The 72,089-nt window shown below is 30.3% G+C and overlaps 5 protein-coding genes across 8 annotated transcripts; all 5 read left to right on the top strand.

The window, feature by feature from the left end:
• Positions 1-23,883: 23,883 nt before the first annotated feature.
• On the top strand, positions 23,884-26,956 carry LOC107622968 (gamma-glutamylcyclotransferase 2-1). The gene is made up of 9 exons (XM_016325052.3): positions 23,884-24,168; positions 24,731-24,850; positions 24,939-25,015; positions 25,146-25,202; positions 25,557-25,613; positions 25,722-25,762; positions 25,895-25,966; positions 26,231-26,310; positions 26,397-26,956. The coding sequence occupies exons 2-9, from the start codon at positions 24,742-24,744 to the stop codon at positions 26,579-26,581; spliced, it is 678 nt and encodes a 225-aa protein (XP_016180538.1). The 5' UTR covers positions 23,884-24,168; positions 24,731-24,741; the 3' UTR covers positions 26,582-26,956.
• Positions 26,957-29,201: 2,245 nt separating this feature from the next.
• On the top strand, positions 29,202-30,636 carry LOC107621060 (putative F-box/LRR-repeat protein 9). Its single transcript, XM_016323103.3, has 2 exons — positions 29,202-29,660; positions 29,804-30,636. The coding sequence occupies exons 1-2, from the start codon at positions 29,323-29,325 to the stop codon at positions 30,582-30,584; spliced, it is 1,119 nt and encodes a 372-aa protein (XP_016178589.1). The 5' UTR covers positions 29,202-29,322; the 3' UTR covers positions 30,585-30,636.
• Positions 30,637-35,858: 5,222 nt separating this feature from the next.
• LOC110268260 (putative F-box/LRR-repeat protein 9) lies at positions 35,859-37,808 on the top strand. The gene is made up of 2 exons (XM_021114168.2): positions 35,859-36,263; positions 36,901-37,808. The coding sequence occupies exons 1-2, from the start codon at positions 35,926-35,928 to the stop codon at positions 37,676-37,678; spliced, it is 1,116 nt and encodes a 371-aa protein (XP_020969827.1). The 5' UTR covers positions 35,859-35,925; the 3' UTR covers positions 37,679-37,808.
• Positions 37,809-46,102: 8,294 nt separating this feature from the next.
• On the top strand, positions 46,103-47,695 carry LOC107621061 (putative F-box/LRR-repeat protein 9). Its single transcript, XM_016323105.3, has 2 exons — positions 46,103-46,520; positions 46,664-47,695. The coding sequence occupies exons 1-2, from the start codon at positions 46,183-46,185 to the stop codon at positions 47,439-47,441; spliced, it is 1,116 nt and encodes a 371-aa protein (XP_016178591.1). The 5' UTR covers positions 46,103-46,182; the 3' UTR covers positions 47,442-47,695.
• A 12,087-nt stretch (positions 47,696-59,782) lies between these two features.
• On the top strand, positions 59,783-64,554 carry LOC107623919 (uncharacterized). Of its 4 annotated transcripts, none has more exons than XM_088483229.1 (6): positions 59,783-60,336; positions 60,512-60,596; positions 60,742-60,877; positions 62,962-63,031; positions 63,436-63,552; positions 64,107-64,554. In XM_088483229.1, the coding sequence occupies exons 5-6, from the start codon at positions 63,469-63,471 to the stop codon at positions 64,404-64,406; spliced, it is 384 nt and encodes a 127-aa protein (XP_088339355.1). In that variant the 5' UTR covers positions 59,783-60,336; positions 60,512-60,596; positions 60,742-60,877; positions 62,962-63,031; positions 63,436-63,468; the 3' UTR covers positions 64,407-64,554. The 4 variants fall into 4 exon arrangements, with proteins under 4 accessions (XP_088339355.1, XP_088339351.1, XP_088339344.1 ...); XM_088483225.1 differs by having other exon boundaries at positions 60,474-60,596; XM_088483218.1 differs by lacking the exon at positions 60,512-60,596.
• Positions 64,555-72,089: the final 7,535 nt, after the last annotated feature.

Below are 72,089 nucleotides of genomic sequence, written 5' to 3'. Positions count from 1 at the left end.
TCGTTAATCTCATTTTCATAATTTTTTTGTCTCTTTCTGAAATCGTAAGTCAAGATTTTTTATGGCATTGAAAATCCTCATATTAATGCATTACACCAAATTAGTATAATATTAATGTATTACATTCCTTCGATTGTAATATCCAAAAAAATAGCCACCGAAAGATTGGTGTATTATTATTATATTGGGTGAAAATAGTGAATTATGCACGTATGCCTCATGCATGTGATTGTTGCAGATAACAGAAAGGAAAAGTTTAAGCAATTTTATTAAATTTTGGCCAGTATGTAACTAGCAAAAAAAAGTAAATTATTGGATGAAATCTCATATCAATCTCACACCATTAAAATCATCATTGATGGCTATTTGATGGCTACAAGTCACAAAAGTTACTGCCCCTAACATTCCTCTAATAGAAATTCTTACTTATGATTTTATCATGGAAATGTATAAAAAATTACTACTCAAGATTTATTTAAAAAAATCACTAAAATAAAAATTTTACTCATAAATTCTATTTTTTCTAAAATTACTAAACGCTCTTCATGAGTTCTCTTTTTCCATAATAATCTCTTGTATAACGAAATTTAACCAAAAATCCTCATATTTTGAAAAATCACACTTGCATTCTCTATATAAAAAAAGTTAGCCTAATAATATTAATGTATATGTGCCAACTTTTCTGCACAGCTTGGCTGAAAACTTCGAAACAGTTGGTCGAAGGTAAAATGCGACGCCAGCATTTTCACTTGGGGGTGTGGATTAGTGGCTGTTTTGGTTCTTTAACGGCTTAGAATGTTCATTTGCTATATGGAGGGGGTTAGTGTTGACTTGGAAAAGTGGTGCAACGGTGTTCTACAAAACCGACTCCAAAACTACTTTTCCTTGTTATACAACAACTGTCCGCATTGGCAAATGAAGATGTTGATCTGATTGAAAAAATTCATGAGCTCACGTATAAAGCCTAGTATGTGCAAATGAGTTTAATTCTCAAGGAAGCTAGTAGTATTGCGGATTCTTTTGCCAGGAGAGGAGCTCTCAACAATGAACCTTACTTAGAGTGGATTCAACTTTGGACAGAATTACAAGAGTAAATTCATCTTGAGATGATAGCGTAGTGTGGCTGTGCTCCCCTACTTTAGGGTCTTTGTTCTTGTTTTCTTTCGTATTTGTTGGTGAGTTACTTAAAATATTTGGGACTGCCTCTTCTGGATGCAGGACTCCTTGTAACCTTCGGACTTTGATGTATGAATGATGGAGATGGACACTTTTATGATCAAATCAGTGGGTATTTAAGAGAGAGGATTTGTGAGGGTTCAGATAGATCATATTTGGAGGCAGCTATAGCCTCTTTATACAGGTTCGGCTACTTATTATATCTCTTAAGCGGTTAGAAGATCAGCGACTTTCAAATTCAAAAACCCGTTAGAATTGTGCTGAGTCGGATGATAGTAAAAAGCTTTAGGTCTTGAACTTTCGTAGAGCTAAGAGTTCCTTATCAGATTATCACTAGGCTATTAAGGCCAGAGGTCAGGTTTGTAATAGTATTTCTCTTTGTTCCTGATTTTCTGGTTACCAAAAAAATATGTATTATTTTATACTTATTTAATTTCGAGTGTTTTTAACTAAATTAGATTAATATTAATTCACTTAAACAAGTACCAAGAATTTAAATTCTATCCTTTACATACAATAATTTATATTATTAGCCAATCACAAACAATAAAAAAAAAAACGAGTCCCCTTTAATTTATCTTCTACCAAGTTTGGCGAATACACTTCTTAATTAGCTGCACGATTGGACTATAATTATACAGATCATCAAAATCAAACATTCAAACTCATCAAATTTAGGTTCATCGGTCAAGAACTGTTAACAAATAAGAAGAAAGTCAGGCCTAATTGACAAAGTCAGCATACCATGCATTGTTGACTTCAATCATTCCATGGTCAAAATTCTCAGCGATCACTTTTATAGACTGTCATCAGTTTCCAAGTCTAGGTGCAATTTAAACTAAACCAAGTGTACATTAAAGTAATATATAAAATAATATAAATGTTCATATATAAATATATAATAATTAGGGCAAAACACTCAATTAAGTCAAGGGGAGAAATTTTTTACACAAATCCGCCAAAGTAAAATTCGGCTTATGAATCAACTAAGATATGTTTATATGTAGTTTGAACCAACTAAATTTAAACTCAATTTTCACATAATTTGAACCATATTCATTCGAATTATACACAATTGCACACACACTAATTCGAATCAACCTGATTCGAATTACACACAGTCATTCGAATCAGGGTGATTCGAATTACACCCATGCAAGCGTTTTCAAGTAATTCGAATTTGACTGATTCGAATTATTTATGGTATAATTTGAATTATGCTATTAAAAAATTAATAATTTATTAAAAAATTTTATTAAAAAAATTTAAAAAATATATATTTTATTTCATACGTTAAAAAAAGCTAACAAAATATTTAATTACGAGACTTCTTTAAAATATTAATGAGTTATCAATTCGAATTCCATACAATACTTTTTTGTCCATTTTTAATAGCTCATAAATATTTTTTAAATTTTTTTTAATAAATTTATTTAAATTATACTACAAAAAATATTTTATTCTATGCAAAACAATTTTAAAAAAATAGCTTAAAAAATGTTAGGAGTATAAAAATTTGTAATGTTCTAATGACTTAGGTAAATACATATATGTACTCAAATTTTAAATAAAATACTCTACATAGTCAATAATAATTTAGAAATTAAAGAAAATATTTTATTCCATACAAAACAATTAAAAAATATATTTTATTCCATACAAAATAATTTTTAAAAAATGGCTTAAAAGATGTTATGAGTATTATAAAAGTTTGTAATATTCTAGTGATTTAAGTAAATACATGATAAAAATATATTTTTTTTAATTTATAAATTATTATTGACTATGTAGAGTATTTCTTTAATGTCCTAAGTCATTAGAACATTACAAATTTTTATAGTACCCCTAACATCTTTTAAGTCATTTTTTAAATTATTTTGCATAGAATAAAATATTTTTTGTGGTATAATTTAAATAAATTTATTAAAAAATATTCATGATAATTTTTTAATAAAATTATTTAAATTATATGGTGAGATATTACATGATTCGAATTACCATGGGGAAGTTCGAATCACTCTTGTTCAAATTATATGGTGAGCAATTCGAATTTTATACAATACTCTTCTGCCCATTCTTGATAGCTCATGAATATTTTTGAATAAATTTATTTAAATTATACCACAAAAAATATTTTATTCTATACAAAATAATTTAAAAAAATGGCTTAAAAGATGTTAGGAGTATTATAAAAATTTGTAATGTTCTAATGACTTACCACAAAAAAAAATATTCTTGATAGCTCATGAATATTTTTTAATAAATTTATTTAAATTATACTACAAAAAATATTTTATTCTATGCAAAATAATTTAAAAAATAGCTTAAAAGATGTTAAGAGTATTATAAAAATTTGTAATGTCCTAATAACTTAGGATATAAAGAAATACTCTACATAGTCAATAATAATTTAAAAATTAAAGAAAATATATTTTTATCATGTATTTACTTAAATCACTAGAATATTACAAACTTTTATAATACTCATAACATCTTGTAAGCCATTTTTTTAAAATTATTTTACATAGAGTAAAATATTTTTCGAGTACAATTTAAATAAATTTATTAAAAAAAATTTAAAAAATATTCATGAGCTATTAAAAATGGACAAAAGAGTATTGTATGGAATTCGAATTGATAGCTCATTAATATTTTAAAGAAGTGTCGTAATTAAATATTTTGTTAGCTTTTTTTTTTAATATATGAAATAAAATATATTTTTTTAATAAATTATTACTTTTTTAACAGCATAATTCAAATTATACCATGAATAATTCGAATCAGTCAAATTCGAATTACTGGAAAACGCGTGCAATGTATAGGTGTAATTCGAATCAAGTTGATTCGAATTAGTGTGTAGACAATTGTGTATAATTCAAATGAACATGGTTCGAATTATGTAAAAATTGAGTTCAAATTTAGTTGATTCGAACTACATATAAACATACTTTAATTAATTCATGGACCCAATTTTAATTTGGCAGATTTGTGTAAACAATTTCTCCTTTTGACTCAATTGAGTGTTTTGCCATAATAATTAATTTGATAGCCAATTTTGACAACCATCTTCAACTAACAGGAATATAGGAGGAATTTTACAGCACGGTAGGTGAATTCATTCAGCTGTTGAATTGTGATATCTATATATAATATAATATTATTCATTAGATTAGATAGATAAATAAAATTCAATGTTTATAGGGGTAAAATTAGACGTTAACTAATTACACGTGGCAAAAACTTAAACAAACCACTTCTAAGTTCTAAGTAATTAATCATTAGCATTTTTTTTTTTTTGCCACTGCGGATTTTTTAAGAAAAAAATAAAATGAAAATAATTATTTTTAATTGTCGATGAAATTTCTCTCAAAAAATTAATATATTTTCAAAAAATATAGGATGCCACGCTCGACTCAAAATATAGAACTTCATGTTTATTATTATTATTATTATTATTGAAAAGTGATGATGATTTAAAAAAAAAAACAATTTCATCTGAAAGAAGGAATATGAAAAAATAGATATAATTAAATAGCTTTTAGAATTGAAATAACTAACTTATTGTATATGAGAAAGTTTTTTTTCACATATTTATATAATATAAAGTATAATAAATGAATAACAAGAAAACAAGTGCAAGAAATAGGAAAATCTACTAAATGAAATTAAATTATTGGACATTTTGATTTATAATTTTATTAATACATCTATAAAGAGGATTATTGAACATTGCCCTAAGTTAATTAAATAATTTATTTATTTATTTTATTTAGAGTACAGTGAGAAATTAAGGGGCCAAGTAGATTATAGAAAGAAAGAAATTCAGAAAAAAAGTATATAGAATTAATTAATTAATTAATATTAATTACTTTTTTGGATAGAATTATTTTAACTCTTATTTGTTGGAGAATTTAGAATATAAAGTTAGTAATTAGGATTTAGAATTTGCTAAAAAAATTTTGCATATAAGAGTTAAAAATGGCAAATGCATGAGAATGAGCTATCTGGGAGCCTCTTAAATTAGTTTTCAACGAATCCTTTTTATCTAACATTTTATTTCACAACAAATTTTAACTTAAAAATAAGTTTATATATTAAATTGTTCTTCTACATAAAAAAATTGATATACAAATTTTATAAATATTTATGAACATTTAGATCTTTTATTAAATAATAATGATAATTGATTTATCTAAATATTTTATCGAAAAAAGTTAACTCTTAGTTAATAACCCTAGGTCTTTCTTCGCACTCAAGAAATTCTCCATTAGATCATGTCCCTCATCGTCCTTGTACTTTTTGTCCGCCTTCTCCTTCAACTTTGGAGGTGTCGCCGCCTTAATCTCTTCGCAAATCTCTTCTATGAAAGCTTCTAGTAGATCGATTTCTTCGTTGCCATCATTATTGCCACTGTTGGCAGTTTTGTTGTTGTTTTCGGCAAAATCATTGTTATTGTAATCGATGTTGTCAAAGTTGGTGTCCTCGCAGTTGGTATCACTCGATATTGCAGGTGGATTAGCAGTTTATGATGATTATGTTAGGACAGGATGGTGAAATAGTGATGGTTGCATGTGATAGCGTGGGCCCGTGCATAACAAATTTCATGGTTGGTTTTTTATTCATTGAAAACAAACTCATTCGAAATTAAGAATTAATCATTGACTAATTATTAAAAGTGTTGTCAGGTGAACGTGGCTCTGCTAAGTTTCTTAATAGAGTCAATACTGTGTCGTCTATATTGTGCCACCACCAGATCAATTTCTTTCTCACCATAATCTGTGTCAATCACTAACACATTACTATGTAAAGTGAAGACAGCAGAACCATGCAGCACGGATCTGAAGATAGTGATTTGGAGAATGAAGGAGTTGTTTTGCTGGAGGAAGGGGATGTTAGTAAATGAGTCAGAATCTGTTTTAATAGTCTCGTTGAAAAATTATTCGCTGGTAGAATTTTCTCGAAGGGGATGATGGAAAACGCCTTGAGAACCATTTGGGGAGGACAGAAGGCTTTCGTGTCATTGAAATTGGTTGAAACCAATTCTAATTCTTCTTTGACCGAGAGTGGGATGTAATGTGGATGGAAAAGGGATCCCCTTGGCTAGTCAAGGATTATGCTCTTCATGTCAAAAGGTGGGAGGAAGGTGTGAATCCGGAAGAATAAATCGAGTCAAAAATTTCGATATGGACCCCATTTTGAAAATTGCCAGAGTTGTGGAAGTTATATTGTTTGATGTACGAGGGTGAGAAGCAAAGATAGTCAGAGCTAGAGTTGAACGGGATGAAAAGAAGCGGGTTAAGGATAGCCTCTTTATCGCTGATCCAGACAAAAAACTAATGACAGTAGTGCTTAGATATGAAAGGCTGGGAATGATGTGTACCTACTGTGCTAAGATGGGTCATGACCCCAACAACTGCTACAACTTGATGGAGGATTTAAGGACGAATAGGCAGAAAGAGGATAAATTTGGAAAGTGGATTAAAGGAGACCAAATAGGTGTGAGAGTAGAACAAAAAGAAGAAACTCAGAATGATAGTGAAAGAAATTTCTAACCAAACCCAAAAAAATTACAAGAAGCTAAGAAGTTACTACCAAACTGCCTCATAGAGAGCTTCTTGAGTCTCAGTGTTGGAACGACAGGTGGCAATAGAGAAAGGAAAGGGAATAAGAATAGCAATAATACGGAGGTACTGAATCAAATCACCGAGGAGTCTTGGAATCAAATCACCAAGCAAAGGGGCACATGGGAGCAAGAAAGGGAGGAAATAGTTGACTTAGAAAATTCTGATCTCATATATGTTGAAATCACTAATAATTTCGTGAGTACAAATTGACCTCAAGGGAGCATGAACATGAAGAAATTAGTGTGAATGGAAAAAGAAGGAACTAATGCTATTGTTGGAGCAAAGAGAAGAGATAGTAATGAAGGTAAGAAGGAAGTGCCGAAGAAGGCATGTCGGGAAGGAGACAATAGCTTATTTGCTAAGGTGGAGGGTGCTAGCTGTCAAATAAGAGAATGCTATCGTAGAATTGTCAAACTTTGGAAAGACTCTTGACAATTCACAATATTAAAAGAATATGTCAATCCCACTTCTCTAAGGTTGGTTTTCTTTGTGAAACCAAAAACCAATATCGAATTGTGGACAGTAGGAAGGTTGACATTAGCATGGAAGGACAATGTTAAAGTACAAATTATAAGGCATGAGCAGTTTTTCATAATGGCAAGGGTGATTGACCTGGTGAGGAATAAAGTGTGGACAATGATAGGAGTGCATCTAAACTCTAATGACCAGATTCAGAGCATGCAGTTTGACGAGATTGGTGAAATGCTGAAGAAGTTTATAGCCCAGTTATGGTGGTAGGGGACTATAACGCAATTGTTAAGAAGAGGAGAAGATTGGAGTAGTACTAAATCAGATTCTTCAATGAAAACTTCAACAATTTTATTAGCAATAATGGATTGATAGATATTGGTATGATCGGGATCCCTATGACGTGGTCAAATAAGAGACAAGGGGTAGATCTCATACAAGAAAGGTTGGATCGAGTAATGGTGAATATTGATTGGAAGACCCTATATCCCTCTTCAGTGGTTATTAGGCTTATGAAAAATAGATTGGATCACACACCTCTCCTATTAGACAACTTCCCGTAAATTGAGGCCACAAAAAGAAGGTTCAAATTCCAACCAAGATGGTGCGAGAATGAGGAAGCTAGAGAAGTCATTAAAGAAGCTTGGAGCATTAATTTCAGCAGATCAACGATGTATATACTAGCCCAAAAAATAAGGCATGCAGACACAGCTTGGTTCAATGGCAACGCTCTAGTAAGTCTAATTCAAAGAAAGTTATAAAATAGTCGCAAAAAGAATTAGAATTGCTGAGAAAAGCTGAGAGGGTTGGGGGGTTGGAAATTAGAGAGCTGAATGAAAAATTGGAGAAAGTGGTCGTCCAAGAAGAGAAGTATTGACGAGAAAAATTTAGAGTCCAGTGGCTCAAAGAGGGGGACCGAAACATCAAAAATTTCCACCAAAAGTTCAAGATGAGAGCAAACTGCAACAAGATTTGGGGGTTAGTTGGGGAGAATGGTGAAGTCGCTTGCTCAAGAGCTAAAATTAGTGCAGTGGTAGAATCATATTTTACAGATCTTTTCTCCTCCATCTGTCATGGAGACCTAGGAAACCTCTTCATGCAACACCCCGTTACCTTAAACCTTACCTCTAGCCGTAAAGCAAAGGATAACAAAGTGTCACGACAATTCTATATATATATATATATATATATATATATATATATATATATATATATATATATATATATATATATATATATATATATATATATATATCTCCAAAAATTTATATAACTAGAAGCCCGATGAAGGAGTAAAGCTCAAAGTCACATAAAACGGACTTACAAAATGCAAAGCGTTCACACACGATAACAAAATGCGTAGGCACGGACATAACAAGATATAATATATATAAAATCTTGTAAATAGCTCCAGGATATACAAGATAATAATTTAATTAACAAGATATATATATATATATATATGATATACCAAAAAGAGGACTAGTCATAGCCTACGGAGTTTAGGCCGGCTAGTCAAACTGAAATACAAAAGAGTTTTAGAAGTTTAAAACAGCTTATACAACTTATCTCTCAAATCAAGCAAAAGGTGAGAGAATAACTACAACAAAAGTAAAGTAAAATAAAGCATAAGAAAGATCATCCTCCGCTTTGTCACCATATCCGCAAACTCAACGAAGTGGGTTACGACCTGCATCTGAAAAATAACAACAACATATGGTATGAGAACCGGAGGTTCTCAGTATAGTAAAAGTGTCCAATATGTAAGATATAAGGTTCCGGGACACCAAAGGCAATCCTAGAACTTCACATCGAATACAAGTATTCAAGCTTAACAAGAATAAATAACTTAAACCATAAACCATAAACATGGTTATCTTAGCTTAGGAGATTTCTAACTAATACCAATCACACCGCTGTATCCCATAACCTTCGCCAACCTACTCTCCATGCGATCTCATCGCCACCACCTACCTGACCTCCTCAGTACCAGAGAATCACATGTATATGCAAACAAGTAATACACATGTAACATTCATGTATTGCAAGTAATTCAAGAAGCAAGTAGGCATATTATACATTTAGGCAAACAACAAGTAATCAAAGCAAACAAGCACATAAGAGATGCATATGATGAATGTCTATCCTATTTGGCTCGTGATATCACTTGTCGGTTCAAAATACCAATCCGACACATCTCTGGAGATGTCGCCTCTATGCCACGCCAGAGATATAGCCCTGCACACTCTTGCAGCAGAGAATCTGCCACGCCAGGGATATAGTGCCTTGTACACTATTAACCCGTGGATATAGTTTCCGGCACACTCTTTCGGGTTATAGTGCCCAAATTCACTCTTGCGGCAGAAAGGTTATATGAGAGGGAGATTGCCTCAGTCTTCACATCTCAACGTAGGCTAGAGACTGCTTCGGCTACTACGCCGGCACCGCTACCTCGACAAGCGGGAGACTGCCACAGCCCTTGCTCGAGGCACATAGCGACTTACCAAAATAATGCATGTCACGTGAGCGGGAGACTGCCATAGCCCTCACATCCGAACGTAGGTGGGAGACTGCCACAGTCCCTACGACGGAGAACAATGCATGTCACAATCACATAATCCATCTCAGAGGCCACTGCTCATAGCACACTTCCGTTCATACTCATTCCATTGACCATAATCATTCATTTCAAGTTCTAAACTCATCATTCATCATCAATATCTCAAGTTCATCATCAACCCGACTCCCCATTAGTTCACAAGATAAATTCACCCAACTGACATACCAAGCCTAAGTCATCGTTTTCTATAACCCGTATATAAATTCACTAATCTCAAATCATAAGCCCATGTATTCTAGTCTTAGAGCCTAATTGCTAGCCACAAGCCTTAATGAGAAGTTAAGAAAGTTTGGAAAGTTAGAGAATCCTTAAAAGTGAATAAAAACACATTTTCAGAAAAACAGGAGTTTCGTATACGCAAGCCCCCTATCCGTGTATGCAAGGGTATGAAAATGGGTGGTCGCGTACGCGACACTCTGCTCGCGTACGCGAGTGTTCCAACCCGAATGGAATGCTCACGTTGCATGTTAAAAATTCGCATACGCAAACCTTGAAAACATATGCTCCCGTACGCAAGCTAATACTCATGTACACGATACCCCAGGCAATGGAAAATGCTTGCGTCACATGCACAGTGTCGCGTACGCAAGCTTTAGCAGACTTAGAAAAATGTTAAAGCTGCAGAAATCAGATTTTTATACCAAACTTCAAACGCTCATAACTTCCTCTACAAAACTCCATTTTCCTCAAACTTGACATCATTTTAAAGCTCTTAAAATCATCTTTAATTTAAAATAAAATCCAATCAATTTCAAAACTGAGACTCAAATTATGATCCGCCAAAGTTCACCAAAAACAGGTTTTTACCAAAAGTGACAGTTCTCTAGTTTTCCAAAACTTTCAAAACCAAACCAAAATAAAACCTACTCAATTCAGCACAAACCACTACCACACATACACTACATTTTACCTTTCTAATGTACTTCAATCAACTCTACCTCTATTTCACTCAATCTTTCCACCATAATTCAACAAGATCAACAATTTCCAACTCAAGATCTCAATCATCAACAATTTGCACAATTTTACTCATCATAAATATCATTCATCATATCTTACCTTAAATCCTCATAATTATCATTATTTAATCTCAATCTCAATAATCAATGCCATTCACCAACAACAACATCATAATTCATCAATATCCTTCATCAATCAGCATAATAATAAATAATACCAATATTGATCATATTATCATCATAATTCATATATATCACACATTCCAACACTCCATATCATCTTCTTCATCATCAAACATGAATTTACACATAATTAATCATGCACCAACATCATTCAATCCTATCTTAGAGTCCACTAGCCTAAGTGTCCATAAACATTACATATTACATAAAGGAAACCGAAACCATACCTTGGCCGATTTTTTCAAAATGCACAAACACTTAAAACTTGATTCTAACAAGATCAACAAGCCTCAAGCACCAACACCACTTCCAAAACTCACCAACTATCAAGCTATACATATATAACATACCAAAAATCAACACTATGGCTAACCAAAACATCAAACCACAAGAGTTTGAAGAGACTTACCTTACCCAACGAGATTAGGAGAAAAATTCAACAATATTCTAATGCTAGATCACCTCTAAACAAATAAAATCACAAAATCTACTCAAGAACTAGAACAAAATATGCAAAACTGTTAGGGGTGGAAATTGGAGCATGGATTTCAAAAATCATACCACTTTGTTTAAATAGAAACGAAAAGCTCGGTGAGAGCTTCGTGTGGTCGCAAACGTCTCATCAATCGGAACTCCGTAGCTTAAGTTATGGTCAAATGAAGGAGGAGATGAATAGTGAAATCTCAATCTCTCTTCCTTCCTTCACTTCAGCGTCCCTTTCCTCTACGGTGGAAATGAGCTGAATGCTCATTAAAGGGTGTTTATATATATTAGGCTTGGTCCAACTTGGGCCCGGTCCAACCCGTTAGCATTTTAGGTCCGTTTGGTCCACTTTGGGCCAAAACCTTTAGAATTAGTGCTCGGTTTTCGATTCTAAATTATTTTCGTGTACTTTCAAAACAATAAATTCAATTTTCAAAATTTTATTTTTCTCATTACGTGGTACCAGACTGATTAGAGCTAGTACTACTAGCTTAAGTACCGGTACGCATTTTTACAAAAATTTTTCAGAAAAGATACATTTTTTCACTAAAAAAATTCATTGAATTCAAATTTCACCTTCATATTTTAAAAAGAACACTCAATGCTACGTGGATATATATATATATATATATATATATATATATATATATATATATATATATATATATATATATATATATATATATATTTGCCACCAAAAAAATAATAATTAAAAAATCAAATACAAATAAAAAATAGTCAAATTATAATATAATTTTTTATTATTTTTTTTAATTTTTAACTTCAATAAAATTGTTCAAAATAATATTTGTCAATAGAATCATTTTTATTTTAAAAAATAAGTCACATAATTTGAGTATATATACGAAATTGTAAAATAAAATAAATAAAGTTAATAACTAAAAGAAGAATAAAAATAAAAAATGAAAAAAAAATGTTTAAAAATTCTATAATTATTAATTTTATAATAGTAATCACTCTTTTATTTAATAAAATAAATAAATAAAAATTTTCTGCCCGGCGGACCGGCCCGCCCCGCCAAAACCCGCCAATTTGGCGGTGCGGGTTTGGCGGGTTTTTTTAATTTGGCGGGCTCCAAATCCTAACCCGACCCGCCTTTTTTAGCGGGTTTAGCGGATCGGCCCGACAAGCTCGAGCCGTTTTGCCACCCCTATATATATATGTATTTGTGATTAAATAGTTTAAAGTACAGACTATTTCCTTCTTTGGCTAAAATTTCGGTTCGTATTTGTAAATGCTCAATATTAAATAAAGATAGTAAAGAATAAAAAAGTTTAGAAGTAAGTAACGCCTAAACTTTTGGTACGAGCATGAGGTACTAAAAGTTAGGGTGTTACAACATCAGGTGATGATGGAATGACTGCAAAGTTCTTTCAGCACTATTAGAAGTTAGTTGTCAGGGATGTTTTCAGAGCTGTTCCAATTTTTTGTTTTTTTGTTTTTACGGGAGGTCGAATATTGAGAAGCTTTAATCACACCCACATTTATTTGTCTCATTCCAAAAATTTCAGGTGCGATCAATATGACCCATATAAGACTTATTAGTTTATCTTCAATTGTTTACAAGATTATTTCTAAAGTGTTAGTACATAGAATGCAAGAGATGATGAATAAAATGAACAGTTTGAACCAAAGTGCCTTTACTAAAGGAAGATTTATTTCTGATAACATTCTAGTTGCACACGAATACATACATTATCTCAAGAATAATAAAAGGGGACTTGGTAATGAAATGGCAATCAAACTGGACATGAAAGCAAAGTTTATGATACGGTGGAACGAAAGTTTATATGGTTCATGATGGAGAAATTTGGATTTGACATTAGATAGATTAATTGGATTCGTGAGTTAGTTTCAACTGTTTCTTATTACTCAGTCGTTGTGGAAGAATAACCACATAGTTTCTTCAGGCTAACTAGAGGAGGCATCCGATAGGGTGATTCTCTATCCTCGTATCTATTCCTAATTTGTGTAGAATGATTTTTCTTTTTGCTACACAAGGCATAGAAAAACAGCCTTATTCAAGGAATCCAAGTATCTAGAAGGTGCCCCAAAGTAAACCATCTATTTTTTACGGATGATTCTATCATATTCTGTAAAGCTAATGGTGAAAATTGCGAAGGAATACTAAACTTGCTAGAGAACTATGAAAATGTTAGTGGGAAGAAAGTTAACTTGGATAAATAAGCTATTTTTTCAGCAATAACACCCTGTAGTATGTTAGAATTGAGATTGCCTCAGTAATGAGCATTACTCACATAGGAGCTCAAGATAAATATCTTGGCTTATCCTTAACTGTTAACAGATCTATAAAGCCACATTTAACGCAATCAAGGAGAAAGTCAGATCTAAAGTTTAAGGATGAAAAAGAAGTCTACTGTTAATGAGAGGAAGGCAAATTTTGGTGAAGGCCAAGAAAATCCCCATATATACCTTGTCATGCTTTAAACTTTCAGATAATTTGCTATCAAAAATTCACAGTATATTATCTCAATTCTAGTGAAGTCAAAAAGACAATGAAAAGAGAATGGTATAAATTAATTGGAATAACGAGGCTAAAGAAATTAAAGAAGATAGCTTAGGGTTTAAAGATTTAAGAGCACATAATCCAGTATTGTTAGGACAGCAATTTTAAAAAATTCGCAAACATTCTAACTCAATGTTAACTAGAATTCTCAAAAGAAAGTATTTCAAATATAGTAATGTAATGCAATCAGAAGTCGGAATATTATCATCCTGAGAATGGACAAGCGTGTTGGAGGGACGAAGAATTATGGAGAAAGGCCTTCTTTGGAGTGTCGGTGATGGCTACAACATCTAGATTTTTCAGGATCTTTGGCTCCCACCCCCTTATCCTTTTAGCATTAATTTGACAGAGAGCCTCCATGAGCAAAATCACCAAATCAATAGAGTAAAAGACCTATTGATATACCAAAGGCGATGGAATGAGGTTCTTATTGAACAAATGTCTCCAAGTTCTATAAGCAGCAGAATTTTGACAATTAAGCCAAGATAGGGTGTAGGTCAAATTCAATGGATATGGAATAAATCAAAGAACTATGGTGTAGCATCTCGCTATAGAATAGCGTACCAATTTTTTCATGAACCAGTTGAGATGAATCCAAATCTGACACGCCAAAGAGAACTTTGGGTGCATTTATGGAAGCTTCAGGTGCCTAGCAATATTGCAATTTTCCTATGGAAAGCACTCCATGGCCACCTCCCGGTGATGCAGCAACTACACCAAAGATTTCTAGCAACAGAACCCATTTGCTTGAGATGCCACGGAGACATAGAATCTGTATTACATTGCCTTGTTTCTTTCCCAGAATCGAAGGAAGTATGGAGTAATTCTTCCTCGTCCATGGTTAGCCAAATGCATCAACTCAATAATTTCCATGATTGGTGGTTAGAGCAGAAGACAAGATTTCGAGGACAACAACATGGAGATAAGCAAATCCTCTTGTTGGCAGTTCAATGTTGGAATATTTGGAGAGCTAAAAATGCTTGGATTTTTGATAAGGTGAAGAAGCCATGGATTGATATACTAGAGGCGTCAGAGAAGATGGTTCAAGAAGTTCAAAAGGTTCGAAGACTTTGAAGAAAGCCCACTTTCCCATTCTCATGTATTTTATTGTTAAAAAACTTGCCTTTATATTGGCTATTGTCATTTCGTCAGTTGGGAGAACCCCATTTCAATTTTGTGTGTCCTGACTTGCGAACAGATGTATTCTTTGATTTTTAAGGAATAAAATTTACTACCTACCTTTAATAAACAAAAGAGTTAATCGTTGACTTTTAATAAATAAATAGTTAAACATTTGTGCTTAAGAAAAATGATTGAGAGACACCATTACTAAGCCTAATTATCCTCTCAATAACATAATTTCAATACTTGTCAAATTTGTTGATATCTCATTAACTATTTTTCTCTCTTTATCATAATTTCTTTTTATTCTTAATTTACTCACACATTATTTGGTTTCATATTTCTTTCCATTTTCTTAAACTCTAGATTTAATTATTTTATTGATCTTTATAATTTTACAAAATTTTTGATTAGATTCTTATATTTTTTTTAATTAAGTCCCTGCATTAATTTTTTTTTTAATTAACCTTGAAAGAAGCTTGAAAGTTTTTTTCCGCAGACATTTAGAATCAGTTTCTTAGCCCCTATTTTTCCTTTGTTCTTTTTCCTTTTCTTTCTTCTTTAGACAATAACAAATTAAAAGAACAACTTTACACATTTTCATTCATCAGCACATTGCATACTAGTAATTTATTTGATAAAGAAAAAGAATAAAATTAAAGGAATTAGAATAATTAATTATAATGGGAGAGATGGATCCAGCTTTCATCCAAAAACCAGTATGCAAAAATTTGAAGTTGGAGTCAGAGAATCAAAAGATGATGGGTCATTATTTTGTATTTGTAAGATTAAAAGAATAATTTAATTTTGATACACTGATAGTATAAAATAGTTTATACAGCCGTATAATCACATTCGTCCTTTTGGATGACCATTCACGCTGTTAATAAAAATAGTAGTTACTTTTGATGATGTGGTGTTACGTAATTAAATACACATGTAAAATTGCTTTACATTGACAGTGCATCAAAATTAAATTCTTAAAAGAACGTGTAGAATTGTTTTTTATTCTTGTGTCTAAAGGAAAAAAAAATAAAGGAAAACAGAGACTTCTTTTGAATTCTTGCAAAAAGGATTTTAAAGCTCCATCCAAAACTAATAACGTAAGAGTTTAACTAATATGCATCCTAAGAATATATGATAAATTTGTTAAATTGCTATTAATAGAGAATTTTAAAATTTTTCTTTTAATATTGTTACTTGATATACTAGCTTAGCAATTAGTAGTTAATTGATTTACTAGTTGTAACAACAAATTAGTTAGACAAGTAGCCTATAATAGAAACAACAAATTAGTTTAGAAATTATAGTTAGCCCCTAATTATTCTAACTCAGTTGGTTAGATGACCAATATATATATCTAATTGTTGTAACAGTGAAAACGTGTGATTCATCATTGAGTACACTGAGAGAACAAGTACTCTCATTTTCTTCTCCCTGTTTCTAAGTTTGCTCTATTCTCACACTCCCCTTCCGCACCTTCAACATGGTGCGGTGAGCGTGGAACCCAAAGGGGTGAGAATAGAAGGAACAGCGATTGAGGAAAGAGAAGCTCAGGATTCAAATCAAAGCACACATTAAGTGCACGATCTGAAACCTAGTGATGGATCCAACTCAAAATTCAGAGCAATTCCGAATGAACCAAAGCAATTCCTTCCAAGGTCTCGATCCTCAAGGTATCGCGGCGTTCTTGAACCAGATCTCATCGATTCAGGCTCACCTGAACAGGAATGGCAGCAACCCTAGCCAAGATTCATCGAGCCACTTCTACCTTCATCCTTCTGAAAATACTGGTATTCCCCTCATCCCTACCATTCTTGATGGCAAGAATTACAGTAGTTGGAGCAATGCGATGTTGTTAGCCCTAAAATCGAAAAATAAGCTGAAATTTGTTGATGGAAGTTTAAAGAAACCTGATAAGAATGATCCATTGTTTGAACTGTGGGATAGATGTAATACATATGTCTTAGCCTGGATTAAAATCTCGTTGAACCCTGAAATCACCCGAAGCGTGATGTGGAACAAGGTTGCATATGAGCTATGGGAGGACCTGAAACACAGGTACCATGAGGGTGATAGATTTAGAATTGCAGAACTGCAGGAGGAGCTATACGGAACAAGACAAGGAGAAATGAGCGTGACACAATACTTCACAAAACTGAAGTCACTGTGGGAAGAATTTGATGATTTCAGGCCAATTCCACCCTGCAATTGTGAATCTGTGTGTACTTGTGGATTAGGAGAAATGCGAAAATATAGAATGGAAGATCATGTAACTAGATTCCTAAGAGGACTTAATGAACAGTTTGCGAATGTTAGAGCTCAGGTCATGCTGATGGAGCCACTGCCAGATTTAAAGGCTGTGTTTTCTATGATGACTAGACAAGAAAGGCAAAACCAGACCATGGATGATACCATAGACCCCAAGATCTTATTACACTCTACCAATTCCTTCAACACTGCTGAGACCTCACAAGGCAGAGGGAGAGGAAAAGGTAGAGGAGGTAGATTCCAAGGCTCTGGGAGAGGACAAACGGGAAGAGGTAGAATGCAGTGTTCATATTGTGGTAAAGGAGGCCACACAGTAGATGTATGTTACAAGAAACATGGCTTTCCCCCCATCTTAGACAGAGAAATCTGAACTCAAACGGAGGTTTGGGAGCAGTGAATTTCAGTGCTGAAATAAATGGCGATGGCATTGATGATTCTGGCTGTGTGGAAGAAAATGGAACTTCCAATGTTGACTTTACTCCAGAGCAGAAATCAGCCCTACTAGCTTTACTCAACAGGGGAGAGGCAAAGCAGATCCACAGTGCTAACCAAATCACAACCCTGGAACAAGTACCTCATCAAGGTAACTTGGTGCATATCATGCATTTTAAGTCAAGCGTGTTGGCTTTAAACATTTCTGCATCAAAACATGGTTCTTGGATAATAGATACAGGAGCTACTGTTCATGTATCCTATTGCCTAGAAGATTTTCAAACTCATTTCAAGATAGCTCCTATAATCATTCGGTTGCCTAATGGTGCACAAACCATTAGCAATATGGCTGGAACTATCAAATTTTCAAATAAACTGTACCTCACAAATGCATTATACGTCCCATCTTTCAATTTCAAATTGATATCAGTATCAAAAGCCACAAAACATTTGCATTGTAAAATGAGTTTTACTTATGACGATTGTGAGATACAGGATTTACTCTCGAAGAAGACGATTGGAGCAGCTAGAGTGTGTGGTGGCCTTTATACCTTGAACTGTGATGCTGCGCGATCAGAAATTGTACAGGTATCAAATAAAACTCATGTAGATATGCCCATACTGAATATTTCAAACACAAAGTTATGGCATTTTAGGTTAGGCCATGCACCATTCCATAGAATGAAAGAAATGAAGAAAATTTTCAAATTCATTCATTGTGATAGTGATGTACAGCCTTGTGACTCATGTCACCTAGCAAGGCAAAAGAGATTATCATTCAATAATAGCAGCACAGTTTCATTAACTTCCTTTGATTTAATTCATGTGGATGTTTGGGGCCCGCTGGCCATTCCCTCTACGGGAGGACATAGATATTTCTTAACCATAGTAGACGATAAAACAAGGTTCACTTGGGTATTTTTCATGAAAAACAAAACTGAAGTTGCTGATCTCATTAAATTCTTTGTAAATTTTGTTAAAACACAGTACGACAGCAAAATTAGATCTATAAGGTCCGATAATGGAACTGAATTTTTGATGCACTCTTTCTTCAATGAAACTGGTATATTACACCAAAGATCATGTGTTGAAACTCCTCAACAAAATGGTATTGTTGAACGGAAACATCAACACATTCTTGAAATAACTAGAGCAATTTTCTTCCACTCAAATGTACCTAAGTGTTTTTGGCAATATACAGTTTCATATTCAGTTCACATCATGAATAGACTACCATCAAATTTTCTTAACAATTTATCACCTTATCAAGCTTTGCATAACTCTTTACCTGACATATCTCATTTAAGGGTTTTTGGGTGTCTGGCATATGCCAGTACACTCCAAGCAAATCGAAAGAAACTGGATCCAAGATCCAGAAGGTGTGCCTTTTTGGGTTTCAAGGAGGGTACCAAGGGATATCTCTTAATTGATCTAAAGACTAGAGAGATCTTTACTTCAAGAGATGTGTCCTTCTATGAAGATCATTTTCCATACTTAAGCACACACCCTGACCAAAGCACACATACTGCATCTTCTATTCAGTTTAAAACTGACCCCTTTGCATATGACATCATTCTTCAACCTCACACAACACACACTAATCATCAAGCATCACCTGCATCCAACTCACACACTGAGACTCTCAATAATAATAATAATGCCCCACAAAATTTCAATTCAGCACATACACCACCAATTCAATCTCCACAACCTAGTCAAACAAATATGCCACAAAATCACACACTTGCACCTCAACATGCATCACCACTGCCCCTGTTAAGAAAATCAACAAGAATTCGCAGAGCACCATCACATTTGCAAGACTATCATTGTCTAAATGCTACCACTTCTCGGCTTCCACTCCGAAAATCTGAAAGGTACCCTTTATCGAATTATTTGTCATATGAAAAATTTTCTGCATCACATACTGCATATTCTCTAGCCATATCTTCTAACATTGAACCCAAGCACTACAGTGAAGCAATTACTCAATCTTGTTGGGTTGATGCTATTAAGAATGAACTCCAAGCTCTTGAGCAAAGTCAAACTTGGAAGCTCACTTCACTTCCACCCGGCAAGAAGGCAATTGGCAACAAGTGGGTTTTCAAAGTGAAATACAACCCTGATGGCAGCATTGAACGCTACAAAGCACGATTAGTGGCGAAGGGATTCACCCAAGTCCCTGGGATTGATTATCGGGACACATTTAGCCCTGTGATGAAGTTGGGCAGCTTGAGAGTTGTCTTGGCTGTGGCTGCGGCAAAGGGATGGTTCCTCAAGCAAATTGATGTCAACACCGCATTCTTGCACGGCGATTTGGATGAGGAGGTGTACATGAAACCACCTCAAGGGTTGGACGTCAAAGCTGGTCAAGTGTGCAAGCTTGAAAAGTCGCTTTATGGTCTAAAACAAGCGAGTCGACAGTGGAATACAAAACTGAAATCTGTTCTGGTTGAGTTGGGTTTTGTTCAGTCAAAGGCTGATTATAGTTTGTTTACTAAGCAAACTGAATCTGGATTCACCGCATTGTTGGTGTACGTTGACGATTTGATATTGGCTGGAAATAATTTGGGAGAAATTAATGCTGTCAAAACAGTCTTGGATGATAGGTTCAAAATCAAAGACATTGGAGATTTGAAATTCTTTATTGGGATGGAGGTTGCGCGATCGAAAGAGGGCATTCTTCTTAATCAAAGAAAGTATGCTATGGACATCTTGAAGGATGCTGGCTTTGAGAACTGCAAACCTGCTTCTACCCCTATGGACTACAGTACCAAACTCAGCAAAACTGAAGGCGTTCCCCTCTCAGATTCTACAGAATATCGAAAGTTAGTTGGCAAATTGCTTTATTTGACCAACACCCGACCTGACATTAGCTTTGCCATTGGAAAGTTGAGTCAATACCTTGACCACCCCACTACTTCTCACCTCAGTGCTGTCCATCGAATTCTCAGATACATCAAAGCTTCCCCTGCCACTGGCATAATGTTCTCGGCCACCTCTGATCTGTGTGCCACTGGATTTGCTGATTCCGACTGGGCGGCATGTCCTGATTCAAGAAGATCTGTGACAGCCTACTGCTTCTATATCGGCACTGCCCTAGTTTCATGGAAGAGCAAAAAGCAAGTGACAGTTGCTTGCAGTTCAGCCGAAGCTGAATATCGAGCGCTCGCCGCTGCTACTAAGGAGGCTATTTGGCTCAGTTTCATTTTGAAGGACTTGGGAATGCCTCTCACCAAGCCCATCAGCACCTACTGCGATAGCCAATCTGCAATTCACATCGCCTCTAACCCGGTGTTCCATGAGCGCACGAAGCACATAGAGGCCGATTGCCACATTGTACGCGACAAGTTCCAAGAAGGTCTTATTCATCTTCTTCCCATCTCCACCACTGAACAGGTTGCGGACATCCTGACTAAACCACTACCTCCGTCCATGTTCTCTACACTCTTTGGCAAGTTAGGACTGGTCAACTTACACACTCCTAACTTGAGGGAGGGTGTTACTTGATATACTAGCTTAGCAATTAGTAGTTAATTGATTTACTAGTTGTAACAACAAATTAGTTAGACAAGTAGCCTATAATAGAAACAACAAATTAGTTTAGAAATTATAGTTAGCCCCTAATTATTCTAACTCAGTTGGTTAGATGACCAATATATATATCTAATTGTTGTAACAGTGAAAACGTGTGATTCATCATTGAGTACACTGAGAGAACAAGTACTCTCATTTTCTTCTCCCTGTTTCTAAGTTTGCTCTATTCTCACACTCCCCTTCCGCACCTTCAACAAATATAGACATATATTAAAGTTATAAATAAAAAATTATTATTAAAAATATAAAAACTTAAATTTTAAAATATTTATTTTACACTTATTAAAAAAATATTAAAATTTTTTTCTTAATAATAATCTTATTATATATATTTTCTTAAGACGTATGTTAGCAAAATCTTACTACTACTACTACTCTAAAACTTAAACCTGATTGAGAGGACAGACAAAGACAAGATTCAGGGAGACGTTATACTTACTAAACCAACTGGATGTTACTAATATATCATGATGTTTTTTATGATCGCATTTGTCTTTCTTACCTACAATCTTTCTTTCCCGTTGCTTCCTAATTCCTATGCGTGAATAACTCACATAATTTAAACATGACGAAACGTATGTTAGTTTACCACACATCTACCCACAAATTAGAAAAAATAAAAAATAAACAACACACTCACACATTTGACATTTCTTATTTCTTAATTAATACCATGTGTTTATATTCATACTTACCAAATTACTTAATCCAATGCTAAAACATATGCTAGATGTATATTTTATTTACGAACGTTATTAAATTTTCATATTAGCATTCTAAATTTTAAACACAAAATTAAAGGAAAAATTTGGGAGCTAATATTTTTAATTAATAATCAATTAATAACAAAAGTACAAATTTAATTACGTATTCATTGTCTAATTGAAACTAGGGTTGAAAGTGAATCAAGCCAGCTCATGAGCCAATTTAAACTCGATTTATTAATAGCTCAATAAGCTGAACTCGTGAGCTGGCGTGGGCCGAACTTGAACTTGAAATTGAGCTCATAAATTAAATGAATCGAGCTTGAACTTAGATAAACTCAACTCATTAGCTCGTGAGCTGAATCGATTATATATTTTTTTTTTCCCTAAAGTTAAGAGTGAGACTCAAACTCAAGACTTCTAGATGGGAATAGAGAGACTATGTCATTTGAGCTATACTTCGTTGACATATATATTAAATTATTAGTACACATATATTAATATTTTTAATTATTTAAAATTTTATATTTATTTTTATATGATTTTAGTGTAAAACATAAATAAAAAAATTATAATTGATAGATAGATAATATATAAAATTAATTTTTTAATATTTTTTAAAATATATAAAATTATAATTTGTTGATATAAAATTATAAATTATGCTTTTATTATTTAAATCAACTTGTAAATTTTTAGTGAACTAAATTTAAACTTAAAAAATAGACTAAATTGTTAACTATGAATTGAGTCGTAAATCGAGCCACAGAAGCTCAGTTCGACTCACTTTTAGACCCAGTTGAAACCATGAATTTTCTACGCGGAAAAAGTTTCCAACGTTGTGGACACGGCTAGCTGGAACCCTATTAATTCTATGGAACCTAACCTCTTTACCTGCCAACCATATATATTTGCGTGTTCATATGATAACATGTCCAGGTTCAATGAACCTATCTCACTCCCTCGCCCTCTTCCTTTCATTTTTTTACACACTGACTCAGACTTTATTCAAATCAATATCCACGCATCAAGCAACTTGATTTAGAATGCAGTTGCACGCAAATAAATGCCAATCTTGTCCAGGTTCGATGAACCTACCTCTCTTCAACACACTTTCCACACTTTCTTATTTCACCACCTATGCCATTCAGTTTTGACTTTTGACTGTCCGAAAAAAGAAAAAAAAAATCCATCAATATAACTAACAATTAAGAGCGATATTTATAATTATTTTTAATAATTTGTTGTCAAAACAATAATGTTTAACAAAACTAGATAAATTGATAATTAGTTTTTTAATAATTAGTTTTTTTTCTAATTATTCTTTCACTTTATCATAAATTAATTTATCCAATACAAAATTCTTAAGAAAATTCTCTATAATCAATAATTAAATACTGATAGTACTAATTAGGAGTAGATAATAACATCAAATGCTTTTATTATTTCTTAATATGTAACTAATAAATTAATATACATGCATAATTTCCTATCTAGTTAACTGGGATTCCAATAAAAACAATATACTCAAAGAAGTATTTCTCATTTTAATATATTTTCGAATTTAAAATACTGATAATTTATATGCAGAAAGAGACAGTTTTTTTGGTAATAAGGAAAAATGACACTTTGTTTTTCCTTTTTTAAATCGGTTTACAATATGACAATAATAATATAATAATGGTGCGTTCCCAGCTTGGGCACATTCATATGCACGTGGGTCACGTGACAAGCGTGCTTCCCTCAGCATAAATACGAAGCATTAGGAGATTTGACCACCTCAGCTGCAAGAAGAGGAGAAGCGAAGAGAAGAGAGGGGGAGAGAGAAAGAAGGGATTTAGAGAGAGAAAACACAGGAAATTTTCGAAAACCCTAATTCCCAAAGCTAAGCCCTAATCGTTTCTCTCATTCCTCTCGTCGTTTCTCTTCATCCAATCGCCACCGCTTAATCCATTCTTTCTCACTCATCTTCATCTCAATTGTATGAATTCGTAACCATTTCTTCTCCCTATTATTATATTGTTGGTTAATTTTACTCAATGCTGGTGATTGTTGTTGTTTGAGCTACAAATTTGAATCTTAAATTTTCGTATTGGTAGATCGCAAAGGGGTTTATACTTGAAAGACTTAGCTAATCCGTGATTATGGATTTCATTTCGGGACACCGTCGACTTTCTTAATTTGGATTTTCAAAGCTTAATTGTTGAGACATTCTTTCCATTTTGTGATGATAATCTTATCAGTGTATTGAATCTTAACAAATGTTTTGGGTTTCTTATGGTTTTGTGGCGCTTCTAGCTGTATTCAAGTGCTGCTACTGCTACGTTTGATTTTTTTTTTTTTTTTTGGTTAGTAGTGTTTGGCTTTTTTGTTAGTTATTTTATTTCTGGACTTCGTGTAGTGTAGTCTCTGTTTTAAAAGTAAAGATTTATTTATTTATTTATTTTTTTACAAGTAGTTATGTGGAACTATTTGTTGCTGTTTCTATTTGGTGAAAACCATTCACCCATATTAAGTTTGTTTTTCGCTTTTCTTTTTCCCAGAAAATTCAGCCATGGTTTTCTGGGTTTTTGGCTACGGTTCACTTGTGTGGAACCCAGGATTCGAATTCGATGAGAAAATTATCGGCTACATTAAGGATTACAGACGTGTATTTGATTTAGGTAACATAAACATTCTTCCTCATACATTGGTATTTATATTTCTGCATATCTTTCCCAGTTGCATAAACTGGCATTTCATATTTGGCAGCATGCATTGATCACCGGGGTACACCTGAAAGCCCTGCAAGAACTTGCACGTTAGAGGAGAAAGAAGGAGCAATTTGCGTAAGGGCACATTTTTTTCCTATTGAATGTTGTAGCTATAGGTTTGCTTCAGTAGTCTATTGCCTTAAGCAGTGGATGATTATGTTGGTTTTTTCTTATATGTATTTACTTCTTTCCAATTTTGTTTCAGTGGGGTGCTGCTTATTGTGTCAAAGGTGGCGCTGAGAAGGAAAAACTTGCTATGCAGGTGAATTTTCCATAACCTGAAACTATTTCCATATTTAACTGTATTCAGCAATGCTTAATTATATAGTAATGATTTTGAATCTTGAAACTGTTTCCTTTATATTAATTTAGTGTCAATTTATAATGATGGTATCTTCCATGCATTTAAGGGTTTTTTTTGGTATGTAATTATTTAAGGATTCTTTTGCCATTTGTGTTATACTAAAATGCCAGGCACTGCTTAAGAACTGAACACTTTTTTAGAACTAATGGATGTTTGTACTAGCAATCCTTGCATCCCCATTTAGGTATTAGCTTCACATTTTCACTCTTATTTGTTTTGGTAATACTTTCTTCTAATTTTTGGGTCTTGTAGTATTTGGAAAGGCGAGAATGTGAATATGATCAAAAGACTCTCGTAAACTTCTACAAGGTGAGTTACCTGCAAATTTTAAGGAGTTTTTTGTAATTGCTTTCTATTTATTTAACTGTTAATTGTTCTTATTATTATTTCTAATTTGTTGTCTTTCTGATTCTTTAGGAAGGAGAGACACTTCAACCTGCTTTAACGGGAGTGATAGTGTGAGTTGTCAGATATTGTTTTCCACTTTGTAATTTTCTTTAGCTGATTGATCAAGCAATGCAATTACTTGTTTATGTAATTTAGGTTTTATTTCTCAACTATGCTAATGGAACTTTCATCAATTTGTTCAGATTTACATCTACGCCGGATAAAATTAACAACAAATACTACCTGGGACCTGCCCCTCTTGAAGACATGGCTAGGTAAATCTTCTTTGTAGATTTTCCTTCTATTTTTTAACACAATCATTTCTATGCATTCACAATCTAATGCTGTCTGCCATTACACATATTAAGGAATATAGAAGTTATGGTGGGAAGTTATTAAATATGATTTGACACTTGAATTTTTATTGTTAGTTGAATAAATTTACTTTATATTATCAGTTCATAGAAAGTAAATCCATTTTTTAATGTGGAAGCCATGTTCTATCTCTGGGCTTACCAAGATCTGCTTATTTATTTCAGGCAAATAGCAACTGCCTATGGTCCTTGCGGAAACAACAGGGATTATCTTTTCCTTTTGGAGAAGGCCATGTACGATATTGGTAAGTCATCTAGAGCATCCACCTTTATCATTTCTACACATGAAACCATAAAGCATGTTAATGAGTTGCGATGTTTGATTTTGCAGCCCACGAAGATGACTATGTAATAGAGCTAGCTAATGAAGTAAGGAAAGTACTTGGAATGGGGAAGGCACTACCAAAGGACAAAAAGTTGGTTGGAGCAACATCACAACTTCAACACCCTCCTCATGTACCTATTCCAACCCTTCAGCTTCATCCTCTTCCAGAACCCATTGCTTTGGATAGCTGATATGACCAGAGGTTACTGAAAGATGATGCTGAATTATGGACTAAACTAATTCACCCTGGATCCTGCTAAATGCTAACCCCATTCAAATTCTTCTAGTACCCTTTATTTCTCAAAAGAAAAGCATAAGAAATATATAACTGTTCTACCTGTTTTGACTAGTTTTAGAGGCACTCTTTTAAGCCCTTCTACGGAGGTACTTCTCAGGTTTGGTGAGACAAAATAAGACCATGTTTTGAATTAGAAGGAATTTGAGGATACTTTACACCTGCAGTGCGATTATTGAAAATGTTCCGAGGCATGTAATACTTGAGTTAGTAATGTATACTTGACTACTTGAGCTTTTGTTCAATTAACTTGACTTTTCTTTGTCTTGTCTACTTGGATGTACTGCGTATTTTATCTTATTGTTTCGGGTTGTAACTTGAGAGTGGATTATTTTCTTATTGATGGAGTTTGCAATTGAGTTCGTAGTTTGTTATCGGTTGATTGGAAGTGCCATTGCAAGCTCTAATATTATTCTCTAAAGAATTTGTCATTTTCCACTGATTAACTTTCGGTTAAACGACAAAGTGAAGATTGCAAATAAGTTTTGATTCAACAAATAATGATCATATAAGACTTGAAGCCCAAGTGATCGAGTCCATCGTCCACTCCACATAAGTCAGCTCATTATACTCACAAATACATCCACGTTCAAGAGTTCGTTACATAAATAAGAAAAACAAAATCCATCATAAAAAGGGTGAAACATTCACTGATATTTCATTGTTTTGAACTAATATTGGTGCACCATCAGAATAATTGTTAGATCATAACATTGGAGATCTGACAACCATAAACTAATGGTATTTATTCTTCACGTTTTAGTCCTAATTATATATGTTTATTTTTAGTCTAGTACATTAACCTAATATTTACAAAATGAAACAGAGTCTTTATCCAACCGATCCTGTGTTAGCACTGAGTGGAGGTGATCGAACCAACCAAGAGCTTAGTAAAATCTGAAGCATGCAGTGCAAACTGTCACTAAAATAAGAACAAAACAGATAAAAATTAGACTTAGTTTCAGCTATGCTTTTCTTCCTTATCAGCACCTTTCCCTTGGTTCAATCACTATGTTCTCTTCGTCTCTTTCCACCTCTGCTATTTCTTCATTTGCATTCATAGATCACATTGCAAGTTCGGACACTTTCTAGTTATTCGATCATAATTCCTTATTTACTTCCTCTGCATATGTATATTCTTTTGTATCCTCCATAAGATATATCTATTCCTATTTTGGTGGAAAGGAGAGAAGAAAATAGAAAAAGGTTGAGTGGGATAATAACAATAATTTTGTATAAAATTCATGGTTAATGTAGTAGACAGATAATAAATAGCACAGGAAAGTTTAGCTAAAATATATGAAAAAAAAAAATGTTTGAGGGCCAACATTTTTATTAAAATCTAGTCAATAGTTAACTAACAAGAAAAAAAGTGTGTAATCCCATAACATTAGATATGATCTCACACTATTAAAAATATTAATGATAATTAATTAATGGTTACAAATTACCAAATGTACTAGCCTCTAGCACTACTATAAAAAAAAATAGGTGCTGCAATTGATATTGGTATGAAAAATCCGTGATCCAACTATCATTCTAATTATATGCCAATATTAGTAGCAGCACCCAACACACACCTAAAAGTCTTAATTGACTATTGATATGATTAGTTTATAAAATAAGATCAAATCAATTCCAAATTGAGAGATTCCAATGTCTCAAATTTTTTCTTTAATTAGGTTTTGATTTGATTTAATTTCATAAACTTATTATTATGTTAATAATCAATTAAGACTCTTAAATGTGTGTTGGTGTGCACTTAACATATTACATTAGTAAATTTTGACACCATCAACAAAAAAAAGTGATCGAAAGACTAACATGATTAATTTAAAATTTTTAAAAAACGAATTTGATTGAAAAAATTTTTCAAGAACCAATTTGAAGAACGAGTGATTTTTCAAAGACTAATTTGACCATTTGCCCATTTTTTATTCTAATTAGCCATCCCATCATTTTTTATTCGAGACATATTTTTTTCAAAGCAACTACTAAAATAAAGATACAAAAATATCTTTTCATAAAGTTTTGTTTAAAAATTTGACTTATTTACTTAGCCATATTTTAAATAAAAATAATATTTTTATAATATTAAAAAATCTAACCATATAATCCATCAAAAAAGAATAAAAAAAAAACATTTTTATACGAAGACAATTATAAAATTTTACGATAGTATCACGTTTTTTTCAATTCACTCCAATGATTTGTCACCAAAAAACAATTCACTCCAATGACTTATGATACAATAATTTTTTTCTTGAAAGCAAATTTCTATATTTGCCATTACATTTAAAGTTTGTCATTTACCACACTATTAATATATACTTTTCAATCAACAAACATTAACAATACATTAATGATCATACGTGTCACTTGTTATAAGATTATTTGTCAGTGAAATACATGATATTCTTAACCACCTAAGACAATGCCACCACAAAACTCACCATATATTTATTGTGATGTATGTTATATAAGATCTTGCTTGAGGAGCAAGCAGTTGCTGCAGTCAGTATCTATATACAGTGCCATTCTCCTTCCTCATTTTCACGGAAAGTAAACCCTGATCCCAATTTTCACTTCATCAATTCTTTGAGATCTCTCTCTCTCTCTCTCTCTCTCTCTCTAAGAATGCGTTGCGCTACAAATCCAATATACCGGTTTCCCAAACCAGCGAGAAATTGGTTGGATCTTCCCTACGAATTGACAGCGGAAATCATGTCGAAGGTAGGTGCGTTTGACATCTTCGCCAATGGAGTCGAAGAAGTGTGCACTCTTTGGCGTAGGGTTTGCAACGATCCGTACACGTGGCGGACTATACATATCGGCTACTACTTAGGGCTCCGCGGCCCCTTCAAACGGAAATGGATTATCATGCGCAAATTCGACGACAGTTTTCACCGTGCAATTCGCCGCAGCTGCGGCCAGGTGGTCGATTTAAGCCTCCAATATATTTTCTTTGTTGATACGTACGTACATTTCTGCTTCCTAAGCTGAAAATTTAATTTCCTTTCTTCTTTTTGAATTTTATCTGTTCCTCCAACATTTTTCTTATGGGTATCTATGAATTTTATCTGTTGTCGCCCTAAATTTTCTTGATTCGTCGTTGCAGGGGATGTAGTCTGCAACAACTACGACGGCTACAACTTGTCAAGTGCGATAATACAGAAATATTGATTGAGATGGCTAAAGGATTTCCTTTGTTAGAAGAACTTGATATAAATCTGTGCGATATGTATGAAGCAAGTGTTACTTTAGAAGTCATAGGTCAACGTTGTCGTCGTCTAAAATCATTGAAACTTAACATGGGTTGTTCTGAAGGTAACCAAGAAGCATATGCTATTGCAAAAAATATGCCGAACTTAAGGTATCTACAACTATGCATGAACAATTTGGATAATAATGGCTTGAGTGCAATTTTTAGTGGTTGTCCTAATCTTGAATATATAGATTTAGGATGGTGTTCCAATGTTGATTTGGAAGGGAGCTGGTTGGCGCTAGAATATGCTGACAAAATTGTGGATTTAAGATATTTGCATGCATCCATGGAGGACTACGGGAAAATGTATGATAGAGGTCGACCTAGTGCTTTGCTAATGGACTATTATTACGATTTGCAATTTGGTGAACCTTTTGATGAAAGAGGGAATTTTATTGGCTTCATTCATGATTTAACACTTGTATCTGAAGATGAATTAAAATTAGAATGGAAAGAGGAAGTAGATGGCATATGTGAAATTGCAATACTTCAAAGATGGCATAGGTCAAGGAATGTTACTAGTTTCAAGGAGTTTAGAAGATACTGTCAAGAAACCAAGAACACGAAATCATCCAATGGCAAGAAACATGGAAGAAGGGCTTGGAAGATTAACTATAAAAGTCTATATCTTTAGTCTAAGGAATGCATTTTTTTTTAATCTTTAATCTGGTCACCACCTTCCTTGTTCTTCCAATTACTGAAATCTGAATATCAAATTAAAGGAACACAGATTTAGGTCTCCATCACCTAGTCCTCTTGATCTCTGTTTTTCTCCCTTTTCCAATCTCACTTTCTTTTTGGATCCGGTTTCTGAATCTCGCTTTCTTTCTATGTTTCTTTTATTTGGAAAACAAAGATAAATAAATTGATTTTTCTTTTGATTTGTGTTTCGTTTCTGTAAAGAAAAGGAATTAATTGGGTTATGATCTTTTGCTTTAGTGAATAGTGGTGATGGATGGAAGAACTTGATACTGATTTAATGTGGTGATGAAGAAGAAAGATAGAGTTAAAATTGTTGTTTTTACCATGTGGTTACTATTATCACTTATTAGTTATGCTACACATTTATAAAAAAATTTAGATTTATCATGATTTTGTTTGATAAAAACTAAATATTTAGATATTATAATAGAAAAGTTTAAAAATTAAATAAATAAAGTTTAAAAAAATTTTGATTGAAAAAAAAAATTTAATATATTTTTTAATAAAAATATGTATAGTATATTTGTATAGGTTTTTTAAGAAGAAATTTTAAATATTAAAAGTAATTTTCGTTTTATTTGAATAGAAAAAGAAGTTTTTTTTTTAAATTAAATTACATAAGGACATGTCCAAAAATAAAGTTGCATCATTTTCAATTTTTGAGAAGCTTTTAAACCATATTCGTAATTTTACCAAGGTATGATATTCTTATTGCAATTATACATAAATCTTAAAGAATATCCTATCATAATTGTGAACAAAATAAAGAAAAAAAAAATCTCTATAATTAACATGAAGCTCATAATTGATGACAAATAATAAAAAAAAGTAAAGATCTAGAATTAAATGTAAAAAGAAAAAAAATTGAGAAATTTTCCACATACAAGTCTTTTCACATACAAGTCATACAAGTCATTTATTTCTTCTTCTTTTTCTTTCTCCATGCCTCCTCTTTTTTTTCTCCTTCTTCTTTTTCCGTGCCTCTTCTTCTTCTTCGTTTCTGCACGTTGTTCTTCTTCTTCTTCTTCTTCTTCTTCTTCTTCTTCTTCTTCTTCTTCTTCTTCTTACATTCTCTTTCTCCTTCTTCATTTACGTGCTTTTTTCTCTGTTTTCTTTTTTCGTTATTCTCGATTTCCATTATTTTTTAACATCAAACTCTGAAATCGTTTTTGAAGAAAAAGAAGCAGCAGAACAGAAGATGAGGAGGAGAAAGAGAAAGAGTTCTGCATAAGGTGTACTTCAACAAATTTTGGGTGTATTTCTTAAATCCTTTGGGTGTATTTTCGTAATCCTTTGGGTGTATTTCTGTAATTCTTTGGGTGTATTTATGTAATTGTTCGGGTGTATTTCTATAATCGTTTGGGTGTATTTCTGAAGTTCCATTATCTTCAAAACGATTTCAAAGCTTGATTTCAGAAACCATGAAAATCGAAAAAAAATGAAGCAAGAATACCAGTGATAAACACAGATAAAACAACGAATGAAAAGACAAAGAGAGAACGCACAAAGGAGATCAAATTTGACAAGAAATTTGTTTTCATGGAAGAAGAAGAAGAAGAAGAGTAGGAGAAGAAGAAGGAAGAGGAGGAGAAGAAGAAGGAGAAGAAGAAGGAAGAGGATAGGAGAAGGAGGAGCACGCCATGGAAATCGTATATGGGTCAGCGTGTTTTTTGTTAAGTTTATCCCAACTTGTATGATGACTTGTAAACCAAATGACTTATATGTGTAGCACTCCTCAAAAAAATTATACTTAGAAGGTGTGTTATTAATGGAGTCTAATCCCTGAAAATACAACTCACAAAACAAATATGAAAAAAATCAGGCACCTGACGAAGTAAAAGAAAATTAGTGGTGGCAGAAGAGTTTCCTTCGACCGACGGAAGGGAGCGGCGGTGGAAGGAGTTACGGGATTAGAGCGACGGAAGAGAATGGCGGCAGCAGAGCATCCACAAAGGGCTTTCGAGTGACAGTCAGAGTCACCACTAGAGGGAGTCACCGCTGAGAAGATGGTTAGGGGAAAATTAGGGCTCTTCATCTTGGATAGCAGCAGCGATGGAAGAGGGAGTGCTGGAAGAGGGAGTGGTGGGGTTCTTCGCCGTCAATACGTGTTTAGGATTATTTGCTAGTATTTAGTGTTTACGGAACCGCGAGAAAGGTTTCATGTGAATTGGAAGAGTTTCAAAACTGTTTGGGACAAAAGATTTTTTGGAATCTTTTGGCCACACTTTTAAAACGTGTCAAAAGCAAGATTGCGAGAACATGATCGGTCAATAAACTAGTAAGGTCACTGATTTAATGGTTTATTGGTTTGATTGGAATTCAACCGGTTTAATCAAATATTAAATAAAATTATTAAAAAATCTAAAAATAATCTTAAATATATAAATTCAATAATTTCTAACTTAATAAAATTTAAAATTTCACATAATAAATTATCCATAACTATAAATTATCTATAACTTAATATTAGAGGTTCACAAACAACTTCAAACATCAAAGTTTATAACTAAAAAAAACGCACATAATGACAAACACATAATGTTCTACGTTCAAAAGAAACAATTCTAGCAAGTTTTCAACTAATCAAAAGTGCAACTCATCACAAATCATAATCATCATTAAGTGTTCCAATATCTCTATCATAAATAGATAATCCAAAGCCACCATCTTCAAAAATATCACCAAAAGAAGCTGTATTTAAATAATCAGCGACATCAAGCAAATCCACATCAACTTCCACATCTCCTCCATCTAATAAATAAAATAAAAAACCAAAAAAAAAAATTAAAGTTATAACTTTACGACATATATCTTTAGTAAATGAAAGAGGTTTTGCTATTTCAATCACCTTTAGGATATGAAGGCATAGCATTATCCGTGTAAATTAAATTTTCAATGCCTTCAATGCCTCCATTAATAAATTCAGGATCATCTTCATCCGCCATTACCCAAAAATTTACTGTGTCAATGCTTTGAATGTCAATTGGATCATAATTCTTCTTCTTGCGATGCAATCTAGATTGAAGGCGTAGATTATAAGTCACATAAACAATGTCACTTAGCATTTGATACTCTAATCGATTCCTCCTCTTTGAATGGATTTGTTCAAAGAGGCTCCAGTTCCTCTCACATCCGGATGATGAAGATGTTTGATGAAGAAGACGAATTGCCATTTTTTGCAAATTAGGAGCACTCCCACCAGGTCCAATTGCAGCAACGACGTCCAAAGTAGGTTGAAAGTAAGGTGATTGAATTGCGTTGAATGGAATACGTGCATCAATGATCCATTTTGCAAGCCCCAACTTAACCTTGTGCACAACTTGTTTACTGGCCAAGACACTTTTTAAAGTTGGTTGAGAGCCTGGCGTAGTCCTTCCCTTAAAATAACTTCCAATTGGAGTAGCAAGAATAGCTCTTCTCTTTCCTTTGTCTCCCATTGTTGCAGGAGCCGGAGGTTGTACAGGATTAGGCTCACACTCTTCTTCCGCTTGTGTTTTCACATCATAACAATCACTTGCAAATTTTTTTTTTTTCTGCCTTATTTTTTTTGTTTTCCTCCAAAAGCCTTTTGAATTGAAGTTCAACATCTTCAGTTACTTTGTTACAAACTTTAATTTGTCCAAGAATTTTTGCAAGATGATATTTCATTCTATATATCCCCCCTCCATTGTAAGTATTCAAGCAGAAAATATATGTATATTGAGTCTTGTTATTTTAGTCATACTTCACTGTAAAGTATTGCCAAGTTGGATCAGATTTACCTCTAGAAGAACCAGTTTGAGAATCTTGAACAGCATTATCTTGTGGTTGTGGGTTACTTTGGAATTGTTCCATCTGTAACATACAAATTTACAAACAAATAAATTCAGCAACCAAAATCATGTATAAATAACAATAACCTCAACAAACAATTACCTTAGAAAATCAAAATTAAAAAATAACATCAAAAAATCATGAACAAATAAATAACCTTAGAAAATAAAAAATCATGAATCCAAAATAACCTCAGAAAATCATGAATTCAGCAACCAAAATCATGAAATCCAGCAAATCAAAAAATCATGAACAGAAAATTAGAAGGCGGCGAGGAGGAATAACAGAGTATTACTTACCGGCGGCGAGCAACGGCGACGACAGAGGAGGCGAGGTCGGCGATGACAAGGACGCGGTGGAGGCTGCGGTGGTCAAACCCATCGCTGCTGTGGCTGCGGAACGCGGTGGTTGCGGGACGCAGTGGCGGTGGGCTGCTCGATTGGTGGTGGTGGCTGCAATGGTTCTCAGAGAAGAGAGGAGAGATGAGTGTGAATTGGTGATTTAGGGTTCAGACTTCAGCACTTTAGCCTTTCTTCTTTTCTTTTTTTTTTTAATTTTTATAGACAAAACGACGACGTTTCAGAGGGTGTATTTCCGAACCGAAAACTCTCTAAAAAATCGGACGGTTCTACCAGTTTACTAGTTAACTGCTAGTTCGATTGGTTTTTTCATCGGTCTTTTGCCAGACGGTTTATAGACTTATCTGGACCGACTAGATAACTGGTTTCTGATTAATCCGGTTGAATCGGCCGGTCCGGTTCAATTTTCAGAACCATAGTCAAAAGAGTTACAAGAATGGCCACGTTTTTTAAATGTCACTATACCAAAACCATGCCGCCACGCTTTAAAAGCGTCTCTATTTCTCGTCCACATAAAAGCGTTGCTACTAATCCCTTTCGCCGCACTTTTAAAGTGTGACAAGAAAAAACGTAATCGAATCTCTAAACAATTGTCACGCTCATAAAATTGTGGCCATTAACCTTTTTTTGTCCCACTTTTAAAACGTGACCACAAACCTATTTTCTTGTAATGAATACAATTATTTATTGTATTATTTTAATTGTTAATGTATTTTTTATTCTATTAGCCATCCTATCTTTACTTATTCCAGACATTTTTTTCAATTCACTCCAATGATTCATGATACATTTTTTTTTTCTATCTGAAAGCAGATTTCTATATTTGCCATTACATTTAAAGTATGTCATTTACCACACTATTAATATATACTTTTCAATCAACAAAGATTAACGATACATACCTTAATCATCATACGTGTCACTTGTTATATAAGATCTTGCTTGAGGAGCAAGCAATTGCTGCAGTCAGTATCTATATACAGTGCCATTCTCCTTCCTCATTTTCACGGAAAGTGAAACCCTAATCCCAATTTTCACTTCATCAATTCTTTGAGATCGATCTCTCTCTCTCTCTCTCTCTCTCTCTCTCTCTCTCTAAGAATGCGTTGCGCTACAAATCCAATATACCGGTTTCCCAAACCAGCGAGAAATTGGTTGGATCTTCCCTACGAATTGACAGTGGAAATCATGTCGAAGGTAGGTGCGTTTGACATCTTCGCCAATGGAGTCGAAGAAGTGTGCACTCTTTGGCGTAGGGTTTGCAACGATCCGTACACGTGGCGGACTATACATATCGGCAGCTACTTAGGGCGCCGCGGCCCCTTCAAACGGAAGCTGGTTATGATGCGCATATTCGAGGACAGTTTTCGCCGTGCAATTCGCCGCAGCTGCGGCCAGGTGGTCGATTTAAGTCTCCAATATGTTTTCTTTGATGATATGTACGTACATTTCTGGTTCCTAAGCTGAAAATTTAATTTCCTTTCTTCTTTTTGGTGTGCTAACTTTACTTTTCGTTTGATTCGGTTCGATTTCATTGGATTTTTATTTTAATAACCATGTTACATAGATCTATTAAACAAAAGTTAAATTATACTTATGTAAAAAAATTAATATTTTATTAAAATTATATTAAGTGTATACTAAAATTAAATATATATTGAAATATAAAATATATATTAAAAATAAATTAAGAAGATTGTTAGGAGTCAGCAAATTTTGTAATTTATAACTATTAATTAGTGATCATCAGTATTTTTAATGGTATGAAATTACATCTAATAACATAAAATTACTCAGTTTTTTTTTGCTAATTAAATACTGGCAAGATTTTAATAAAAATATTGGTCCCTAAACTTTTTCTAAATTAAATTATATATATAAAAAGTTAGCCATCAATATTTAATAGTGTAAGTTAAAAATATATTGTTACATTATTAATTAGACTAAAACAATTGGACTAAAGATTAAAAATGATAATAAAAAACAATAAATTCTATTGGTCTTCTAATATTTTTCTTATGGATATCTATGAATTTTGTCTGTGTAGCCCTAAATTTCCTGGATTCATCATTGCAGCGGATGTAGTCTGCCACAACTACGGCGGCTAAAACTTGCCAACTGCGATAATGCAGATGTATTGATTGAGATGGCTGAAGGATTTCCTTTGTTAGAAGAACTTGATATCACTTTATGCGATATATGTGAAGCTAGTGCTACTTTAGAAGTCATAGGCCAACGTTGTCGTCGTCTAAGATCATTGAAAGTTCACATGAGTTGTTCTGAAGATAACCAAGACGCATATGCTATTGCACAAAATATGCCAAACTTAAGGTATCTACAACTATGCATGAACGATTTGGATAATAATGGCTTGAGTGCAATTTTTAGTGGTTGTCCTAATCTTGAATATATAGATTTAGGATGGTGTCCCAATGTTGATTTGGATGGGAGCTGGTTGGGGCAAGAATATGCTGACAAAATTGTGGATTTAAGATATTTGCATGCATCCATGGAGGACTACGAGAAAATGTATGATGACGGTCCACGTACTTGGCTAATGGACTATTATTACGATATGCAATTTAGTGAACCTTGGGATGAAAGAGGGATTCTTATTGATGAAATTGAAGATTTAATACTTGTATCTGAAGATGAATTAAAATTAGAATGGAAAGAGGAAGTAGATGGCATATGTGAAATTGCAATACTTCAAAGATGGCATAGGTCAAGGAATGTTACTAGTTTCAAGGAGTTTAGAAGATACTGTCAAGAAACCAAGAACACGAAATCATCCAATGGCAAGAAACATGGAAGAAGGACTTGGAAGATTAACTATAAAAGTCTATATCTTTAGTCTAAGGAATGCATTTTTTTTAATCTTTAATCTGGTCACCACCTTGTTCTTCCAATTACTGAAATCTGAATATCAAATTAAAGGAACACAGATTTAGGTCTCCATCACCTGCTCCTCTTGATCTCTGTTTTTCTCCCTTTTCCAATCTCACTTTCTTTTTGGATCCTGTTTCTGAATCTCGCTTTCTTTCTCTGTTTCTTTTATTTGGAAAACAAAGATAAATAAATTGTTTTTTCTTTTTATTTGTGTTTCGTTTCTCTAAAGAAAAAGAATTAATTGGTTTATGATCTTTTGCTTTAGTGAACAGTGGTGATGGATGGAAGAACTTGATATTGATTTAATGTGGTGATGAAGAAGAAAGAGAGTTAAAATTGTTGTTTTTACCATGTAGTTACTATTATCACATACTAGTTATGCTACACATTTATAAAAATTTTTAGATTTATCATGATTTTGATCGATAAAAACTAAATATTTAGATATTATAATAGAAAAGTTTAAAAATCAAATAAATAAATTATGTACTAAAAATATTTAGAATAGTATGTAAAACTAATCAAGATAACATCTAAAAAAATTATCAAAAAATTGTGTTTCACTACTTGTGAATTATGAATATAACTTATGGGGTTTAGGACGTTTGATTCAATAGGATATCCGAATAGTTATTCTGGATAGTATGGGTGTATTGTGTTTGAGAAATTAGTAGTATTTTATCTAGTATGGGTGTATTGTGTTTGAGAAATTAGTAGTATTTTACCTTGGATGTTCATTTTTTAACTCATATTGGACGAAATAAATAGCCCACTGTACACATTATACAAATATTATATTGGCTCCCTAGCGAGATTCTATCTTAAAATATTTTTGTTGTCTCTTTAATTTATTAATAATATTATTATCAAAGTTTTTCAATCATTCGTCTAATTACTTTTTTTAATCAAAATTATTATTGTTATAAAATTCATGTTCATAATACACTAAATTAATTTTAAATAATTTCAAACTAACATACATCATGCTAAGAGTCAATTTGGATTGATATTTGAAAATGTATGTTTTTTTGTAATATATATTTTTAATAAAAATATGTTAAAATATGTATTTTATATTTGTATAGGGTTTTTAAAAAAAAATTAAATATTAAAAGTAATTTTTGTTTTATTTGAATAAAAAAAAAGTATTTTTTAAAATTAAATTACATAAAAAGACATGTCAAAAAATACAGTTGCATCATTTTCAATTTTTGAGAAGCTTTTAAACCATATTCGTAATTTGACAAAGGTATGATATTTTTATTGCAATTATACATAAAGCTTAAAGAATATCCTATCATAATTGTGAACAAAATAAAGAAAAAAAAAAGGGTAAAATATACTTTTTGTTTTTAAAATTTGACAAAAGTTTTAAAAGTATCCTTAAGTTTTATTTTGTTTCAATTTTATTCCAAAAGTGTTCGATTTGCATCATATATACTCTCGACGGCTAAATTTTCAAAAAAATTAAGACAAATATAATAATAATGCATGAAAATTATGCCTGATTTGCTTGTGTTGAGGATTGTTCTTATGAAATTGTTGTTGAATTGGTCTTAAATTTTTTGAAAAATTAGCCGTTTGGGGTATATTTAAAGCAAATCGAAAACTTTTGGGATAAAATTAAAACAAAATAAAACTTAGGAGTATTTTTAAAATTTTTGTCAAATTTTAAGGACAAAAAATATACTTTACTCAAAGAAAAAAAAATCTCTATAATTAACATGACGCTCATCATTGACCACAAATAATAAAAAAAAGTAAAAATCTAGAATTAAATTTAAAAAGGGTTGATAGGCATTATAATTTGCCATATAAGGATAGTGATAAATTTACATTTTATGGTATTTATCTGCTTTAAATGAGTGAAATTTATCGACTTTTTTTACGTTTATTCATTGAAATAGTATAGTTTTGTGAATTTTTTTTAATTGTGATTAATGATTAAAAATATACATTTTAGGCTCTTAAATTGCTAAATTTAATTCACTTTAATTTCATTTGATACCTTAATGTGTTTGTTGAGTGATTTCAGGCTTATAAGGCAAGGAAGACTAAAAAAAAAGTGAAGAAAAATGATGCAAAAGTGAAGAATTCATGAAAAAAATAAAGATTGGAGTTCCTCATGGCCTTGCGTACACATGAATTTCAAGTTTCGCATACGCATAACTTATGCTTACGCATGAATACCAATTTGCACGTACACATGGTAGATGCGTTTGCATGACTGTCAGCACAAGATTTACTTAAAATGGCATGTGGGTCGTGATTTCAGGGCTTTCTTGAACCCAATCCAACTCATTTCTGAAGTATTTGATGTTGAATTCAAAAAGGATCAAGAGAAGGGGGGGGAATTAGTATAGTTTAGAGCATGTCTTAGGATACATTTCTAAAGAGAGAAGTTCCCTCTTCTCTCTAGAATTTAGGGTTCTTAGGTTAATTTCTCCTTAGATCTAGATTTTAATTCTTGTTTTAGTTTCATTTTCTTTATAATTTCTTGTTTTAGTATCATAATTTGTCTATTTTTTCTTGTTAATTTTTCTATTTTACTACTTTTTAGTTTATGAACAATTGTCAATTTTCAATTTTCTTTAATGTAATTTAATATTTTATGTTCTATTGCTATTATTATTATTCTTATTTTTTTTACATTTGATAGTTTTAGAATTTACTAATTCTTGCCATTTATGATACTTTATGTTTCAATTCAACTAGGTATCCTTTAAAAATGGTATAATATTCAACTTTTTATTACAAAAATTTAAAAAAAAATTTAAAATAAACACATCTAAAAATTATGAATAGATTTATTGTCTTTTTAAAATTAAATACACATTCAAAATACAAACTAAATAAAACTGAAATTTAAAATTTAAATTTTAAATTTCTGTTTCATATTTAATATATTTAATTATTAATATATTATAATTTAAATACATATCTAAAAATAAAATTATTCAAAATTTAAAATTTTGATTTTAAAATTATAAAATAAATTTTAAATCATCTAATTATTAACTAAACCCGTACAAAACATTCAAAAAAGTCGTCCTCGGCGCACATAGAAAACCTCAGAGGCACACATCGAGAAGTCATCGTCCGCCGTCGTTCATCTGCACCACCTTCCTCTTCCGCGCTCATCCTCGACTCTGCCTTCCTCTTTCTCGGTGCTCATTCACAACGCCACATTCTCTTTCGTTACTTCGTCGCCGCCTTCTTCCTCTTCGTCGCTGTTCGTCCGCATCAACGTCGCCACGCCGAAAACTTACCTAAGGTTTGGATGGGTCTTTGACACCATTACTTTTTTTTATTATTCTGCATAAGTTTTTTATTTTTTTTGAAATAAAAAATCGAATAAGATGGCCTGAAGAGATTTTCATATATATTATAATGTTAAATTATTTTTGCATGTGCAATTTTGGAAGTGTTTCAAAAATATTTTTTGTATAACTTTATAATTTTAGATGTGTTACAATTATTTTTTAATGTTTAAATTTAAATTTTAGATTTATGATTTTGGATGTGTTTCAAAAATATTTTTTGTATAACTTCATAATTTTAGATGTGTTACAATTATTTTTTAATGTTTAAATTTAAATTTTAGATTTATGATTTTGGATGTGTTTTAAAAATAATTTTTGTATAACTTAAAATTTTAGATGTGTTACAATTAAAAAACAAAAATTGAAAATATTTTAGTTTGTGTATATAATTATATTCGACCATTTATCACTAGAAAGTCATAAAACAGATCCTGTATTTTATCAAAGGTACAATAAGTAAGGGATTAATTTTTTTCTAAATGCACTGACTTTGAATTCTTTTTTTTTTTTACAGATACAAATTAGAATATTGTAGTAGAATAGAAGAAAGAAAAAAACCGTGTTATAGAGAGAAGAAACGTAAAAGAAGAAAATAATAACTAACTATAAAGTGGGTAGGAAGTTAGAGAAATTTTAGTTTTTAAAATTTAAATTAATTTTAATTATAAATGTGTATCCTACAAAATAGGAATATGTTTTAATTAAAAGATAATTAAATAATATTAAAGACTCATCAAAGGCTGAATTTTATTGTACAAGTAGCATTTTCCTTTATGTTTATGCACTCTAGGTATTTGATACAATGCTTGAATTAGTTTTAGAGTAAATTTTTACATTCTTAGCTTGAAATTGGAAAATTAGGTGACATTGAGTCATTAATGTCCAATTCGGATTGGTAATCTAAAGTGGTTAGTTAATCTTATCTCCATTGGCTCTAATTGTTTGCTAATTCAATTAGCAAATTGATTAGGACTTATGGATTAGGTTCAACTATGCCTATTTGACTTTCTCCCGATGTAGCAGATGACGAACTAGAATTACTCTTGATAATTGTTATGTTATGATTAATGATAAGGATAGAAAATTTTGATTCTCAATCCTAGCCAAGATGCCTTTTTAGCATTTGTTAGCTTTACTTTCTTATCATTTAATTTTTTGCCTTTTTTTTGCCTTCAAACCCCTTATGCTAATAACCAATAATACTCACATCTCACTATAATTCATTTAAGAGACGACTTGAGATTTAATACTCTCGATTTTTATTGGTTTGCATTCGTGACAAACAAAATTAAACTCTGATATGGGTCATTTGCTTATTTGAAACTTTGTTTGCAACGAGATTCGAGTTTCATAACTTGTGAATTTCTGAACTGATGATTGGCCCTCGTCAAGTAGGAGATTGTGTGTACCCATTAGAGGATAACCCGAGAGAGGTGTGAGATTGTATAACCAATTATTCCTTATAATGTTTATACCTCCGGTATATATAGCACAAGAATTCTCTAAAGGTGGTGAATAATTTGGAGGTAATACAGCCATGTAATGGGAATTGCCGTCGGAATGTCCTTTGTCAACCTTTGACCCGAAAGACTGGTCGAAGCCTCTATTTCAGGTCCTCTAGAGAAATTTTCACTGTCGCTATTTGACGTATTCATCGACGTTGAAGTTCTATCTGTCGTAATTAATCTACCACTGCGTAATCACCTACATCTCTCGACACAATTTTAACCTGGAGGTCTCACCAAGTGTGTCAATTTGTTTCACTCGTTTTTTTATTGACTTTAATAGGTGGTGTCAAAACAAGTTTGTATTAAGATCTCAATTATCGGTGAGCAGATATGACTCCTTTGAAAAAAGAGTGAGCTCGATTCAGGAATTACTTAATTAGTGCCGAAACAATTTATATTGAGATCGCTAGTGGCAAACTTATGATAAACGATAAAAGAATAAAACATTAAATAGAAAAGATGATGAAAACATAAAATGTTAATTAAAGCCAAGGAACAACAAAATATAAAGGAAATAAATAACAATAAATGGAATAAGCAAAAGAAAGCAAATAAAAAAATTGACTTTCAACACTCACATGCACTTACACTGCATGTTCTTCCGTTGCGTCACAGAGATTGGGAATTTCATGAGTTTATGTAATGATCTAGTGTTCCTGAAAAATGAAGTCCCAAACTTCTCCTGAATTTCCACTATTTATAGACCATGAAATTGAGTGATCCTGGAGCATGTCGTCTACGATCCCATTCCCTCATTTTTCTCAGCCACTACCTTGCCTTAACCATGAAAAACCTTTATCTCCAAGTTTTGACATTCACTTCTCCCTTGGTCCTCAACTCCTGACTTTGCTCCTCAAATTTCGTTCCCATATTCTCTTCTTCAGCCTCAAAGGTCGAGTAGCGAGCCTTGATACTCAAGAAAAATTAATAACTACCCTTCAATTTCGACACTCTTTGTCCCATCTTTCGTCAAATTTTACTTGTCCTCTCTGTTGCCACAGTCTAAATATCACGTTTATGGACGAAACTACAAATGGTCGAAAAAAAAATTTTGTACCAACAGTTTGCAATTAAGATTTGTGTAAATACATCTCATTACTATTACAAATGAGGTATTGTTATCTAAAATTGTAAATAATTTTAAGAATGTATATGTTTTGAAGTGATTACCCAGGCTAATAAGGTCGAATAAGCTTGTAATAAAGGTAATCCAAAAGTCTTGTGGGCGCGTTTGGATAGTGGTTAGGGATACTTACAAACAACTTCAAACCCAAAGTCACCAAGTGCATGAGTATGATGAGTGTCACTTAGAACAAAATGTTACTAGAAATGAGAATTTATAGGCGAATTAAGAGCTGATAACTACTACAAAATAGGATTTTTCATGGCAGGTTGTGTGATAATTAATGCCCTCAATGACAGAATCTTTTTTGTAGTAGAAAGTCTTTGAATGGAAAGTTACCAATATGCTTCCCCAAGTCCGCATGAGTAACAGGTTGAAAGGTGATGGAGAGACTTAATTACAGCGAGGTACCTAATCTGGCCTTTTGGGCCTATTTTAGACCTTAGTCGACGGTGATTTTTTTTTGATACCACGAGCATCTTCCATGTAGGCTTGTGAAAACTTGAGCTACTAGTTCATGATTCATATAGGAACAATATATATGAATAAATAATGAATTGAATTTATTTATTTAAAAAATTTGGCCTTTTATTATTGAAAATCTGAAGAGATACTACATCAATGTGAAACTGGGTAGAAATTTAATAGCCACAAATAGGTTTATGGTGCTCAGACTATTCAATAGTCCCAGCGATCTGAGCTCATGAAAATCTCACAAAGTCGAAATCGGAGCAAACATAACTACATATCTCAGATTTTAGGTTTTCAATTCACACATTGATTTGTATTGAAAATATCTAAAGGCTTTAATCAAAGCCATTTAGTATTTGCCAAATTCTCTTATTAATTAAACCTCTAAATATTAAGTTCTCTCCTAAGAGCACTTGCATATTTTAAGCTAGATAAGTAACCAGGATCAAATTCTTTGTAACATTACATGCATATTTAAATCAAATGTCTATTTCTGCTGTTAACTGCTAGAAAAGAGTTAAAACAATAGTATTAATTTAGTTTCAACTTTCAATAGGCATGGAGGCTTTCAATTTTCTTCTGAGTTTTATAAAGACCTATTTGCAGCATGCTCTATGGCTTATAATTAGGCAAACTTCAAAGATTTAGAGTTGTATTACGTATATGGTATACTAATTATGATATAAATTGAACGCGCATATATGAAATAACATCAAATAGAATTAAAGTGCACAAGTAAATTAATAGCTGTTAAAAAATCATAACAAATTATCTTTTCTCAAATCAAGTTTATATTAAACACGAGGCCGCACAATAGAACAATGTAAATTTTGGATCACCGTATTCATTGGTGCTATAAAAAGTAAAAACTATCCCAAAAAAGGCTAAATAACATTTACTGATTTTAAACTAAAGCCTCTCGCAGAGCATTATGTTTTACATTGTTCAAATCAGACTAAAGAAATAAGTAATCATCTAGTTAATCATATTTATTGAAAGAATACATTAGGATAAAATCAAACATATTATAGAAAACTAATTCAAACCTACCACATCCTCGCTGAGACGTTGAAACTCTTCTTCGAGAATGTGCTGGTGATCTTTGAACTTGGAGATCCGCTGGTTCAAACCTGCACCTCTCAGCCTCTGCACTAGCAAAATGCAAAAAAGAGGAACAATTTATGTCACTGCAAGGCAACAGCCTACCAATCAACAATAATTAACACGCCACACGAAAAAGGCACCTGAGGCTGAGAGTGAAAGACAGAGTCATTTGGATCCTCACACCAGAGTCATTAGGTTCGAAACAGCTTGATTAGGGGAAGGGAGCAGCCCGGTTCAAAGCATTCCTCTGTAATTTAGGGTCACGCCCAAAATTACCTTTTTCAAAATAAGCACTAAGTTCAACAAATATGAAAATCATAATGACAATCATAGTCCAAAGCGAAATGCAATCACAATGACCAAAGCGAAATACAACTTACGAAACAAATATGACAAAAATCAGGCACCTGACGGAGTAAAAGAAAACCAGTAGTGGCAGAAGGGTTTCCTTCGACCGAGGAAAAGGGGCGGCGGCGGAAGGGGTTACGGGCTTGCAGCGACGGAAGGGAGTGCAGCAGAGGGAGCATCCACGGAGGGCTTTCAATCAACAAACATTAACAATACATTAATATACGTGTCACACTTTTTTTTTTTTTTTACCAAAGATATGAGCCTCGAACCCGCAACCTCTTAATATACGTGTCACTTGTTATAAGATTATTTGTCAGTGAAACACATGATATTCTTAAACACCTAAAACAATGCCACCACAAAACTAACCATTTATTTACTATGAGATATGCAAAATAAACAAAATATTCAATGATATATGTTATATAAGATCTTGCTTGAGGAGCAAGCAATTGCTGTAGTCAGTATCTATATAAACAGTGCCATTCTTGATTCTCCTTCCTCATTTTCACGAAAAGTGAAACCCTAATCCCAATTTTCACTTCATCAATTCTTTGAGATCTCTCTCTCTCTCTCTCTCTCTCTAAGAATGCGTTGCGCTACAAATCCAATATACCGGTTTCCCAAACCAGCGAGAAATTGGTTGGATCTTCCTTACGAATTGACAGTGGAAATCATGTCGAAGGTAGGTGCGTTTGACATCTTCGCCAATGGAGTCGAAGAAGTGTGCACTCTTTGGCGTAGGGTTTGCAACGATCCGTACACGTGGCGGACTATACATATCGGCTACTACTTAGGGCGCCGCGGCCCCTTCAAACGGAAGCTGGTTATGATGCGCATATTCGAGGACAGTTTTCGCCGTGCAATTCGCCGCAGCTGCGGCCAGGTGGTCGATTTAAGTCTCCAATATGTTTTCTTTGATGATATGTACGTACATTTCTGCTTCCTAAGCTGAAAATTTAATTTCCTTTCTTCTTTTTGAATTTTATCTCTTCCTCCAACATTTTTCTTATGGGTATCTATGAATTTTATCTGTTGTCGCCCTAAATTTTCTAGATTCGTCGTTGCAGGGGATGTAGTCTGCAACAACTACGACGGCTACAACTTGTCAACTGCGATAATACAGAAATATTGATTAAGATGGCTAAAGGATTTCCTTTGTTAGAAGAACTTGATATCACTCTGTGCGATATATATAAAACTAGTGTTACTTTAAAAGTCATAGGCCAACGTTGTCGTCGTCTAAAATCATTAAAATTTAACATGAGTGGTTCTAAAGGTAACCAAGACGCATATGCTATTGCACAAAATATGCCAAACTTAAGGTATCTACAACTATGCATGAACAATTTGGATAATAATGGCTTGAGTGCAATTTTTAGTGGTTGTCCTAATCTTGAATATATAGATTTAGGATGGTGTTCCAATGTTGATTTGGAAGGGAGCTGGTTGGCGCAAGAATATGCTGACAAAATTGTGGATTTAAGATATTTGCATGCATCCATGGAGGACTACTGGAAAATGTATCATAGAGGTTCACATACTTGGCTAATGGACTATTATTACGATTTGCAATTTGGTGAACCTTGGGATGAAAGAGGGATTCTTATTGATGAAATTGAAAACTTAACACTTGTATCTGAAGATGAATTAAAATTAGAATGGAAAGAGGAAGTAGATGGCATATGTGAAATTGCAATACTTCAAAGATGGCATAGGTCAAGGAATGTTACTAGTTTCAAGGAGTTTAGAAGATACTGTCAAGAAACCAAGAACGCGAAATCATCAAATGGCAAGAAACATGGAAGAAGGGCTTGGAAGATTAACTATAAAAGTCTATATCTTTAGTCTAAGGAATGCATTTTTTTTTTAATCTTTAATCTGGTCACCACCTTCCTTGTTCTTCCAATTACTGAAATCTGAATATCAAATTAAAGGAAGAACAAAGAATGCAGGTTGGTCTCCATCACCTGCTCCTCTTGATCTCTGTTTTTCTCCCTTTTCCAATCTCACTTTCTTTTTGGATCCTGTTTCTGAATCTCGCTTTCTTTCTCTGTTTCTTTTATTTGGAAAACAAAGATAAATAAATTGTTTTTTCTTTTTATTTGCGTTTCGTTTCTCTAAAGAAAAAGAATTAATTGGTTTATGATCTTTTGCTTTAGTGAATAGTGGTGATGGATGGAAGAACTTGATACTGATTTAATGTGGTGATGAAAAAGAAAGATAGAGTTAAAATTGTTGTTTTTACCATGGGGAAAGTCTAGGAGGCCAGCAGATTTATTAAAAATTTGACCGGCACTTAGCAGCAAAAGGAAAATGAGTGATTATCCACCGTTAGATGAAATCTCACACCATTAAATACACTATTGATGGCTAATTGATGGCTATAACACAAAATCTGCTGGCCCCTAACACTCCTCTTTACCATGTAGTTACTATTATCACTTATTAGTTATGCTACACATTTATAAAAAAATTAGATTTATCATGATTTTGATTGACAAAAACTAAATATTTAGATATTATAATAGAAAGGTTTAAAAATTAAATAAATAAATTATGTACCAGGAATATCTAAAATAGTATCTAAAACTATTTAAGATAATATTTAAAAAAATTATCTAAAAATTGTGTTCCACCATCGGGTGAATTCTAATTATAACTAGAACTTATTGTATGAATTATAATTATGAATAGAACTCATTATATCGCATTAGAAAACACATCTTAAAATATTTTTGTTCTCTCTCTTTAGTTTATTAATAATATAATTATCAAAATTTTTTTCAATCATTCGTCTAAATTAATTTTTTTAATCAAAATTATTATTGCTATAAAATTCATGTTCATAATACACTAAATTAATTTTAAATAATTTCAAACTAACATACATCATGCTAAGAGTCAATTTGGATTTATATTTTAAAAAGCATTTTTTTAATATATATTTTTAATAAAAATATGTATTTTATATTTGTATAGGTTTTTAAGGAAGAAATTTTAAATATTAAAAGTATTTTTTTTTTATTTGAATAGAAAAAGAAATATTTTTTAAAATTAAATTACATAAAAAGAACATGTCAAAAAATAAAGTTGCATCATTTTCAATTTTTGAAAAGCTTTTAAATCATATTCGTAATTTTACAAAGGTATGATATTCTTAGTGCAATTATACATTAATCTTAAAGAATGTTCCATCATAATTGTGAACAAAATAAAGAAAAGAAATCTCTATAATTAACGTGAGGCTCATAATTGACCACAAATAATAAAAAAAGTAAAGATCTCCAATTAAATTTAGAAAGGGTTGATAGGCATTATAATTTGTCATATAAAGATAGTGATAAATTTACGTTTTATGATATTTATTTATTTTAAATGAGTAAAATGTATTAACTTTTTTTACGTTTATTAATTGAAAAAGCATAATTTTGTGAATTTCTTCTAATTGTGCTTAATGATTAAAAATATGCTTTTTAAACTCTTAAATTACTAAATTTAATTCACTTTAATTTCATTTGATGTCTTAATGTGTTTGTCGAGTGATTTCAAGCTTAGAAGGCAAGAATGATTTGAAAAAGTGAAAAAAAACATGCAAAAGTGGAGAATTTATGAAAAAAATGAATATTGGAGTTCCTCGTGGCCATGCGTACACATGAATTTCAAGTTGCGCGTATGCATGGTAGATGTGTATGCAACTATGCATGACTGTTAGCACGTGATTTACTTAAAATTGCATGTAGGTCGCGATATCAGGGTTTTTTTGGGCCTAATCCAACTCATTTTTGATGTATTTAATGATGAATTCAAAAAGGATCAAGGGGAGAGCATTAGTGTAGTTTAGCGCATGTTTTAAGTTACATTTTTAGAGAGAGAAGCTCCTTCTTCTCTCTAAAATTTAGGGTTCTTAGATTAATTTCTCTTTAGATCTAGATTTTAATTCTTGTTTTAGTTTAATTTTCTTTATAATTTCTTGTTTTAGTATCTTAATTTGCCTAGTTTCTCTTGTTAATTTCTCTATTTTATTATTTTTTAGTTTATGAACAATTATCAATTTTCAATTTTCTTTAATACAATTTGATATTTTATGTTCTGTTATCATCATTATCATCTTACATTTGGTAGTTTTAGATTTTACTAATTCTTGCCATTTATGATATTTTATGTTTTATGTACTCTAGGTGTTTGATATAATGCTTGAATTAGTTTTAAAGTAGATTTTTACATTCTTGACTTGGAATTGAAAAATTAGGTGACCTTGAGTCATTAATGTCTAATTCGGATTGGTAATCTAGAGTGGTTAGTTAATCTTGTCTCCATTGGCTCTAATCATTTGCTAATTCAATTAGTAAATTGATTAGGACTTATGGATTAGGATCAACTATGCCTATTTGACTTTCTCCCGATGTAGGAGATGACGAACTAGAATTACTCTTGATAATTGTTATATACTAGTGTATGTTCCCGTACCCTGTACGGGGTAATACATAAAATTATATAAAAAAATTTTATTAAAATTTAAATAAAAAATATATATAGTAATTATTATTATAAATATTTTATAACTTAAAAGTATTAAAAATAATTAATATTTATTTTAATCAATTTAGATTGGTTGAATGATTACTTATTTGTCCGGTTAAGCAAATATTTGGAGTTTGAATCTCGTCTTGTGTGTATAAATAATCCATTAGTTATCGACAGACTCTTAATATATAGAGCATCAATATGTGGTGATTAGTCGTCCTCGACTTGCTAGTTAGGAATCCGTAGAAAAAAAAATGTATTTGTCTTTAAAATAGATTAATTTTTCATTAATAGCAATACTTATGGACTTTTGTCTTTGTTGAAATTTACTTGGGACAATTTTATTCGTTGGTATCATATTCATTTTTGAAGTCAGAACAATATAATCAACATTGTTACTCATTAAAACTTCACATTTTATGAAATGATTTTTAAATTTTCAAATTCATAAACTTATATCATTACAAAAGTTATTAGATCGATTAATATTTCTTGATAACATGATGTACTGAAATACCATCGTTGAGTATTAGTTAGTGTAAAGAGAAACCAATAATAACTTTTGTTATTCAATATATAATTTATTCTATTGAAAATAAATTAATATTTCCTAAACTTGTAAATATATTTTCTTCTAATTTCTTACACCATTATTTATCATTAAAAATAGTAAATGACCATATTATCCTACAATATATACGATGTACAAAGTAATTTCTTATCTTGAAATTAATTCTGGTTAGCGAGATAAAATTTAAAATATTTTTTTATTTGCTTACTCAAATTTAAATTTAAATTTAGAATTGATTAACAACTCATCCTTTTTTAATTTCAATAAAAAATAAATTGGTTAGATGCAAAATATTTAACATTTAATAATTTTAATCATTTAAATTTTAATTACCAAAAATTAGATTAAAAATTAATTATAAACTTAATAATCGATAATATATATTATATTAGTACGTAAATAATAATATCCAATGTATTAATTATTTTTTTTGACAGAATTAATATATAATTTATTGAGAATTGATTTATTATCCAAAATTTGTTTTATAAACTTTGTAATATATGAAAATAGTAATCTTATTTTTTATTATTATTTAAAAAATTCTTCACAATTTTTTAATTATGTAATTAACTTTTATTATTGTTTTTATACTAAAAAAATATTAATTTATACTATTTACGTATTTTTTCACTACTAATAAATAAATAAGTATTTGCACTATTATGCTTATTGCCTTAGATGATGATTTAAATTATTTATTTTGTATGTTAAATTTATTAAATATTAAGATGAAAAATTTATTGAATAAATTATATAAAATAGTCATTATAGAAAAGAAAAAAATTATATATCATATATAATAATCCTTGATATATATATGGTGTCACGTATATATTAAGATTATCTATTTTAATTATGTGAGTAATTATTGTTATTTTCATTTTTTCGTTACATTAGAAAATAATATTTAAAGCTAAAAAAGAGATAATTAATTTTTTTAATTTAAATTAAAAAATATCTTGTAAATATATCCAACTTTTATATATACTAAGTGTTATAATGTTAAATAGTTTAGTATTTGCTATAACAATGACTCAAAATATTAATCCAAGATATATTTGAGTTTAGTAAGACCTTAATGCAAGCAAGATCAACTAAAATTCATTGTTAGGGTCCCAAATCTAACTTAAGTTCATTAGTTTAAAGGCCCAATGTAAATAAAGTCCACGCATCTCCACTAAATTGATTTAAATTGGATCTCCATTACTAGTTAGATATGGTAACGAGTACTTAGGGGAGCGTGAGAAGCCCCATTCCCATCCCTCCTTCCTATTTAAAAAAAAATGCTCGCGTTCCTTTTTCGTCATTGCAAGTTTTTGTTTAATTATCCCTTAGGGAACGCAGATCTTCTCAAGTATATACAAATATTTTTTAAAAAATTTTGAAAAAAATTAACACAAAAAGGCATAATATAATAATTATAAAATAATCAATTTAATATAATTCAACACAATTTATAACATATTGTTATGAAAAATAACATTTTAAAAGGAGAAAACATAAAAATATATTCCAACATAATAACATAACATAATTTTTTGAGACAATACTGAGTGACGTAGTGACGGACTTGAGAGGCAAAGAAAGTGAATTAGAGAGAGAGGATCAAAGCTGAGAATGAGTCTGGAAGAAAAAGAAAAAATTTGAGTTGAAAGCAGAAATTAGGATTACTAAATTCAAGAAATGGATTTATGTATATATAAATTAGGATAAATTAATAATTTTATATTTGTGTATATTTAATAGGTTTCATGGAGCAGATACTTATGTCCATGTTCTCATTAGGGGTGGCAAATGGGAAAACCCGCCCTGTCTCGCCAAAAGTCCGCCATTTAATGGGCTGGTTCGCCCCGCCCCGCCTAGTAAGGTGGTCTTAAATTTCTCCCCCATTCCGCCTAATGGTAGGCTGGCGGGTTGGCGGGATCTCCTTTTTTTCATAAACCATTAAATATTAAATAATATATATAATTTCACAACAATTTCAATAAATTTATAATTTCTAAAAACATAAAAAAATTATAATTTTTAAATTCACACACATTAAAATTTAAATAATTATAAATATGTAATAAACATAATTATAAATAAAATTTTTTGAAACAAAATAATAAAACCAACATTGTTCAAACCAAAACAAATATTATCCAAAATATATAATTAAACATCTTCAAGTTTATAATTAATCAAACATAAAACGTAATCCAAAATATAACTTAGAACATCTTCAATTATCATCTTCATCCTCTTGTAGATCAATAACATAATAAAAATTTGTAAAAAAATGGCCTCTTAATAAAATAAAAGCTTGTCTCAGTAGGGAAGTTGTCCCACCCCCGCCCCCGCCCTGCCGAAATCCATGGATTAAGCGATGCGGGATAGGCGGGCTTTTTAAGTTTGGCGGTCTCAAAATTCCAGCCAACCCACTTTTTTGGCGGGTTATGCGGGCCAGCACGACGGGTTTCAACCCGTTTGCTACTTCTAGTCCCTATCCTTTTTCGCGTGGCAGGTCGTGAGGATTTCACGAGTCCCCATCTAGCCATAAAACCCGAGTGATCCCTGCAAATATCCATTTTGACTGTTTTTGTGATAATCAGAGTTTAGGTTATATCATTTTTATAAAGTTACATGTATCCTTATTATAACAATATTAATAGAAGATAAATGGATAAACACTAAGATATTGTTTGGATATAAGATGGAAAATAAGAGAAAAAAAAATAGAAAGAAAGAAAATGAGAGGAAAGAAAAGTTTTTTTTTTGTGTGTTGTTTAGATAAAGCAAAAATGAATGGAAAGAAAATAGAGGAAAAATTTTCTTTTGCTTGGATGGAAAGAAAAGTAAGAAGAGAAAAAATTATAATAGAGTAAAATTATATTAATATTTTTATATATTATATATAAATTATAATTCAAATGGTAACTCTGTATTTTTACCCATATTTGCACTTCTGCATCAGTTTTCTTCGCAATTTTGAAGAGAAAAAATTTACACGACCTCCACATACACTTTTATGTTTTTCATTTAATTTCTTTGTTGATCCAAACAATCAAAAATTTATTTTTCCATCTATTTTCTTCTCCAACATTTTATTTCCCTACAAATTCTTCTAATCCAAATAATGCATAAATAAGTCACGTTTTTCGTATATATGACAATAACTAATATCACATATTACGTTAATTTACGTTGATAAACTAAACCACCCTAAAATTACCTGAATCTTCCAAATTCAAAAATATTACCTAGTTGTCTCCTTTTACATTTCTATATAAATCGAATTTAATGAATTCGAATTAGAGTAATAAGTAGTAAATCGAATCTATAGGATTCGAATTACTTGACATTGTGATTCGAAATTAAATTGAATTCAAAGAATTCAAATTATGTCATCCTCTACTAAATTGAATCTATAAATTTCGATTTATGTGGTCCATGCTAAATCGAAGCAATAAGGTTCGATTTATACTCACTTAGTAGCAATCCAGCTTATTTTAAATTGAATCTCCTTCGTTCGATTTAGTAGCATAAATAGCATCCAAGTAATTCGAATATTATAGATTCGATTTACTACGAAAACACATAATTCGAACTTCATAAATTTGATTTACATAGATATGTAAATTGAGACATGCACCTAGCTTTTTTTAATTTAGGGGATAAACGTAAAATTGGTATGCAAATGGTTTATAAAGGTGATTTACCGTATCCCACATATTATATCTTGTGAAATCATAATATTTTGAGAAGTGATGTATAGACAACTTAAAGGTTGATAAGTCTGAAAAATTTTAGAAAAAAAATAAAAATATAAAAAAATTACATGTTGATCCATAAATTTTTTTTTAAAAAAAAATTTGTCCATTAATAACTTTAAAATTATATATATGTTATTTATTTTATATATTTTTTATTTTATAGAGACTTATAATTTTGTTATCGGCGATGTTAGTGGTTATAGAGAGATTTTTACCTTTAAATAAATTATAGAGAAATTAAAAACAAAATTAGTTGCTATTTTTCTGACAATTTATTTAGTTTTTAGTTTAAATTAAAATTAAATTATATATTCAATTTATATTTGTTTGTTTATCCTAATGATTGTATATGATAGATAATATATTTAACCATGTTTTGAAAGAAACTATTGACTTTTATATAATTGAAAGTTAACCACAAAATTAAAACTAATATGAAGTGAAACATAATAAACATATGAGGAGTGAAAATAAAATAAATAATTAAAAATAAGGTAATAAAATAATTAAAAAAAGTAAAAAAGATTAAAAATAATGTATGTAATTGATAAAAATACACTGTAAAAAAATTAGTATAATAAATAAATATAAAAGATGAAAGACAAAAATTAAGATATATTTTTATTAAAAAGTTCAAGAAAAACATTGTGAAGAAAAACTTATTAATTAAGTTTTATGAAAATATTATAAAAAATTTAAAATATTAGTAAATAAAATAGTAACTCCTTTGAGAAGTATTAATCAAAATACATAAAAGCACATTAAGATTCCTAGATAAAGAAAATAATAAGAAAATAATTCAAATTAAATTCTTTATTTTATTTTTTATTTTTTATTTTTTAAATAATTTAATATTTATTTAATTTTGGTCAAATCATATAATATAATTGATTAGTTATAATTAATGTTATTCACTCTAATAGTATAATTGAAACATATTAAAACTCTAAAGGTAAAAATTAAAATTAAATGTTACGGATAAAATTAAAATAAAATTGCATTTACTATCTTGTAAATTTTTTTAATAAAAATCTCATTTATACATCTTTAAAATGCATCATTTTAATACAATGATATTTTTATTAAAAATAAATATTATGATAAATATCTCATATATTTATTAGTAAATTATATACAAATATTTCTTGAAGCATATTACTTTTATTATATGAAAATAACTTAAATACCTTTAAATGTGATTATGATAATTCATTAAGTATTATATTTTTTTGTTAATTTATATTTAATAATTTACCTCTAACTTTTAATTATAGTAAAAATGTAAGATATGATGCCAAAAAAAAAAAGCTAAAGCGATATAAATTTTTTACTAACAAAAAAATTTATTTTTTTTATTTTTTAGACACGTATCTATTTTTTAAAGTTATACATTTTAATTTATATAAATTAATGACAATTAAATATACAAAAAAATACTAATTAATAAAGAAATAAAATTTAAGTTAAACATGTCATAAACAAATTGAAATAAAAGGTTTAATTACTCTGTTGGTCCCTATAGTTTCGTGAAATTTTCAATTAGGTCCCTATACTTTTTTTCTTTTTAATTGGTCTCTGCACCAAATTTTTTTTTTCAATTAAGTCCCTCTTAGTAGTAATTGGCTTAATTTTATAGGAACCCAACTAAAAAAAAAAAAGATTTGGTACAGAGACCTAAATAAAAAGAAAAAAAATGTAGGGACCCAATTAAAAAAAATTGGTGCAAGGACTCAATTAAAAGAAAAAAAGTATAGAGACCTAATTGAAAATTTTGCAAAACTATAGGGACCAGTAGAGTAATTAAACCGAAATAAAACAAAGACTTTTAATTATGATAATTAATTATAATCACATATATTTACTTCAAGACTTTAAAAACTCAGTATATTAATATTTTGTATTTTTATTTTTCAATTTTAGACTATCACAAACATTAGTTACTCTCCAATAATAAAAATACTTTTAAAAAATAAACATAATTAAATGATCTTAAAATTATATAATAATATTTAAAATAACATAAAAAAATATACAATTATCTAAAATATAATATTTGTGTAGTAACTTAAAAAATATGATGATTTTTATAATTTTGTGTGGCTATCTATATATAGAAGACCAAAAGACCATAATTATCTAACAAAATTAATTTTATTTATTGCCTTCAATTTGAATGAGTAAAAAATAATCTTATTTTAGTTTAGTCCTTAATTCACATGATTTAAATTTAGTTCAATAAATATAATTTGATTTGATTTAATTATTAGTAAAAAATATCTCGAGAACCTATTTTATTCATAGATTTATTATTTTAACGATTAATTAATTAATCTAATTAGTTAATTAATACAGATAATTAGTATAATTAATTTGGTTTAATAAATTAAAAATACTAACAGAATATTAAAAGAAATAAATTAAAAAATACTACCAAAACAAATTGATATAAATTATAATAAATTATGTGATATTTAAATATCTAATCAAATAAGTTAGTTGATATAGTTAATTTATCATAATAAATTGTATTTAATGAGTTAAAAGAAACACATCGCTAAACATTCTCATAAACATGTCACGTTAACTCCATCGTTAAATGCAGAAACTTAATTTTTATATAATAGAATAGATAATAAATAGAATACATGAGAATATGATATGTGACATATTTTAATTATGAAATTGGTATTATATAATTGATTTTTTCTGAATCCTTATTGCTTGTTCGTGCTAATTTTTACGTAATTAATTAATAATTTTCGCCTATGAAACTATCAGCTACCTAATATTATGATTTAATTAATAAAAATAATGACACTAATATTTTTTCATAAGCCTTGTTATTATTTATAATTAGGAAATAGCCATAACTAAATTTATTTTCTTAATGAATGTTAATTTTGTTGTTAAATTCTATATTAACTTTAAAAGTTTAGCGTACTTCAGTCCAACTTCTATATTTAATTTTGAAATGAATTTACTCGAAAAAATTAATATGTAAATCACATTATTATTATAAAATTACTTTTTTTAACATAATTAGTGGTGCTTATTTGAACTATTAAATTTAGCTTCTAATGATATTAAAGCCAACCTATTTTATTATCTTGTGCCTTCAAAGAATTTACACGACTTACATAAAAATATAACAATTGAAAAAAATTCATTACAATTGGTATATTCATTTAAATAAATATTCTTCTATCTAATACTATAAAAAAAAATATTGGCCATTTTGAAGTGCTACAAGTCAACTTCTATCTACAGTAGTAGAATGCTTAAATTGAGATATATTCATCAAACAAACAATCAATAAAATACTCATCCGTACTTTCTTATTTTGGGTACATTTATACATAAAAGAAATTATCCATAAAGAAAAAAAAGAAGAAAAGAAGAGTTGAAATAGTAAGAGCGATAAAAATCACGATTCTTATAATTTTGTGTGGTTATCTATATATAGTAGACCAGACAACTATGATTATCTAACAAAATTAATTTATATTTATTGCACTCAACTTGAATAAGTAAGAAATTATCTCATTTTAATTTAGTCCTTAATTCACATGATTTGAATTTAGCTCAATATATATGATATGATTTGATTTGATTTAATTATTAGTTGAAAATATTTCAATTGCCTATTTTATTCATAGATTTATTATTTTAATGACTAATAAATTAATCAAATTAATTAATTAGTACACACAATAAATTTGGTTTAATAAATTAAAAGAAATAAATTAAAAAATATTAACAGAATATTAAAATAAATAAATTAAAAAATACTACCAAATCAAATTGATATAAATTATAATAAATTAAATGATATTTAAATATCTAATCAAATCAATTAATTGATATAGTTAGTTTATCGTAATAACTTATATTTAATGAGTTAAAAAAAATAAATTAAGAAACACTTTCAGAAGCGTCAGCTCCATCATTAAATACAGAAATCTAATTTTTATATAATAGAATAGATGTTATGATTAAGGTGATTTCTTTGATACCCAATTAATTTGAGGGTATTATATACCCTTTTTACATGTTCCAATTAATTAGTGCCAAGTGTATTCATTAATTTCAATCAGCAAATGAATTTTTAATTTTTAAAAATAAAAAATAATGAATTTAATACATGTATTAAATACTTTATATATACATATCTTAATACATTGTGCATACATTTAACTCTGATTAAATTAAACCATCATATATGGTAAACTTTAAATAAATTATTTAAAAGAAAAAAAAGAAAAGAAAATTAGAATTGAGCTGTTGTATATGCTGATAGAGAAAGAGGTAAGAACATAGAATGCTAATCCTTTTCATCTAATTTCGTCTTCTTTTCTTTTCTATGTTCACAAAAAAATTCGTTTTCGACTTCTTCCCTCTCCTTCGCTCTCAGGATATACCTTCTTTTTCCTCCTTCTAATCTTCGAAAGTCGTTGATCTTGTTGCTGTAATCCAGAACAATCCATCGTTCTTGGGTTAAATCTTCCCAAATGATTATAAAATTGTGACGGCATGGGGTGAAAGAACGATAGATTGTTCTGAATTACAGCAACAAGATCGACGACTTTCGAAGATTAGAAGGAGGAAAAAGAAGGTATATCCTGAGAGCGAAGGAGAGGAAAGAAGACGAAAACGAATTTTTTCTGTGAATATAAAAAAGAGAAGACGAAATTAGATGAAAAGGATTAGGGTTCTATGTTCTTCTCTCTTTCTCCAACAGCATATACAACAGCTCAATTCTAATTTTTTTCTTTTTTTTTTAAATAATTTATTTAAAGTTTACCACATAAAATACCAAAAAAAGTTTATCACATATGGTGGTTTGATTTAATCAGAGGTAAATGTATGTACAATGTATTAAGATATGTATATATAAAGTATTTCATACATATATTAAATTCATTATTTTTTATTTTTAAAAATTAAAAATTCATTTGCTGATTGGAATTAATGAATACACTTGGCACCAATTAATTAGAACATGTAAAAAGGGTATATAATACAGACGGATATTTTCGACGGATTTTATCCCACGGAAATACAGACAGAATTTTAGAGGGATTTTTTTGTCGAAAAACAAAAAAATGAATTAGCATAAATTACAAATGGAAAACAAAATCCGTCGATAATTTTGTCGATAAAATTAATTTTTTTCCATAAAAAATAGTTACAGACGAAAAATTTGTCTGTAATTAAATAAACAAAATGCTGCGTTTTATTAAATTATTATAGACGGAAATCCGCCTGTAATTTAAATTTTCTGTCGTAAATAAAAACTTAAACCTAATCTACCTTCTCTCTTTCTCGAGCACCATTCACAAATAACTTAAGTCTCAATTCATAAAGCACTCCATGAAGATGAACAACGTCTTCATTGTGCCTCACGAAGAAGATTAACCCTAGCTATCCCTAACCCTGTCTTCATTGTGCCTCACTGTACCCTAACCCTCTCTTCATTGTGCTCACGAAGAACCCCTAACCGCCACGAAGAGCCCCTAACAGCACTCTGCGAAGAACGTCGCCGGTCGCCGGCGCTCGCAATGCCTCCGTCGAAGAACCCCTAACCGCGACGAAGAACCCCTAACCCTCCTTTGAGTTTCTTCGCTCTTCTCTCGCCACTCTCACCCTCAAGCTCACTGAGTCTCACCTCTCTCACGGCTGGTCTCGCTGTCGACCTCTCTCTATCTCTCCGGTATATCGCTTCTCTCGCGGGCGTTCCAGACTCAAGGTCGTCGCGCTCTGTTTCCGTCGCTGCTCTATCGCGCTCTGTCGCAAGCGAATCGATGGAATTCGACCCGATCCCAATCGGTTCCTGCTCCAAAGAGAACCAGAGCATCTACCAGCAGTTGTTTAAATTACGCCAATTCAGGTATGCATTGTTTAAATTACGCCAATAAACCTTAGGGCTCAATTTTTCTACGCCAATTTTAGCTAGGTTTATCATACTCTGCTTTTGTGGCTCAATTGTTTAATGGTTCCAACTATTATATAAAACAAAACAAAAAGTATACAAAATTAATTGAAGAAGAAAAGCTTGATTGAAGACACTGTGATAGTCAAGTTCAAATAAAGAGAATGTGACTATGATGAGCACTGGGGTCATCCTTGCAATTGGATTTCAGATGTCAGGTTGGCCCTCATACAACTTCAGTTTCCCAATTGAAAAATGTGTATGGAAATCTATTTGTTCTAAGAGATTATTTTCTAGTTACATTGTAAGCACATAGAAATTAATTCCTTGCTCTAATATGCTTTTGTTATTATATTTGTGAAGGTGGAGATAGTCAAATGGATGCACTTATATGGTATAGCTGGCTTGGAGGAATTATCATTGGGACAATGATTGGTGCTAACATGGTTTTGGAGGAACATTGTCATGCTGGTCCACATAATGTTGTAATAACTGGCAGGTATATACATTAACTTAAGGCATCTTCTCCAATTATTGGTATTTGATTCCCATAATTGTTTATGTTCAATGAAATTGTGCATGGTATTTTATATTTTATCTTGAGATTATGTTTAGGTGATGAACTTAATTCCATGGGTTAAAGAAATTTATCTGCAATACTGTTGAATTTCCCAGCCGACTTTGCTAAATCACATGTAATTTATTTAGCAATTGTAATTTTTTGTCTTAATAGAGTCATCAAATGTAAGAAAATCTCTGGTCATCTGGTCATGTGCCTCTGGTCCTCCTCCTTCAACTATATCTATTTTGGAAACATGTAAGAAAATCTGTTTATGCAGAAAAAGTTATATTGATAGCTAAGATAGTGGTATAGATCTTAGTACAAGTTTACACTAATAATAATTTTCATTAAATTTGCACAATTGGATTATCTATAGTGTATGCTTTGATTTACCTTGAATTATGACTCCACTAGGCAGCTTCGAAGTCCTAGATGCTTCACATAAAGAACAATAAATCACATATCACAATACATTAATTTTTGTTATTTCACACAAACAAGAAATTAAGAATCAATATGAAGAGAGACAGAAACCTTATAACTTCAGGTTCCTTCATTTCTGGCATAATTAGCGCAGCAAAAGCAAGAGAAGCTTTATAAATCAAATGGTTAATACCCAGAAAATGCAGAACTAGCCTTCTGAAAAATCTTCTCTCTGCTATTACTCTGAGACTATTATTTTCTAAGCCTTTAAGTACAGCACATTTGAGATTTGCATTCTCCATGCACCTGGAATTTTTTTTTATAAGGTTTGAAGCAACTAAACATTATCTGTATCCAAAGGACAAAGCTTATCATGTTTGCTTTTTTTTTTCTTTTTTCTTTTATTTTATTATTTCTTATCTGTATACCTGTATACCTGGATTTTGGCCTCTACTATGGAGGGATAGATAAGGTGCATTCAGGTGAGTTTTTGTATACTACTACACCACCAACAACTTTTGAGGATAACAATAATGGTGATGCTGATGATGATGCTTTTTCTAACCATTCATTCCTTTGGAGTTGGAATTTTTGATTCACCTTGCAGGCCCTAAATCCTTCATAAACTATGCCAAGTTTCATAATTATCAGTACAAGTATCCTTGTTTTTGTTTACATCATATATATATACTATAATATCAGAGAAAGTATTTTTAGTGCCATTTTTTGTAGTCTAATTAATAGCACTTTGATTCGGCCATCTCCCTTAAAGAATACCAACAATATCGGATAAGATACCTACTTATGATTTCTATTCTTGTGATATGTATTTGTACTAGTACTATATTATGATGATTCGTACTTATGATAAAGTACTATATTGTAAAATATATACGTATACTTTTTTGTTCATATTAAGTTAAATCTATAGTAAATGCATAGATATTTGTATGGTTTGGTGTAGAGCTTAGTTACTTATCATAGTTTCTTAACCTTATACATATTAATTTAATAATTTAATAATTTAATAATATATCATAGTTTCTTATATGTCAAAACTGCTAGCATTCCTTTGCGTATAAATTAGTTGTGTTCCCAACATAGAGACTTGGGGTCAATATTCGTAAATTGTGATTGGAAAAAAGAAATTTTTAAAAATATTTATTTGGCTTGCCACTATTTCATACTTGATGGGCATAATACAATAATAATAACAATTAATAAGAGTTATATTAAATAATAAAAGGGTTTTTTCCTTTCCTCAAAATACCAGAGCACTTTCCTTGTATGTTATGTTCCACTAGGTTAAGAGAGCATAGGAGGAAGCATAAACATATATAAGTAAGATAGATAGATAGATAGGGGCAGGGGCAGGGGCAGGGGGCAGGGACACTGTACAGAGGTTGTACATGAGATAAAATAAAAATTTATATGCAAAGATAGTTTAACCGAACCATATGAGTTGTAAACTTGTAATTTTAAGGGCTCTCCATTAATGCTCATCATTTTTCTTGAGGAAAATCTAGAATTGAGTTTATATTAAGAATATAACATTTTGTATATTAAAAACCTTCTAATTTTTACTACTTTTCTTTCAGATAAGAGAGATTCGCCAGAAATATGATATGGTGACCTACCTGTTGGAGTATATTGACTATCCTGACCAAAGTATGTCTTATCGGAGTTAAAACTCAACTTATTGCACGTTCATATGCTGTGGAGTATAAGTTCTTTTTATTTTTATGTTCTTAAGTTGCACTTCATTTCTTTTCCAATGGTCAAACTCTAATTTATTTGCTGTAACTTTTGGTCATGTTGAATTTTGTCCTAATCCTTCCAAAAGATCTAAGTTCATCTCCCAGATTTACTGAAAGTCCATGTTTTGAACCTTCTATTTGATATTTGTCTATCTTCTAATGGTATTATCCAATGAACCAATTTTATACTGAACTTTTAGCCTTTGCCTACTCCTTTTCTTCTTCAAAGAAAAATTATCCATATAATTGTAGGTACTTTAGTAGTGCAAATATCATAATTAGTATATCCAACTTATGCCCGAATTCTCCTTATAGATTGATCTGCTGTCAGTTCCATTTGGCGAGGGGATGTCTGATGTAGCTTCAAGCAGGGACCTGCGCCTTTCATTGGATTGGTGTCCGGAAAAGGGTTGGACAGTGCCTATGCCCACTGTACGTACTTATAATCCCATAATTTGGCTTATCTTTCTATCTGTAATTATTAATTAATATTCAATACATAGTACGATATTTACTCCGTATAAGTGAAATGATGTTACATTATACCATATTTTGAACTTAAATGATCTTTCATTTTCTTTAGGATTATCTGTTTTATAATGGAGCCTTTAGGTTTGTTCAAGTTCAGTATATGAGCTTTCTGCATAATTGGTTTCTAGAATGAAAATATTGTGGCAATGTGCTATTATTGGGTGGGAGAGGATTGCCTATATTAAGAGCATTTTCTTTCTTCTGAATTTCTTTTGTTGAATTTATTTTATGGCCTCTCTTTAGTGCTCAGCACATACATGGTCTTCTTAAAGGCAGAAGTATTTAGCAGATGCTATCCGGGGGATCATATTCCAAAATAAGGTTTTGAGGATTAAGGATAAGTCTATTGATCATGTTCAAACATTCCTTTGAATATCAATTTTTGTTCCTAATTGTGATTCATTAAATCTTAGTCCCTGAATATGAATGTAACTAATTTTATTTTTTTCCCACAGGCTCTAGCCTACTTTTGTGAGGTTTTGATGTCTATTGGAGGTGTTCTTCCAGAACCCATGAAATACACTGCCAGAACCGGAGAGAATAGTCCAAGATCTTCTGGTACCTCACTGCTTAGGACTCTCAGAATTCAGTCTTTGGGAAAGCTGAATCCAATTGATTTGAAGCGCTTGTCTTTCCATATGTCACCACCCCACAAGGCAACTCAAAACAAGAAGATTAATGAGGAACTAGACAGAGAAATGGAAGTGGATCACAAAGATGGAAAAGCTGAAAAGGATGACGCACTAGAGTCATAGCTGATAGTTTTAGTATGGTTGAACAATATACTGAGAATTATAGTTGATGTATCTATATACTTTATTTATGTTTTGAATTATAGTGACTTGCTTGTTTATAGTACTTTTCTTAGTTTGATAATACAATAAATTTGTTTATTTTTTGAAATATTATAAATTTTTGAATACAAATTAGATAAAAATTTGTATTAAATTTATATTTATTTTGTATGAAAACAAGTTTATTTTGTAATTAAGAAATAAAAAAAAATTATTTTATCTTACTGACGGATTTACAGACGGATTTTCTGTCTGTAATCAGAGTGTGAGATAATTTTCCAAAGTTCAAATTACAGACGAAAAATCTGTCGGAAAATCCGTCTGTAATTACAGACAGAAAATCCGTCTGAAAATTTGTCTGTAATTATAGACGGAAAATCCGCCTGAAAATCCGTCTGTAATTACAGACGGAAAAGTTCGTCGCCTTGGGGAAATGGATGGAAAATTTACAGAAGGAAAATCCGTCGGTAACTGGTAAAAATCCGTCGGTAATTTTCCGACGGAAAAAAAATCCGTCGGTAAAAAATTTCCGACGGGACTTTTACAGAGGGACAAAATCCGTCGGTAACCAAAAATTCGTCTGTAATAAAGACTAAATCTGTTTGTAAATCTGTCTGTATTAATCCATTTTCTAGTTGTAAAAAGAAAAAAATGTAGGAACCCAATTAAAAAAAATTGGTGCAAGGACTCAATTAAAAGAAAAAAAAGTATAGGGACCTAATTGAAAATTTTGCGAAACTATAGGGACCAGCAGAGTAATTAAACCGAAATAAAACAAAGACTTTTAATTATGATCATTAATTATAATCACATATATTTACTTCAAGACTTTAAAAACTCAGTATATTAATATTTTGTATTTTTATTTTTCAATTTTAGACTATCACAAACATTAGTTACTCTCCAATAATAAAAATACTTTTAAAAAATAAACATAATTAAATGATCTTAAAATTATATAATAATATTTAAAATAACATAAAAAAATATACAATTACCTAAAATATAATATTTGTGTAGTAACTTAAAAAATATGATGATTTTTATAATTTTGTGTGGCTATCTATATATAGAAGACCAAAAGACCATAATTATCTAACAAAATTAATTTTATTTATTGCCTTCAATTTGAATGAGTAAAAAATAATCTTATTTTAGTTTAGTCCTTAATTCACATGATTTAAATTTAGTTCAATAAATATAATTTGATTTGATTTAATTATTAGTAAAAAATATCTCGAGAACCTATTTTATTCATAGATTTATTATTTTAACGATTAATTAATTAATCTAATTAGTTAATTAATACAGATAATTAGTATAATTAATTTGGTTTAATAAATTAAAAATACTAACAGAATATTAAAAGAAATAAATTAAAAAATACTACCAAAACAAATTGATATAAATTATAATAAATTATGTGATATTTAAATATCTAATCAAATAAGTTAGTTGATATAGTTAATTTATCATAATAAATTGTATTTAATGAGTTAAAAGAAACACATCGCTAAACATTCTCATAAACATGTCACGTTAACTCCATCGTTAAATGCAGAAACTTAATTTTTATATAATAGAATAGATAATAAATAGAATACATGAGAATATGATATGTGACATATTTTAATTATGAAATTGGTATTATATAATTGATTTTTTCTGAATCCTTATTGCTTGTTCGTGCTAATTTTTACGTAATTAATTAATAATTTTCGCCTATGAAACTATCAGCTACCTAATATTATGATTTAATTAATAAAAATAATGACACTAATATTTTTTCATAAGCCTTGTTATTATTTATAATTAGGAAATAGCCATAACTAAATTTATTTTCTTAATGAATGTTAATTTTGTTGTCAAATTCTATATTAACTTTAAAAGTTTAGCGTACTTCAGTCCAACTTCTATATTTAATTTTGAAATGAATTTACTCGAAAAAATTAATATGTAAATCACATTATTATTATAAAATTACTTTTTTAACATAATTAGTGGTGCTTATTTGAACTATTAAATTTAGCTTCTAATGATATTAAAGCCAACCTATTTTATTATCTTGTGCCTTCAAAGAATTTACACGACTTACATAAAAATATAACAATTGAAAAAAATTCATTACAATTGGTATATTCATTTTAATAAATATTATTCTATCTAATACTATAAAAAAAAATATTGGCCATTTTGAATTGCTACAGGTCAACTTCCATCTACAGTAGTAGAATGCTTAAATTGAGATATATTCATCAAACAAACAATCAATAAAATACTCATCCGTACTTTCTCATTTTGGGTACATTTATACATAAAAGAAATTATCCATAAAGAAAAAAAAGAAGAAAAGAAGAGTTGAAATAGTAAGAGCGATAAAAATCACGATTCTTATAATTTTGTGTGGTTATCTATATATAGTAGACCAGACAACTATGATTATCTAACAAAATTAATTTATATTTATTGCACTCAACTTGAATAAGTAAGAAATTATCTCATTTTAATTTAGTCCTTAATTCACATGATTTGAATTTAGCTCAATATATATGATATGATTTGATTTGATTTAATTATTAGTTGAAAATATTTCAATTGTCTATTTTATTCATAGATTTATTATTTTAATGACTAATAAATTAATCAAATTAAGTAATTAGTACACACAATAAATTTGGTTTAATAAATTAAAAGAAATAAATTAAAAAATATTAACAGAATATTAAAATAAATAAATTAAAAAATACTACCAAATCAAATTGATATAAATTATAATAAATTAAATGATATTTAAATATCTAATCAAATCAATTAATTGATATAGTTAGTTTATCGTAATAACTTTTATTTAATGAGTTAAAAAAAATAAATTAAGAAACACTTTCAGAAGCGTCAGCTCCATCATTAAGTGCATAAATCTAATTTTTATATAATAGAATAGATGTTATGATTAAGGTGATTTCTTTGATACCCAATTAATTAGTGCCAAGTGTATTCATTAATTTCAATCAGCAAATGAATTTTTAATTTTTAAAAATAAAAAATAATGAATTTAATACATGTATTAAATACTTTATATATACATATCTTAATACATTATACATACATTTAACTCTGATTAAATTAAACCATCATATGTGGTAAACTTTAAATAAATTATTTAAAAGAAAAAAAAAGAAAAGAAAATTAGAATTGAGCTGTTGTATATGCTGATAGAGAAAGAGATTAGAACATAGAATGCTAATCCTTTTCATCTAATTTCGTCTTCTTTTCTTTTCTATGTTCACAAAAAAATTCGTTTTCGACTTCTTCCCTCTCCTTCGCTCTCAGGATATACCTTCTTTTTCCTCCTTCTAATCTTCAAAAGTCGTTGATCTTGTTGCTGTAATCCAGAACAATCCATCGTTCTTGGGTTAAATCCTCCCAAATGATTATAAAATTGTGACGGCATGGGGTGAAAGAACGATAAATTGTTCTGAATTACAGCAACAAGATCGACGACTTTCGAAGATTAGAAAGAGGAAAAAGAAGGTATATCCTGAGAGCGAAGGAGAGGAAAGAAGATGAAAACGAATTTTTTATGTGAATATAAAAAAGAGAAGACGAAATTAGATGAAAAGGATTATGGTTCTATGTTCTTCTCTCTTTCTCCAACAGCATATACAACAGCTCAATTCTAATTTTTTTTTTCTCTTTTTTCTTTTAAATAATTTATTTAAAGTTTGCCACATAAAATACCAAAAAAAAGTTTATCACATATGGTGGTTTGATTTAATCAGAAGTAAATGTATGTACAATGTATTAAGATATGTATATATAAAGTATTTCATACATATATTAAATTCATTATTTTTTATTTTTAAAAATTAAAAATTCATTTGCTGATTGGAATTAATGAATACACTTGGCACCAATTAATTGGAACATGTAAAAAGGGTATATAATACCCTCAAATTAGTTGGGTATGGAAGAAATCACCTATGATTAATATCAAGGATAGAAAATAATTTTGATTCTCAATTCTAGCCAAGATGTCTTTTTAGCATTTGTTAGCTTTACTTTCTTATCATTTAATTTTTTGCCTTATTTGCCTTCAAACCCCTTATGCTCATAACCGATAATACACATACCTCATTGTAATTTATTTTAAGAGACGACCAAAGATTTAATACTCTCAACAAGTGTAATAACCCGTGTCATGCACATTATAAGATTGAAATTATAATTTTAAATTGTTCCATTAAAATTAATTTGAATTGTAATAATATAATTAATAAATAAGTAATATAATGTGTATTGTTCGTTTTTCTTTTAAATATGGTATTAAGTGTATTAACTCGAATGTAGCTATTAAATATATAAGAATTATGTTTGAATTATGAATTCCCTAAATAAAATTATCCCATTTAAAATATTTAAATTATGATTTTAATTATAAATTACAATTATGGTTTAAATTTTTTTTTTGATATGATATTACACTTTTTTTTCTCCACTTCACTATTAATACACTGATATTGTATCTAATTGAACAAAAAAAATAAATTAAAAGTATCAAATTAAGAATAAATAAATGAATAATATAAGAAATTATAACTTTGTATGTGTATAAAATAAAGAGGATTTACTGATTTATTTTATGTTAAACGATAAAACTAACAGTAGTATATTAATAAAAGGATATACCTTTAAAAAAAGTTACAATACAATTTTAAATATTTTCATAAATAAACTGTTAAAATTTTTATTATCGATAAAATGATGCTATTATATAATTTCTTGACAAAACTTAAAATTAAAAGAAAAACAGTTTTGTGTGGGTTAATATAAATTAACTAGTACCAAATAATTAAAATCGTTCATTTGTTTATTTCAATATATCAGCACGGGCAAGCAAATTAAAATGATTATCCGAAATTTTACGATCATCGACCGTATGTACTATATATGACTCATTTTTAAAAGATATTTTGCACGTGTGTACAGTCGGAAGATATATTCCGCTTGATTCCTCAATCTCAAAATTTGAGAAGATAATAGAGCTTCCGTTCTACCAATTTATTCTCAAACATTTTTGTCAAATAATTCTTGATTGAACAATTAACTTTATCTTACTAGAAAACAAATTAAATATAAAAGCTATTAGCATCTACAAAACTATTAAAAAAATTTGTCTTTGACTTGTGGAATGGTGTACTTATAAAATTAACTTAAAATACGAACTATAAATATTTTTAAGAATTTAATTTTGATGCACTGACAGTGTAAAGTAGTTTTACACGTGCATCCAATTACGTAAGAACACATCAGTAAAAATAACTACCTTTCACATTGACCGCGTAAATGATCATCCAAAAAAACAGATGTGATTGCGCGACTGTGTAAAATATTTTACTCTGTCAGTATATCAAAATTAAACTCTATTTATAAACTGAACTTAGCATTACTTGAAAAAATTTAGTAAAAGAATCAATTAATCTTATTATCTATTAGAACTATTTCTATGTAAGCCATCTTGTTTTTGTCAAACTTGGATGAGACTTTTCATAGCTTTATAATTCTGGTCTTATTTTTTATATTTTCTCATCGTATAATCTACTATAAGTGATACTATTGATAGGATCGTAGACAGTAGCCATTAGGTATGAAAAAGAAAAAAAAATAGAATAAAGACTATATCAAAATTATAATTTTTTTAAATGATAAATATGAGAAAAAATTTACTATTACTTATTATATATATTAATAATATATCAATATTTTTAAAAATATACCAATAATACTAATAGTTTAAAGATCATTGTATTCAGTTATAATAAATTCAGTTATTACTCTAAATACCGCAATATTAGATCAACAAAACCCTAAATTTAATATATATATATATATATATATATATATATATATATATTGCTATATAGGGAGCAGATATAAAAAGATATATTATCGTAGTAAAATATCACATTATATATGAGTAATTATATTTGTCAAGTAAATTTATTTATACACTATATCTATTATATTATTTTATGTAAAATTAAAATTAACTCTTCTAACTTAATATCATATACATATTTGCTTTCAATATTGTCCAAAATTAAATTGAAATTATATCTAAAGTCTTAATACTGTAAATGGGGTATAATTAATATCTAATATTTTAATAATTAAATACTTAAAATTTTAATAATTAAATACCTAAAATAAGTTAATTAAATAACAATAATTAAGACCTAAAATATTGAAAAGGAATTTTTAATAAATGTAAGAAATAAAAATAAAAAGAATTAATAAATAATAATAGTGTTAAAACAAAATAATTGATAAAGAATAATAATTATAGGTAAAAATAATATTTTTATTTTAGAGAAAAAAAAACATATGAGAAATTGTTTAATAATTCGTGCCATGCATGTGATAATAAATTTTATCAATAACTTGTACCATATATGTGATAAGGTTGAAATTATAATTTTAAATTATTTTATTAAAATTAATTTAAATTGTAATAATTTGATTAATTAAAAAGTAACATGTTATGTGTTCAATTTTTCTTAATCTGGTGTTAAGTGTATCAATTCTAATATAATTATTAATCATTTTTGTTAATCTACTTATTTTTTTCTAAATTTATGATTAAAATAACAATTATAAATATTAATATTTAACAAATCATTATATTATAATTATTTACGTTTTATTCCCAAAATAAAAACCGTACTATTTTTTTTATTTAAGGGTTTTTTATTTAAGCTACCAGTATATATTGAACATTTAGTCAATGATTTTTTTATTGGTAGAATATATTAAACAAAATAATTAAATATATAATACCGATAAAAAGAAAAAAAAGGTGATACATATATTTAAAAAAACTTAAAAATCACAAAAACGAAAGAAATTTCATATTAAAAAATTTAAAAAATAACATATCCAAAAAGAATAGTCATAATATATAAATGAAAGAGCCTAGCAGCGGAAATGACACAAATGTCCAACACAAGAACAATATGAAACCACTCACAACACAATATGGCAACAACTATAACAAGCAAATATAGCAAGTAAAGCAATAACAAGAACACACCGAGATTTTAACGTGTGAAACCCCTCAATGTGAGATGTAAAAATCACGGGTCGTCCAAACCAATGAAATAGCTCCACTATAATCAAATGAGGTACAAGAGAGTCTCAAATAAAGTACAAAAATGTGCATATAACCAGCCAAAACATCGAAGCACCAAAGCTCATAAATGTGAAGCAAGAAGATGAAAAATATTCAAAAAACAAAGCTGTTGTCGAAGCCAATTTCTCCCTCTGTATACCTTCAATCAAAATCTCCACCGTTTAGAATGAAGAACAAGATAAGAAGAATCCTCAGTCCAAATTTCACGTCGATCCAACAGTGAAAGAATGAGAAATTGCTATTCCAAGATTGCTGCTCTGTGTAAAAACAGGAAACCTATTTTCTCTCTTACGAAACCAATTTCTCCCATTGAAAACATCCAATCAAAATTTTCACCAATCAGAATGAAGAACAAAATGAGTGGAATATGCAGTTCAAATTTCAAGCCGATCTAACGGTGAATAAATGAGAAATTGCCATTTGAAATTTACTGCTTTGCATAAAAACAGAAATTCTGT

This window comes from Arachis ipaensis, chromosome B10 (assembly GCF_059453495.1).
Source record: "Arachis ipaensis isolate K30076 ecotype BB chromosome B10, ASM5945349v1, whole genome shotgun sequence".
Classification (NCBI taxonomy): Eukaryota; Viridiplantae; Streptophyta; class Magnoliopsida; order Fabales; family Fabaceae; genus Arachis; species Arachis ipaensis.
This window is presented reverse-complemented; position numbering and strand designations above follow the sequence as displayed.

Excerpts from the sequence above, each read along its gene's own strand:
- LOC107621061 (XM_016323105.3), top strand. The coding sequence starts at position 46,183 with ATGCGTTGCGCTACAAATCCAATATACCGGTTTCCCAAACCAGCGAGA. Across the intron at positions 46,521-46,663 it reads TATGTTTTCTTTGATGATAT|GGGATGTAGTCTGCAACAAC; the intron begins GTACGTACATTT and ends TCGTCGTTGCAG.
- LOC110268260 (XM_021114168.2), top strand. The coding sequence starts at position 35,926 with ATGCGTTGCGCTACAAATCCAATATACCGGTTTCCCAAACCAGCGAGA. Across the intron at positions 36,264-36,900 it reads TATGTTTTCTTTGATGATAT|CGGATGTAGTCTGCCACAAC; the intron begins GTACGTACATTT and ends TCATCATTGCAG.
- LOC107621060 (XM_016323103.3), top strand. The coding sequence starts at position 29,323 with ATGCGTTGCGCTACAAATCCAATATACCGGTTTCCCAAACCAGCGAGA. Across the intron at positions 29,661-29,803 it reads TATATTTTCTTTGTTGATAC|GGGATGTAGTCTGCAACAAC; the intron begins GTACGTACATTT and ends TCGTCGTTGCAG.
- LOC107623919 (XM_088483218.1), top strand. The coding sequence starts at position 63,469 with ATGTCTGATGTAGCTTCAAGCAGGGACCTGCGCCTTTCATTGGATTGG. Across the intron at positions 63,553-64,106 it reads GGACAGTGCCTATGCCCACT|GCTCTAGCCTACTTTTGTGA; the intron begins GTACGTACTTAT and ends TTTTTCCCACAG.
- LOC107622968 (XM_016325052.3), top strand. The coding sequence starts at position 24,742 with ATGGTTTTCTGGGTTTTTGGCTACGGTTCACTTGTGTGGAACCCAGGA. Across the intron at positions 24,851-24,938 it reads CAGACGTGTATTTGATTTAG|CATGCATTGATCACCGGGGT; the intron begins GTAACATAAACA and ends CATATTTGGCAG. Across the intron at positions 25,203-25,556 it reads AGGAAAAACTTGCTATGCAG|TATTTGGAAAGGCGAGAATG; the intron begins GTGAATTTTCCA and ends TGGGTCTTGTAG.